This window comes from Lycium barbarum, chromosome 2 (genome assembly GCF_019175385.1).
Source record: "Lycium barbarum isolate Lr01 chromosome 2, ASM1917538v2, whole genome shotgun sequence".
Classification (NCBI taxonomy): Eukaryota; Viridiplantae; Streptophyta; class Magnoliopsida; order Solanales; family Solanaceae; genus Lycium; species Lycium barbarum.
Genome location: NC_083338.1, coordinates 86,455,202 through 86,527,290, shown reverse-complemented (window position 1 = coordinate 86,527,290; position 72,089 = coordinate 86,455,202). Strand labels below are relative to the sequence as shown.

The following is a 72,089-nucleotide window of genomic DNA, read 5'->3' as shown; positions in this document are numbered from 1 at the left end:
GCCAGGCATGACACCACTTTGGTGGGCGGCTTATGAATAAGGACAACACCATGTCTTTATGGCACGGGCATGACACCACTAGTGGGCGGCGTGAGACGATTACCCCAGACGCGGGAGGCCTGGACGTGGGCTAATGATGTTATTTATTCAGATAGTTTACGTATGTATGCATGATAGGTTTTAAATGGTGAAAATAAGCATGTATGGTTCCGCCACAAGAGGCACGCAGTTCGGTTATCCTTCTTATTATGCTTCTTGTAGTTTCCTATTATGTTACTATACATGCCTTACATACTCAGTACATTATTTTTACTGACGTCCATTTTCTTCTATGGACGATGTGTTCATACCCACAGGTAGACAGGGGGACAACCCAGATTCCTAGGAGCCGGATCAACGTGCACATGAGCACTTCTCTATTCTGAAGGTGCAGTTTTTGATATGTTCTTTTGTGCATATACTTGGGTATGGCGGGGTCCTGTCCCATCTTCATGACTTCAATGTTTCAGTTAGAGGCTCGTATATACATATGTGTGGGTAGTAGATGTCATGTTACCCCTCAGTGTATATTTTGTATATCATTCTTTTGTTGTCGTGAGGGCTTATGTATATATGCATGTTTTTGCGGAATGGTTTATGATCAGTTCACAGTAAGCATCATCTTGGAGATTATATGTGTACAGGTTGGGCAAGATAGTAGTATGATGAGTGGTGCTCGGTAGTCATCTCCGGGTACCCGTCATGGCCCTCTAGTCGGGTCGTGACACTTATGTCAAGGCTTTGTCGAGTAGGCTGCTGGTCTAGTTGGAACACTAGAGAATTATTGGAGACTGGACAACTGAGATGTTACACCTCGAAAATTTGGGTTGTCGTACTGTGAGTAGATTAGAGTAAGCATAAGGTGAGCATGGAGCTCTTATGACCATAGGAAGGATAATTGGTAGCTTTCAAGTGTATGTGATAAGAATTTGGAGTTATATGAATTGGTGAGACTAAGTTCGTCAATGGAAAGTGAAGTATAAGTTGTGTTTGGGAAAGGTTCTGTAATTATCGAGCTAACGATTATTTGGTAAGGTCTTGAGGAGGAGTTATAAGGTTCCTTGGATTGCTAATGAAGTGTTAAACAAATGTTAAGAAGGTCCCATAGTGATCGAAGACCAAACGAATCTACGAGAGCATTTTCGGAAAAAGGGTAATTTATATTACCAACTATACGGTCCGTATAACTTTATACGGTCTGTATAATGGTTCATATAATAGTCACAGAATGGACCAGTCTCTGATGGACTTATACGGTCACTTATACAGACCGTATAAGTGTCCGTATAAAACCGTGTCGGGTCCGATTTTTACAAGTATATATATTTAACCCAAGTTCTTATTTTTCATTTCTCTCACTTTCTCCACACCTCTTGAAGCGTCTAGAATATTCTATACACCACATTAACACAAATTCAAGGGAAATCAAGGATTAAACATCAAGAGCCAAGAGAATCAAGTGTAGAGAAGATTACTAGGGTTTATGGAAGTCAAGAATTCCTTTGAAATTGAAGTTGGGGTTTCCTCCAAGTGAAGTATTTTCATCTAAAGACCATTCCTACATAATCAAAGATTAGTTTTGTGTTCATTTCATGTTATTAAGAATATTGAATGGTTAAAAGACTTGAATTGAGGAAGAAACAAGAATATGAAGCTTAAGTATGGAAAGAGTGGTATTTTTGAATAGTAACTTGACTTGAATTATAGTTCTTGACATGTTATGAGTACAATCTTGTGGTGAATAATACAAATGATGTTAAAGGAGTATTATATGAGAATGAATATGGTATTGTGTCATGGTTATGGTTATCGGTGACATTGGAAGGGCATTGTAAGAAGTGAAAAATGTTTAACTTGAAGAAGTTTATTGATTATGATGTCTTGGGTGTTGTTAATGATATTTAGGAGTTGTTTATTATATAGAGAAAGTTGTAGAAACAAAGGAAATGCTGCCCAATTTCTGTTTCAAGGCATGATTCCTATACTATGATTTCGTATATATTCCCATGACTTTCTTATATTCCCAAGTTGAGAGCTAAATATTTCTAAGAGATTTTTATGAGGAAGAGATAAGATGTTCTCCATAATGATCATGATGATGATGATGCTATGTTTAGAGATTCTAAAGCTTATGATATGATGCTGCTATAACGTTAATGATCTTTACATGATCCCTTGATGTTGTTCATTGTTGCTAGCCTCACCTTATAATGCTAGTTCCTTCTAGGTGAGACAAGATGATTATGATTGTTCCATAAGATAATCGGAGGTTACCGACCTTACGTCGCTCCGATAGAGTCACAGCTTTTAATTGAACTCTTATGCATGCTTCATATTGAGTGTATAATAATTTATTACACCGTGTCTATATGGCACTAGCAGCACCAATAAGGCGGTCAGCTTATTACATCGTGTCTATATGGCACGAGCAGCACTGCTATGGCGGACGACTTATTACACCGTGTCTATATGGCACGGGCAGCACCGCTAAGGCGGCGGCTTATGGATGATGATGACAGCACCACTAGTGGGTGGCATGAGATGATTTCCCCGGACGCGGGCTAATGATGTTATTGACTCAGACAGTTATGTACGTACGTGTGATTTGTCTTAAAGGTAAAAGTAAGCATGCATGATTCTGCCTCAAGAGGCAAACAGTCACAGTTATCTTTTCTTCTCATGCTTTTTATACTTCCTTATTATGTTATTATATATGCCTTACATACTCATTACATTGTAGTACTGACGTCCTTTCTTTTATGGACGATGTGTTCATGCAAACAGGTAGACGGGGAGACGGCCCGGACACCTAGGAGCTTTACTAGCAGCTGTACAGGAGCACTCCACTACTCCGGAGTTGCCGCTATCGGTATATTCTTTTGTGTATATATTTGGGCATGGCAGGGTCCTGTCCCTTCCTTGTGTCTCAGTACTCTAGTAGAGGCTCGTAGATACTCATGTGGGGTAGTAGATGTCTTATGCTCACCTCAATGTCTATTTTGTATATTATTTGTAGCCTTGTATGCTTGTATATATATATATATATATATATATATATATATATATATAGAGAGAGAGAGAGAGAGAGAGAGGTTTTTGGGAGATTCAGAAATTGGTGTATGAAAAGTCCTATGTTGAAAATTATATATATGTCCAGGTTGGGCATGATAGATGGCATTCTGAGTGGTGCTCGGTGGCCAGCTCCGGGTACTCGTCATGGCCCCCTAGTCGGGTCGTGACAAAAGTGGTGTCAGAGCAGTTTCGTCCTAGGGTGTGTCTACAAGCCTGTCCAGTAGAGTCTTGTTTATGGGTGTGAAGCGCGCCACACTTACAAACAAGAGGCTCCGGGACATTTAGGAACGATGACCGTCTTTCTTCTTCATAGATCATGCGATAGATCTATATTTTAAGAATTTCCTTTTCCCTAACGGTGCGCTATGTTTTCAGCAAAGTTGATGAAAGGAAAAGCTACAGTACCCCAGAAGGGCAAGATAGTGGTTGAAGAGGGGATTGAACGGGAGCCGCCTATGGATATGGAGGAGGGCGAACCCCAGAGTAAGGCCCTACTTCAGTTTTTCCATACTTCGCCCACTTTGGAAGAGCAAAGGGAGTCTCAACCTTAGCTCCAGCACCCCCAGATCCTCCACGAGATGCCTCGGGCCAGGAGATGAGATAGGCCATCCTTTTGATTACCCAGTTAGTGGCCACGCAAGCTCAGCGGCAGGATGCGAGCCATGGTTACATGGGTTGGAGGAAGAGGGTCAGGTCTTCAGGGTTTGACCATGAGTCTAAAGGCGCTCTGAGGCAGCAATTCTCTAGACACTCAGCTCGTTCAACAACTAGTGTGCCACCACAGTTTCCTGGACCCAGGGCTGATAGATCTGCTTGCATGGGGCAAGTTCAGAGTTTTAGAGTTCCTAATTCCCAGAATAGGGGTGATTCAAGCCAGATGAGATTACCTGTACCACGGTGTACTCGGTGTGGCAAGTTACCTTCTGGACCGTGCCGCTTGGGTTTGAGTGTTTGTTATGCTTGCACTCGGCCAGGCCATTTCAGGCGCAACTGTCCATCGCTACGTGGATAAGGTTCGGCCTACGGAAGTGGCAGTTGGATCTTCATCATCGGTACACCCTCCGAGGCAAAGGCCGCAGATGTTAATAGGCTTTGATAGAGACCGAAGAGGAATGCCCAGTCCGAGTGGACCCCAGCATCAAATTTATGCACTAGCTGGGTGACAGGATCTTGAGTCTCCCCCTGATATGGTTCTAGGTATATTGTCAAAACTCTCTTATGATGTATGTGTATCGGTTGATTCGGGTTCTACACTGTCATATATCACTCCTGAGGTTGCGGATTGTATTGGGGTGAAACCTGAGCCAATAAAACATTTTGAGATGTCTATGTTTGTTAGTGATTCAGTGATAGCCAGAATTATGGTTTATGAGTAAGCAAACTTCCACGAAAAGAGAGTTGATTTCCATAATGTGTACAATGGAATTCTAGAAGGAGTGTGCGGGTACAACTTATGAGACAAGCTTTATTACTTATATTCTTTTGTAGCACTCAGCCTTGTGCTGCTGAGCTGTATTATATATGTGTTTCCATATGTGGCCTTTTAAGGCATGGGATGTGTTTTCTGGGCTGTGTGCAGGTTTGGGATTGTTATGTTTATAAAGGAAACTTTGTTGGAATTCTTCCAGGAATTTAAAAGAAATTGTGAGAACTGTAGGCACGATTGTTGCAATAAGAAAGAAAAGCGCCTTGCAATGAGTGATTAAGGATGGAGTTAGTAGTTAAATGCGGGATAGCCATAGTAAGTACGTATTAAGTTAAGGGAATGATGAATGGGTTAGGATGGAATAAGGAACATGAGAAGGGAAGGTGAAGTGCTTTTGATTGAAAGAAGTTTTATACACTAAGAAGAATTAAAGGGATAAGCACTCTAGAAGAAGTTGCAAGTTAGAAAAATTTAGCTAGCCCTCTTAGTTTTGGGGAACATTAAGTTACAAAATGAATTTGATGCATATGTATAAGCCGATGTATGAGACACCGAATCTGATTATTAAGTTAGGCTTTACCTGATGATTATAGTCGGAGAAAACTTTCATGCCACTTTAAGCTGGCCTTATTGAAACGGTCAAATTACACCTTTTAATGGAATAACGCAGACGTTGTCAAATATAGTAACCCAACAAGGTTGGGGTGGAATCCCACAGAGAACAATATGTAGGCATTTAAGCAGATTAGGAATTATCACTAACAACAGCTAGGCCGAATGCATCAATGGTGGTTTTTAGATTTGGTTTTGATAAAATATGAAAATATTAAATCAAATCTAGAAAGCAAGTAAATTGATCAATGGCCACAAGAATGGAATAAAGGAAACTACTTCTCAATTAATGATCCAATATATTTCACGAATTACAGATAATGGTAATATTATGTTAATTAGCCTCGGATAATGACTCCAAATTAACTTCTCCCGAAGATTAACTAGACTACCTAATTGAATATCCCTAAAGCAATTAGGAGCATTAAGAACACCTGACTACGGCTACAAGTCGTATCGCCTATTCCTAGGTCAATTTCCATTAGATGGGGGTTTAACGCCCTAAATTCATGTTAATTATTCTATCCCAACCCCGTTCTTCCTCTTTCGAGTTTCAAACAAAGTAAATGGGCAAGTCCTAGGGTTAGCTACTCCCTTGAGAAATGTTGAAGAACAAGAATAATTAAAATAACAATAACTTACTTGATTAAAAATAATTTCGATCAATAAATAAGCACAACAAGAGTTTCAATCTCAATTGTCACCAATAAATTCCCATAAACAAGGTTCAAATAAAAGAAAGAATTATACGTAGGAATCCTAGCCTCCAAACTTGTGTTTTATGCCAAAGATCTCTAGGAATTGTGGCTTATGAAATATTTATAGGTGTAGGAAAAAGCCCAAATAAAATAACTGAGTCCAAAACGAAATAGGAAGAAGTAAATTTCCTTGGCTGCGTCGTACACTAGACCGCCTCAAAATTGTTTGTTGTTTTCTTTCTTAAGCTTCCAGGTACGTACTTCTGCTTCTTTCTTATTGCATTTCAATTCTATTGTTGCTCCAATGTAACATTATATCATCATCATGCAATCATTGCATTCTCCACTTTGTCTGCCACTTCCTGTTTCTTTCTTTTTTTTTTCTTTTTCTCTTTGAGTTTTATTTAATTTTGCTCCAAATTTATTCTTTACACCGCTTTATTCCTCCAATTTTTATTCATCAAATTTTTCTGTTTTTCGCTTGTTTTCCCCACTTAGGATCTCGGGACCTCGTAATACCTGAAACACAATAAAACACGTAAAATCACATAGACTTGCTTAAAAACAAGTAAAATTTATAGCCGAAAATCATCGATTGTGGCGTATAATCACGCTACATCATTTATTGACCTTGGTGAGACCTCGAGGAAAGGTATTAAAAGGGATGTGTTCACAAAAGCTCCTTACCTGGAAATTGGTCAATAGTATGACCGCAGTTGTATTGTGTGTTGTAGTTCAGGTTATTTATCCAGGAACTTACCCGAACGGTTACATGACAGAAGTTTGCTATTATTGATATGAAGGAAAGCGAAACCAAAATAAGGTTGATCAACGAAACAAAAGAACTATAAATGGCGAATGGCTAATATGTGTGATGTGTGTATAGCAGGAAAAAAAGGAGACATATTGGAAACAGAGAAGGAAGGGAAAAAGTGAGGCAAATAGAAGAAAGGTCTACTAGAGCAGAAACCTGATAAACAGAGGGTGGAAGAGGATCAAACCTTGTGGATATCCTAACATTAAGTAGGATTGGTAATAGGTGTCATGGAGTGATTGAAATTTTGAATCTTACTGTAAGAACGGTGTGGCTGATTGAATGATGACAAGGATGTGGAACCATTTGTGGAGTAAGATATTTTTTGCATGAAGGGTGACTTTATACAACATCTCTCCAAAGAATTTAAAAAGGTTCAAGTGTTACCCTATTATTAGAATGTTGAGATGGTAGGGGACAATATTCCTATGGTAGACCTGATAAGAGAAGAGTATGAAAGGATTGGCGTTGAACCTTAAATTGCAGTTCAAAAAAAAGGGAGGGGGGGGGGGGGGGGGGTAGTCAATGGTACTCTGAAATATGCTTAGAACGATTGTCCTATAGATGCAATTATTTGAGGAAATGATGAGAAGTAAGACGGAAGAAGAAACAAGGTTTGATTGTGAACAATCAATGGACTGACTTCATATGTAACTTAGACAGCAACAGATGGAATTGCATCCCCGGTAAGTTACACGGTAAAGGTCCCAGGGAGTGATTATTGACGAAAGGTGAGCCAAGAGAGGGCGAGTTTGTGGACGATACGGTGTAGGGAGTATAGAGCGGTTATGAGCTACATCGATGAAATGATTAATACACAAGACGATCTATGGGTCTTGATAGAATTGAGGAAAAGAGCATAGGGCTAAAGGAAATTCCTTCATGGTTTGATAGTCGTGGCAACAAAATGGTAACCAAAAGAGACCATCAAAGAAGTAGTCTTCGATTTTCCGAGACAACGTGGCCGCCGGAGGCGTAAGAATGAGATAATACAAGATATGGACCGTAGAAGGGAAAAGGGTCGAAGAACCCAACATGGCAGTCGTACAACGATAAGGTAGATTACGAGGTAGAGTTAAAGGATGAGCATATAACGGAAGAGCAGTATTAATCCCAAGAAGATACATTACATGAGTATTGTGGCTTCGGCTCAAGCGTAAGGTGGACAAGGATAAAACGGTATTTGCATACAATAAGGGCTCATGCAAATGATTTTCTAGTGAGGAGATACAGGCGATGAGAGTAAGATTTGGATTTAGGGGAGAAGTGAATGATGGACTGAGACGGGAAGTCAAGTGAAATAGCCACCGCAAGCAAGTTACATTGATGCGAAGCTACAATGTTGCATAACAATTTAGGAAGCATCGTATAGGGAAATCCTTAAAGGCAGAGTGCTTGACTCAGAATTTGGTAATGCCTTGCTAACGGAAAGATGCGAAGCTAACAATAGGAGAGGATTGAAATGGAAATGAACTAATTGGAAGCATGTGAATATTTGACGGTAGCGACCTACAATGAAAAGGAACAAATACGTATGATCGTGTAGAAGAGGGAATGTATGGGTGATACGAGAATTTCAAGCTTAGAGTACTCAAACACGAAGAAATTGTTACACCTCGGAAAGTTTTTCGTGAATGTACAGTGAATAAACTAACGAAAGGCACGACGTATACGATGTTTTAGTAAGTAAGAAATAAAGTTTGATGATTTTAAATAAGATTTCAAAGACATTTGAGGTGAGAGACGAAAGTTGTTAAGGAAAGCAAGGTATATGTTGTGTGTCGGAAAGGATTTACGAGTAACAAGTTAATGATGATTTAATAGTGCCTTGGAGAAGAATTATAACATCCATTAGATTGTTAATGAGGTGTTAAACAAGTATCAAGAAGGTTCCATAAGGATTGGAGATCAAACGAAGTGACGAGAACAAGATCGGAGAAAAGATGGGTTCTACGGCCGATTATACAGTCCGTATAATGGACCGCAGAATCGTCACAGTGAAGTCCATCACAGATGGGATTATACGGTCACTTATACGGACCGTATAAAATTATACGGACCGTATAATGTGCCGTAAAATGAACACAGAAGTGAGAAGTTAACGGGGAGATTTCACGGTCACTTATACGGACCGTATAATGTGCCGTCAAATTGACACAGAAAGGGATGGTTGCTGAAGCAATTTCACGGTCACTTATACGGACCGTATAAATTTATACGGACCGTATAAGTGTCCGTATAATTTCGTCGGGACAGATTTTTAATTTATAAAAAAAGCACCCAAGTTCATTATTTTCACTTCATTTTCATTCTCCACAAATCAAGACTTCTCTAGAAACTTCCACACACTTCATATACAATAACCCAAGAGAAATTGATGATCAACTTCATCAAATCAACAAAACTAAGTGTGAGAAACACATCAAAGTTCATCCAAGTCAAGAAATCTCATGGGAAGTGGAACTAGGGTTTTGCTCAAGTGAAGTATTTCCACTTAAAGTTCATTCCCACACCATGTAAGGTAAGTTTTATGGTATTTACATGTTATTTAAGGTGTTGAAAAGTTGAAACACTTGGATTGTGGAAGGGTATAGGAAATGGGTCATGAAAGTGGGAATAGTGTTATTTTTTAGTAGTAGTTTGGAATGAATCATGAATATTGATATGTTGAGATTGTAATTACGTTATGAATGATGTCAAGAGAATGATAGAAACATTAGATGAGAATGAATGTAAAGTTGTGCTATGATCATGATTATGGATGACCTTGAGAAGAAATTGTGGGGATTAGATGATGATGAATTTGATAAAATTTGTTGATAATAATATTATGAATGTTGTTATTGACGTTTGGGAGTTGATATATGATATGGAGAAAGTAGTATAAATAAAGGAGATGTTGTTCAAATTTCTCTAGCTTAGTTAAAACGTGCTTATGTTATCGACTATCTAATATGAGTATGAACTTTCTTGAAGGTAGAAACGCGAGCAACGAAGAAGAACGATCAAACGATAGAATAGCTAAACGAAAGAGGTATGTAAGGCCAATCCTTTCCTTCTAAGGAATGAATCTTCCTAATTTTCCACAATCTTCCTAAATAACGGAAATTATGAGTCCATGACTAGAGAAGCCACCTACGCACATGATAAAGAAAGGAGATACGATACGAGCATGATAATGATGATGATGAATATAAGTATGAAGAATCCTAGAGTAATATAAGATGTCCATGAAGCTAATGATTCTTATTATGATCCATTGATGTTGTTCATTGTATACACTCACCTTATATGCTAATTCCTTCAAGGTGAGGCAGAATGCTTATGAATGCTCCATAACGGAATCGGGGGTTCACGATCTTATGTCACCCCGATAGAGTATAGTTGTCTCAAGTCCCCAGTCATGGATTATGATAATAGTATGATGAGAATATGATAAGTCTATGAGATGCACATGATGATATCACACCGCACCTACATGGCCGAGTAGACACCGCTAAAGCGGGCAGCGTATACACCATGTCTAGATGGCATGGGCCGACACCACTAGTGGGCGGCATGAGATAGTACCCCGGACGCGGGAGGCCGGGACGCGGGCAAATAATTATTACACCGTACCTATATGGACGAGCAGCTTATACATATATGCATACATGATATGATGATGATTATGAAGTAAGTTAGCATGCATTATTTCAGTTTTAAGTGATAGTCAGTTACAGATCACTCTTCATTCGATGTCTCCGTATTTCATTGATATATCATTATTGTTTATGCCTTACATACTCAGTACAATATTCGTACTGACGTCCGTTTTCTTTGGACGCTTTGTTCATGCCCACAGGTAGACAGGGAGACGGTGCAGATCCATAGGAGCTATTAGCAGATTTACAGGAGCACTCCATTATTCCGGAGGTGCTATTTGGTTCATTCTTTTGTATACATATACGTATTTTGGGCACAACGGGGTCCTGTCCCGTCCATATGTCTAGTACTCCAGTAGAGGCTCGTAGATACGCATGTGTGGTTAGTATGGTCTCACGATGTTACTATTGTATATATATATATAATTATTTTTATAGCCGAAGGGCTTATGTATATTCAGTAATTGTGTTTCCAAATGAAAAATGATTTTCCTATGATTATGAGAACATGAATATTAAAGAAGTGTATAATGAGTATGATGAGTAATAGAATGAGTGGTGCTCGGTGGTTAGCCCCGGGTACCCGTCATGGCCCCTAGTCGGGTCGTGACAGAAATTAAGGCCGCATCGCGAAGTAAATGCAGTAAGATAGATTTAGGTGAGAAACTGGAAGCGAGCAGTGTGGATAAAGAATGAAATAAGGAGTAAAGTGGTGTTAGACAATTTTGTGGTACTAATCGAGAATGACGGTGAATCTAGAGCTGAAATAGGTGTTGCAATTGTAAAGAATCGTATGAGCTATCTATGAAAAATTTTCAAAATGCTTGGTTCTCTACCAGTGCCTGAAGATCGATACATTTTGAGAAATTTGGGAAAGATAGGTAGAAATTTAGGAAAGATAGGTCATCCTAGTAAACCTCTATTTTGGAATAAATAGGCGGATAGAGATCGTTTTCTAACTTCCCAGGGTATGTTAAGAACACGTACGTTAGGCCTTTAACAAAGATGAAAAGACCTATTAAGCTGGCTTGGAATTCATATGTACCGGTGGTCACATAAAACTTGCAAGAATGAGAGGGTATTAAATCATTGGAGTGCGGAAATTTCATTTCGAAAAGATTTGGGGAAGATTATTAAAAGATTTTATGAGAATTTCTTGCTGCTCTCTCAAATGGTTTTGAAGTAGTGAAAGAAGAACTAAAAATATAAGCTCGATGAAGGTATTATGAAGGGACGAGGAAGTAGAGAGGTGCATTGGGAAGTGTAAGGAGATATGAAGTCCAACACTAGTACTTATCTCCACCCCTTAGCAGAAGTGCAAGATGAGACGCCATTGTCCCCAGGTATGTAATGTTTCTTTCAATGCTTTTGGGTCGTGTGTGGCCATGTCTTCTTGCGACTATTGTTGTAGCCCTGTGAGGCGATGTTATTTTGGGTTGTTGTGACGGGATGGAAGTGCTATGTTATAGGGAAAACTCTGGCAAAATTTCTGCAGAATTCCCGAGAACTTAACATTCGAGGATGAATATTTTTAAGGGGGGAAAAGTGTTACACCTCGGAAATTTGGGTTGTCGTACTGTGAGTAGATTAAAGTAAGAATAAGGTGATCATAGAGCTCTTATGACCATAAGAAGGATAATTCGTAGCTTTCAAGTGTATGCGATAAGAATTTGGAGTTATATGAATTGGTGAGACTAAGTTCGTCAAAGGAAAGTGAAGTATAAGTTGTGTTTGGGAAAGGTTCTACGATTATCGAGCTAATGATTATTTAGTAAGGTCTTGAGGCTGAGTTATAAGGTTCCTTGGATTGCTAATGAAGTGTTAAACAAATGTTAAGAAGGTCCCAAAGGGATTGGAGACCAAACGAATCGACGAGAGCATTTTGGGAAAAGGGTGAGTTATACGACCAAATATATGGTCCGTATAAGTTTATACGGTCCATATAGTGGTCCGTATAACAGTGACAGAATGGACCAGTCTCTGATGTTCGTATACGGTCACTTATAAGTACCGTATAAAATTATACGGACCGTATAAGTGTCCGTATAAAACCGTGTCGGGTCAGATTTTTGCAAGTATATATATTAGACCCAAGTTCTTATTTTTCATTTCTCTCACTTTCTCCACACCTCTTGAAGCCTCTAGAATATTCTATACACCACATTAACACAAATTCAAGGGAAATCAAGGATTAAACATCAAGAGCCAAGAGAATTGAGTGTAGAGAAGATTACTAGGGTTTATGGAAGTCAAGAATTCCTTTGGAATTGAAGTTGGGGTTTCCTCCAAGTGAAGTATTTTCATCTAAAGACCATTCCTACATAATCAAAGGTGAGTTTTGTGTTCATTTCATGTTATTAAGAATATTGAATGATTGAAAGACTTGAATTGAGGAAGAAAAAAGAATATGAAGCTCAAGTATGGAAATGGTGATATTTTTGAATAGTATCTTAACTTGAATTATAGTTCTTGACATGTTATGAGTAAAATCTTGTGGTGAATAATACAAATGATGTTAAAGGAGTATTATATGAGAAGGAATATGGTATTATGCCATGGTTATTGTTATGGGTGGCATTGGAAGGGCATTAGAAGATGTGAATAATGTTTAACTTGAAGAAGTTTATTGATTATGATGTCTTGGGTGTTGTTAACGATATTTGGGAGTTGTTGATTATATGGAGAAAGTTGTAGAAACAAAGGAAATGCTGCCCAATTTCTGTTATCACTTAGTCGTTCTAATTTAGACTTAAGTATGTATTCAATTACCTAATCCTAATACAAATCCTCTTAAAGGTAGAATCGTAAGCTTGGAAGGAGGGCGTTAATTGTAAAGAGGTGTAAAGGTATGTAAGGCTAGTCCTTTTATTTCAAGGCATGATTCCTATACTATGATTTCGTATATATTCCCGTGAATTTCTTATATTCCCAAGTCTAGAGCTAAATATTTCTAAGAACTTATTATGAGGAAGAGATAAGATGTGTTCCATAATGATCATGATGATGATGCTATGTCTAGAGATTCTAAAGCTTATGATATGATGCTGCTATAACGTTAATGATCTTTGCATGATCCCTTGATGTTCTTCACTGTTGCTAGCCTCACCTTATAATGCTAGTTCCTTCGAGATGAGACAAAATGATTATGATTGTTCCATAAGATGATCGGAGGTTACCAACCTTACGTCACTCCGATAGAGTCACAACTTTTAATTGAACTCTTATGCATGCTTCATGTTGAGTGTAAAATTATTTATTACACCGTGTCTATATGGCACGGGCAGCACCGCGAAGGCGGGCGGCTTATGGATGATGATGACAGCACCACTAGTGGGCGACGTGAGATGATTTCCCCGGATGCGGGCTAATGATGTTATTGACTCAGACAGTTATGTACGTACGTGTGATTTGTCCTAAAGGTAAAAGTAAGCATGCATGATTCCGCCTCAAGAGGCAAACAGTCACAGTTATATTTTCTTCTCATGCTTTCTATACTTCCTTATTATGTTATCATATATGTCTTACATACTCAATACATTGTCGTACTGATGCCCTTTCTTTTATGGACGCTGTGTTCATGCCCACAGGTAGACAGGGAGCTGGCCCGGACACCTAGGAGCTTTACCAACAGCTATACAGGAGCACTCTACTACTCCGGAGTTGCCGCTATCGGTATATTCTTTTGTATATATATTTGGGCATGGCGGGGTCCTGTCCCGTCTTGTGTCTCAGTACTCTAGTAGAGGCTTGTAGATACTCATGTGGGGTAGTAGATGTCTTATACTCACCTCAGTGTCTATTTTGTATATTATTTTGTAGCCATGTGGGCTTGTATGTGTGTGTGTGTGTGTGTATATATATATATATATAGATTCATAAATTGGTGTATGACAAGTCCTATGTTGAAAATGATATATGTCCAGATTGGGTATGATAGATGGCATTGTGAGTGGTGCTCGGTGGCCAGCTCCGGGTACCCGTCATAGCCCCCTAGTCGGATCGTGACATGAGATTACTTGGATCAATATGGGAGCTAGGAAGAAATCTTGTTACTAGGCTATTGTCAACTACACTTTTGGTACGTTGGTTTATATGGTTACGAGAGATAGGAATGCAATCAGGTTTCAGAAAGGGACTACTTCAATAGAACACTGTGCAAGGAAATTGCTTAGCATATACACATCAGAGGAAGGGATATCTCCAACTAGCAGGGGCCCCTTAAACTGTTCAATTAATATCCTTAGGCCTCTAGATATTTATGTAATTCGGGCTAGGTGTATTGTATTTCTTAGACAGTTGTAGTGTGTATAGGCTTTTGTTATTTACTTAGGGATGTAGAAGGTCAGCTTCTACTTGTTTTGTATGAACATTTTTGGATGAATGGAATGAATATTGTTTACCAAAAAAATAAAAAAGATAAGAAAACTGATGAGATTAGAATGTAGTAGATTAGAATAAAGAAAAAATAGTTGCTTATTAGATTAGAAATCAAAAGTGCAGTAGATTATAATAAGGAAAACAAATTAATCAATAGTTGCAAATTTCAATTGTTGATTCAATTAAAAAAACCTTTAAAAAATATTAGTTACACATGCCTCATAGGGCCATACAACACATTATATAATATTACACCGATCCTACACTTGTTAGATAGTTGGTCAAAGAACTGCAATTAAAACACTAAAAAAGATTAATTACAGCTCGTTGACCACATATCGAACTGCAATTAATATTTTAAAAAAACCAAATAAAAGTTATCTTGTATAACAATTTGTTCACCTTATTCTTTTTATTTAATGATGAGATAATCAATGAAATTGAACCACATTAGTCATTACCCCATTCGAGCGTTAATGTCCCTTGCCTTCAATTTTGACTGAGCGAGCCTATATTTAAGTTTTTCTTTTTGCCCATTTGGATTATATTTATTTTCCTTAGTTAAAATTGTACTCTATTTATTTAATTTTCTTTTCTCTGTAAGTATTTAACTGAGCGAGCCTGCAATATAACTGAACTCGAGAGATAATTACTACAATAATGAATTCTTCCCCTGTACAACGATTTGTTCACTGTATTTTTTTATTTAATGAAGGGAACTGTCCTTTTTGACTAAGTATTGTTAGAGTCAACTAACTAAAAAAGATTACTAAGTGCGCAATGCTATAGGTATGGATCGTCCCACAGTGACTGTACATCCCAGTCCAGAAGAGTATGATGTGTTAATACTCCAGGAGCAGCATCAACCCCAGGCTGTGTGGGATGGAAGGTTGGCTGGACAGGACTGTATTTAATTATACGCCATGCGAATTTTGAATACTGAAATCACGTGAGGCAGCACCCTTTGCATCACCACATCCTTAATTACTTTAAGAGATGTGGATTTATAGGAGCTTTAGAGGTAGGCGATATGAAATATGATGAAGGAATCATCACTGCACTCATTAAGAGATTGCGTCTAGAAATGCATACTTTTCATAAGTGCACTGGAGAATGTACCATCACATTGCAGGATGTTGAGGCCTTATATAGCATTCCCGTAGATGGCGATCCATTGGTGCAGGCTGGTGTTAGATAAATAAGCAAATCAAGGTGGCGGGATTTGATGTTCGAGCTTACCGGTTGGTTGCCCAAAGAAAGATCAATTAAAGGTAATTGATTGTTGCAAATAAAAGTATTATCTAAGCATGTGGAAATCTTGGATGATATTGATGAGGACACCGACGAGATTGTGGTGCAACAAAGGGTCAGGTTTTACCTTCTCTGGTTGTTTAGTGGCACGATATTCCTTGATAATACTGGTGTTTGGCTTAGTTTAGACTTTTTGCTTGACATAAGGAACCTTGATGCAATAGATAGGAAAACTTGGGGACCAGCGACATTATCAGACTTGTACAATTCTCTACGTCGTACTTCGATGTGGAATATCTGTGATGTTTGTGGATTTATTGCTTTGTTGCAGGTACGTGAATTTCAATATTATGTTATTCTATTTTCATTATCCGTCGTATTTCACTGGGTTTGGGCTTGGGAGAGACTTATCCCGATGCAACCGTCACTACGTCCTTTAAGATTAAATGAGCGAGATACGATATTTTCCCAGAAGTGAACTCGTCGTAGAGATCGCGAAAGCGAGGCACGAATTGTGCTAGTACTTTATAGGGATGTGTTGCACAACGTAACCGATGATCATGTATTTTCTTTTAAAATCTTTTAGAAGCTGTAATTTCATAAGAAATGTGCAATATATAATAACCATAGAAATTTGCAAGAAAATATTAACAATCGGTTTAAAAAAGAAATGTATATTTACGACCCTTATGTTTTAATTAAATTGATTTAAAACTCATAAATAATAGCGAAAAATGGAAATGATGAATTTGCCCAAGTATTTTTTTTATTGCATATATAATATACTTGCTGTATTGTCCATGCATGCAGTCTTATCATTTATCACCATATAAATATATTCATTAATATACATGTAAATAACATCATTAGATTTGTGAAAATGCATAATGGATGTTTGTTGCAATGTGAAAATGCATAATTTGTATTTTAAATTCGCTTACTATATAATATTTTTGCTATCATAATTTGTGTGAGAGCCTTATACAGAAGCCATCAATAATGGGTTGAAACTGAAACTGTAACTGCAAGCGGTAACTGATACTATACTATAAGCTGAAACTGAAACATGGACATGATCATGATGTGGCATGATAAAGCTACAACATGAGTAAATTATTTTAAGTGGGAGAGCCTTAGTATAACCGACAATATGAAATCACCACATGAGCACGTGGAGTCTAGTCTCTGGGCCGACCAGCAAAGTGATCCCATACCTTGTCGGGATATGAGACATTGTCATGACCCAATTTGGTTAAGTCGTGCGGGCACTTACCTTTCCCACTTCGGTAGGCGAACCCTCAACTCAACGGAAATAAAGACATAAGCAAATAAATAAATCATGCAGAAGAGAATAATTACGTAAGTCTCACAATAATAAATAATAGAAATAGCGCGGCAGTAAGAAAATACCCCCAGGGTCTGATCTAAGCCATACAAGAGCATCTAATGAAAAATATACAAGTATGGAATATAATAATACATAAATCTATCTATGTCTCATAATAGAAATAGTAAGACATAAATAGGAAGAATCTTCAAGGCAGCGAACATCTCGTGCTCACCCTAGAAACTCGATACTATGCTGAAGGCGAATCTCAGCCGCGAGAGACAGAGGCAGACCCACTCTGATACTCTACATTCATTAAGAAATGCAGCAAGTGCAGGCCAGTACAAAACAACAGTACTGGTAGGTATCATCGGCCGACTAAGTATAGTCAACACAATTCAGACAATAAAGCAGGATAGGCAGATAAATCAACAAGTATAAGTCAAACGCAATTAGAATCAAGTATCTGTCATCACCTAGGTTGAAGCATCTAAACTCAAGTATGTCAAGTCTCGATATATGAACAATCTGAATCAATCAAAACAAGTATAACATCGGATCATCACAATGTAAGCCACGATGCAATGCAATACAATGATGTACGAATGCAAATGCAATGCAATGCCATGTACACATGTACTCCGGACGGAAGTATCGATGTCTCGGTAGCACAACCAAAGATGACTCGCGAAGTCTAAGAGCCACTGGTCCCGGATTTTTGCCCAACAGACAGGCGAGACCTGGATCTTTGCCCACAGGGGTTCTCACTGGCACCACCTGGGGGACCCGCGGAGTCCATGTACTCACTCAATCCACGATTTCGAGACTAACATCGGATATCGGACTCTTATATCACTCTTATTTAAAAATCGAGCCAAGCTCATCACAATGTTTTACCAAGTGCCAACAGTGTCCCAACAGTATATCATGAAGAACGAGAATGAGTAAAATGCATGTGTCAACATCAAGAATCAGCTCAATATCACAAGTACCAACATGGGTTCACCAACAATATATCAATGTCACAAGTACCAAAATGGGTACGCCAACAATATCATCAACAACTACACAGGTCATACAAAAATCTATCCTCGTATCAACGTCAAAAGTAAGGTACCACCATATCACAATCAAGATGTAACAATAATTCCCAATATCTATTAAAAACACGTGGCATCAAGCCAACACAATAGATCAATCAGGTCACAACACAACGGGGTGGCTAACCCTAATCACGCAACAGGGCCCAACCTAAGATAATATCCAACCCAACTTGTACTCGAAGGTTTACATGCTTTCTCCGATAATATAATCTAAATATATGCTTCATTATACGAAGTATCACCAAAGGTAAGCCATAATCTACCAGGATGGCCGAACAGCAAATACCAACAATCACTCTTTTGCCTTGCCCTTCCGCTGAGCCTCAAGATCAAAGAAGTCTAGGCTTATTCGAAATCTAGATTAGAAATCATGAATATCGATACTCATATCGCAATCATTCAATTTAGGTCAAATCTAATACTAGAATTTGGGGAAACGGGGCCCACAAGGTCAATACGGGAAATTCAGGAGTAAAATATCAAATTAAGCACTAGATGATCAAAACCCATCAAACAATTGCTAAATTAACTCAAAGATTTTCCCAATTTCGAAATTCAAGTGACCCCCAATTTTGGGTATGAACCTTAACTCTTTGATTTAAGGATTCAACACTAATAATGAAAGATATATGCTTAATAACCTTAGATACATCATAATCTAGCATAAACTCACTCAATTTCATCATTAATAAGTCTAGATAAAATATTCATTAACTACACTTTTATCTTCCATTACTAAGGAACTACTAAGGAAAGAGGAATCTATGATGATTAGGAACAAGGAATTAGTAAAGAGGTTAGCAAGACTTACCACCAAGAGTTTTCTCCAAGATTCTTCTAAAACAGTCCTCAAGAGCTCAATTTTCATAATGGTATTAAATGAATAGACTAAGGGCTTATTTAATACACACTTAATGAAATAACAGGCCCGATGCCACTACTAAATGAATAGACTAAGGGCTTATTTAATACACATTTAATGAAATAACAGGCCCGATGCCGCCGGGGCCGCTATAGCGACACCGCCCGAGCATCCTCTAGGACCGTCGGGCGGTCTGGAAGAAATGGGCTTGGCAGCCCCAGCGGTGCCGCTAGGACGGCACTGGTACCGCTATGGCGGACACCAGATACCTTAAACCTAATAATTTTTCTAAGTCTCCACTGAAATCCCGAACCACTCCTGAGGCCATCTGCTCACAAACCACACACACAGACCCACACGAAAATACGTTACGAACGCACTCGTGGCCTCAGAAATTCCAACGGAGGTCTCGTTGACCAAGTCAATCCCCGATACCTTATTACCAACTTCCCAATCCAAGTCCCAAAATGCATCCGAGTGCGATGGGAACCGAACCAGATATACACACAAGTTCTAAACGACCATCCGGACCTCTCGCAATCGACGGATTTTTGAAAAAGGTTCGTTTACCCGAAAGTCAACTTTAGTCAACACTTTTTCGCTTAAAGCCCAGATTTCACGAAATGTCGCCCGAATCGAATCTAGACATCTCGAGAAACGTGTCAACGGTCCCCTTGGGTCAAAAGTAAGATAACGAAGCTCGGGAAAGGGTAAAAAAGGATCGAAAATGCGATAACGACCAAACAGGTCATTACATCAGATACCAATTAAATAATCGCTTGTCCTCGAGCGACATGGAAGAGAGGACGGAAAATGCTCTAATCGACAATAACTGAAGATATCGGCCACCCATATCGGACTTCTCCTTACCCGAAAGATTCTCACCGAATAAAACTGAGTCCCAACGAATGATACAGAAACCACCAGAACGGTACTTCTCCAACACAAAAACATGGAAAACCGAATGAACATTCGATAGATCTGGTGAAAAACTAACTCATAGAACAAGGGTCCGACAATGGGTAGTCTCAAATAGGCCCAAGCACCTCGGCTCGCTTACCAGTCACAACTTTCTAAACTTAGCTCAAGCTCTAATTCTCAAATCTCCATATTCGGATTTCCCTCACAAATGATCCTCGAATAAATGAATCGCTTACTCGAATCTTCCGATTTGAATAAACCGCAACTCTGAACGCAATCAAAAGGCCCCACAACTACTTCCCTAACAAATGCAATCCTCTAAAACATGGTCACAACCATAACCCATTTTGAACCGATAATTTACTCTTGTTAGAAAGAATCCTTCATTCATATGCGATCTCTACGCAAATCCACCAAAAACTGGTCTTACCGGCAGCCAACTTAGCTAGTTCCGAATCTACTTAAACCTTCAAATCACAATGTAGGAGTCATACCACTGATTATCTCGTCGAGCAAACAACTGATCACTATAAAGACCTCTCGCACAACAGTTCCTCCTCAAATCTGTACTAAGCTCATTGCAATCCATTATTCTATCGAAGTAACTGTTCTCAGAAAATATCATCAAATCCACTAGGAAACTCTAACAAGGCTCGGTAAACCTGTCGTACCCCGAATCTAAGGGGAAACTCATCGAATCTTTAAATATCTTCCTGGAAATAGAACCATAGACCATTACGCTTAACTCGAACCGTCCTGACTCTAAATGAATGCACAACTCTCGAATATTCCTAATAGTCATTAGAACCGACTCTGAATTGCGAAACCAATCACAGCCATACCACGCATAACAAATCCTGTCTATCGCTTTCGACTCCACAAGTTGAGTCCTATCCAAGTTATCAACTTAGTACTGAAGAACTATACCTTACGATTCCAAACTTCATGTTTCTCAACCTTTACCGATATGCAAATCCGATACAACCCTGAACTTTTCGACGTGAAACCTGAAGCCTCTTATAGTATCATTTCGATATACTCGCAAATTCTCCAAAAGTATCCAACCTTACACTGCCGCTCAAAATATCACGCAATTACCCCCAAGTCCTTAATAACCAAAAGCTCTTACCTAAACTGTCTTGTCAATATTACTTGCAATCATATTGTATTACCACGAGTAGGGTATCACCTCAAAAATACATTCCAGCATCACATAATATGTATTCCACAATCCTTTCTCTTAAAGCACACTGACTCATTCACTGTAGAATGTTATGAACTTTTCCAACGGTGTACCAGTATGCCACTTCTTACAATCTCAATGTGTTGGTTCACTGAATACGCTTATTACTAGCTGTCGATCGCCAATCTTACAAAATTTTCCTCATTCTCTATCAGTTACTTATACTGCCATCGTCTGGCCATTACTCGAACAAACTCAGTAGTCTATCACATAACCATAAGTCTCCTACGCTGACTGAATCACATCTGAAGGTAATAGTGGGCCACAACTCTATCCGTTATGGTTCCTTAACGCTTACCACTCTAAGCTGAAAGCTCTATAAATCTAGCGTAATACACAAACAGTGTCACTAATATCCTCATGGATCTCACTGAAACGTTCTTTCCCGAATTGCCTTACTCAATTTCCGAAATGTATATTAAACTTAACTCAGTTAACCCATTATCGTCTATTCTATCATTTCAAGTACCCATGTTTAATAATCCCTTACTCAAATCCTTAGTTACTAGTCCTCGAAGAATCACTTCTTACTATCAAATCTGAATACCTCTAACCACTTACATGACTATCCCTTTTTAACATCGCTAGTAGCAGGATCTAGAAAATTTTACACAACGAATACAAGGTTCCCAACCTTAGTCCACCACTGATCTCTATTGGTCTATGACATAACCGAACATACAAACTCACCTATAAACTCTCAAGCCCACTCTGCACTGTACAATCGCAACCAAGCTCTCACATCATAACTCTTGTTTCCTAGATTTTCTTGTTGCCCTTAACCTCGCAGATCCCGATCAACCTCATCGGTCACTCTTTTACTGTACGTCATGATATAGTGCCCTTGCAGTCCAACACAACTCACGTACTCATGTTACCACAGCTCAAGTCTTACGAACCTCAATCTCCTGAACCTGATAGCAAGATGCCTCATTGTAACCCTTCAGTTCCCCTATTCCATCTCAAATCACTCTATCACTATCAACCAATAATACTCAAATCCACTCGATCCTCTAAACCAATCATCCTTCTGAGCCGAACGAACCATAAACAATATCAATACTTTTCCTCAAATCGAAGTGTGGGAACCAGTAACTTCCCAAGTCATTAACTCATCGCATACGCCCAGAATTGAAGTCATTTCTATCAGTCGATCACTAGCTTCTCAGAAGCCTATAACCCAGTCAAATTTACCGATCAACGATGAGATCATAACATTTACTTACTAACAGAGTGGTCCTTTAACATTAACGAACTTATATCAAGAATGACCCTTAGCACCCGTTGCAACCTTATTCTGACAACCATGTCAGATACCAATTTTTCCTTTCCCAATATCACGAAAAGTACTCATATCCAAGATATTATAATTCTAATCGAAACTCCACACAATCGAAACCTCAGGCCATAACTAGAGACTGAACTTGATCACCTTCCCGAATCAGAATAACACATCTAGCACCAAGCCACCACACGTCATAGATCAACCATTCGCATAAGAATTTAAGAACGAGTGTCCACTGTCACGACCCGACTAGGGGCCGTGACGGGTACCCGGGGCTAACCACCGAGCACCACTCATTTACTTACTCGTCATAGTCATTATACACTTCTATACCATTCATATACTCATAATCATAAGACAACCATTTTTCCTTTGAAAACATATTTAATTTTATATACATAAGCCTTTGGGATATCAATATAATATATATATATACACCATAGTAGCATCGTGAGACCATACTACCCACACATACGTATCTACGAGCCTCTACTAGAGTACTAGACATATAGACGGGACAAGACCCCGTCGTGCCCAAAATACATATATACATATATATACACAAAAGTGTAAACCCAATTAGCACCTCCGGAATAATGGAGTGCTCCTGCCAATCTGCTGATAGCTCCTAAAGGTCTGCGCCGTCTCCCTGTCTACCTGTGGGCATGAACACAGCGTCCAAAGAAAACGGACGTCAGTACGAATATTGTACTGAGTATGTAAGGCATGAATGAAATAAACATGATAGAGAAACCGTAAGTCATAAGGTGAAGGCAAAACCTGCGCGACCTTTAAGGATGAATACATTTCATACATATATCATATATATACAATCGTCGTACATGAATCATCATAGCGTATACATCATTATGTCATATAGTTCATCACCGTAGTACCGTATCTGCTCATACACATAAAACATTATCTGTATTCGGCCACGTAGTGGCTCGACATTATCCGTATTCGGCCACGTAGTGGCTCGACAATATCCGTATTCGGCCACGTAGTGGCTCGACAATATCACATACATGTCTTTCGTATTCGGCCACGTAGTGGATCGACATTATCACATACATCATAACAAGACTCGGTATATTTCATCATCATCATTACCATCACATACATCATATGGGCTTATCGTAACCTTTTATAAGGCATACATTTGAATTGAAAGACAATCTATGGAAAACCATATCATATTCGTAGCGTGAATTTCGTATAAGTATCGTATGATAGACTTTATAATCTTTAGGCTTAAGCTCATCATTACCATTATCGTTTCTATAGCATATCTTTTACCTTTATCTCATATGAAATCCTCTATGAACATAGACTCGTAATTTTTTGGAACATTGGTCATAGGACATGCATTGGAGCTTATAGACAATCTATAACAATATCGGGGTGACATAAGGTCGAGAAACCCCCGATTACATTATGAAGCAATCATAGGTATTCTGCCTCACCTTGAAGGAATTAGTATATAAGGTGAGTGTATACAACAAGCAACACCAATAGATCATAGTTAATGTCGTTAGCTTTGTAGAAAAATTATACCATGGACTCTAGAATCTTTAGACTTAACCTTATCACCTTCATTATCGTGCTCATAACATGCCTCTTATCTTTATCTCACGTGGCTACTTATGATCATAAACTCTCAGTTTTCCGGAAGGTAGGAAAGTCATGGAGAGGTAAGGAACATAATATCATGGAAGTTACATAAGTATCATTAGCTTCGTAAGAATGTCATATCCTGAGCTTTAGGACTTCCAGACTTATATTCATCGGTATCGTCATGCTCGTAACATATCTTTTTCCTTTATATTATATAAATCTCTTTATAGTCGTAGACTCATAGACTTCGATACGTAGGAAAATCATGAAGAATGAGGGAACCTCACACCATAGGATTCATGCCTTAGAAAGAAGGGACTAGTCTTACATACCTTTTCCTTTAGCTATTCCACCGCTTGATCGTTCCCCTTCAATGCTCGCGTCCTTACCTTCAAGGGAGTTCGTATTAACATTAGTTAAACGATTATAAGAACGTATTACCATTTCTAGGAAAAATTGGGCAGCATTTCCTTTGTTTATACAACTTTCTTCATATCATATTTCAACTCCCAACGTCAATAATAACATTCATAATATCATCATTATTATTCAGTTCCTACAATTTACTCTCATGGTCATCCATAGTCATAATCATACTACAACGTTACATTCATTCTCATCTAAGGTTTCTCTCATACTCCTAACATCATTCGTAACGTGATTACAACCTCAACATATCAAGATTCATGATTCATATTAATCTACTATGCACAATTGCCACTATTCTCATCTTTTGTAATCCATTTTCCATTTTTTTTCATAATCCAAGTGTTTCAACTTCTCAATAGCTTAAACATCACGAAAATATCATAAAACTTACCTTAGATATTGTGGGAACAAGCCTTGAGTAGCAATACTCTTCTTGCACCAAAAACCCTAACTCACTTCCTTTGAAATTTCTTGGCTTAGATGACTTGAATGGGTTTCATACTCTTGATTCTTGTTGGTTTGATGAAGTTGATCATCAATTTCCTTTGAATTCTTGTGGATGAAATGTATGGAACCTTCTAGAGGTCTTGAGAGAGATGAAGGAATGTGGGAAATGAATTTAATGAAGTGGGAACACATTTATATAATCAGAACGTATTCAGCTCGTCGGGACTTCCACGGACACTTTCACGGTCCGTGGAACATTGTACGTCTCGTGGAACTTGTCGTGGATCACTACCAGAAGACCATCATCTCTGCTGGGTATTCCATAGACTAGTATACGGTCCGTGGAAAGTTTCACGGTCCGTGAAACATGGTCGTGGAACTCACAGCTTTTTCCGAAGTTGTTCTCGTCATTTCGTTTGATCTCTAATCCTTATACAACCTTCTTAACACTTGTTTAATACTTCATTAATGATCTAAACATCCCTATAACTCGTCCTCAAGACCTTACCAAACAATTCTTAACGCAATAATTTACGAAACCTTTCCTAAACCTCACTTATACTCCACTTATCCTTATCAATCCTTATTCCATTAATTCATATAACTTCAAGATCTTAACGTACGCATTCTAAGACCACCAAATATTCGTCTTATAATCTTAAGAACTTCCTGTTATCCTTAAGCTCGCAGTGGTTCATTCACCACACGACAACATGAAATTTCCAAGGTGTAACATCCACTCTCCGTGGGTGATTGAGATAAGAAAGTTCAGATACCAATTTGAATAAAGACACAGGAGAGAATGAAAGAATTCAAAGTTTCCAAAATGTCTTATAGCCTCTCGCAGATAAGTACGGAGCTCATCATACCGATCTACAAGACTCTACTAGACACGCTTTTGTATCATAAATCGGGTAACCTAGGGCTCTGATACCAACTTGTCACGACCCGATTTGGTTAAGTCGTGCGGGCACTTACCTTTTCCACCTCGGTAAGTAAACCCTCAATTCAACGGAAATAAAGACATAAGTAAATAAATAAATCACGCGGAAGAAAATAATTACGTAAGTCTCACAATAATAAATAATAGAAATAGCGCGGAAGTAAGAAAAATACCCCCAGGGTCTGGTCTAAGCCATACAAAAGCATTTAATGAAAAATATACAAGTCTGGAATATAATAATACATAAATCTGTCTATGTCTCAGAATAGAAATAGTAAGACATAAATAGGAAGAATCTTCAAGGCAGCGAACGTCTCGTGCTCACCCTAGAAACTCAAACCTATGTTGAAGGCGACTATCAGCCACAAGAGATGGAAGCAGACCCAACCTGATACTTTGCATTCATAAAGGAATGCAGCAAGTGCAAATCAGTACAAAACAACAGTATTGGTAGGTATCATCGACCGACTAAGTATAATTAACACAATTCAGACAATAAAGCAGGATAGGCAGATAAATCAAGAAGTATAAGTCAAACGCAATTAGAATCAAGTATCCATCATCACCTAGGTTGAAGCATCTAAACTCACGTATGTCAAGTCTCGATATATGAACAATCTGAATCAATCAAAACAAGTATAACATCGGATTATCACAATGTAAGCCACGATGCAATGCAATACAATGATGTACGAATGCCAATGCAATGCAATGCCAAGTACACATGTACTCTGGACGGAAGTATCGACGTCTCGGTAGCACAACCCAAGTTGACTCGCGAAGTCTAAGTGCCACTGGTCCCGGATCTTTGCCCAACAGACAGACGAGACCAGAATCTTTGCCCACGAGGGTTCTCACCGCACCACTCTGGGGGACCCGCGGAGTCCATGCACTCACTCAATCCACAATTCCAGGACAAATGTCGGATATCGAACTCTCACATCACTCTTATTTAAAAATCAAACCAAGCTCATCACAATGTTTCACCAAGTACCAACAGTATATCATGAAGAATGAGAATGCGTGAAATGCATGTGTCAATATCAAGAATCAGCTCAATATCACAAGTACCAACATGGGTTCGCCAAAAATATATCAATGTCACAAGTACCAACATGGGTACGCCAACAATATCATCAACAACTACACAGGTCATATGAAAATCTATCCTCGTATCAACGTCAAAAGTAAGGTACCACCATATCACAATCAAGATGTAACAAAAGTTCCTAATATCTATTAAAAACACGTGGCATCAAGCCAACACAATAGATCAATCAAGTCACAACACAACGGGGTGGCTAGCCCCAGTCACGCAACAGGGCCCAACCTAAGACAATATCCAACCAAACTTTATACCCGAAGGTTTACATGCTTTCTCCGACAATATAATCTAAATATATGCTTCGCTATACGAAGTCTCACTAAGGGTAAGCCATAACCTACCTGGATGGTCGAACAACAAACACCAACAATCACTCTTTTGCCTGGCCCTTTCGCTGAGCCTCAAGATCAAAGAAGTCTAGGCATATTTGAAATCTAGATTAGAAATCATGATGATCGATACTAATATCGCTATCATTCAATTTAGGTCGAAATTCAAGTAAACCCCTCAATTTTGGGTATAAACCCTAACTCTTTGATTCAAGGATTCAACACTAACAATGGAAGATATATGCTTAATAACCTTAGATACATCATAATCTAGCATAAACTCACTCAATTTCATCATTAATAAGCCTAGATAGAATATTCATTAACTCCACTTTTATCTTCCATTACTAAGGAAAGAGGATCTATGATGATTAGGAATAAGGAATAAGTAAAGAGGTTAGCAAGACTTACCACCAAGAGTTTTCTCCAAGATTCTTCTAAAACAGTCCCTAAGAGCTCAATTTTCGTAATGGTATTAAATGAATAGACTAAGGGCTTATTTAATACACACTTAATGAAATAACAGGCCTGATACCGCCATGGCGGCATCGGGGCCGCTACAGCGACACCGCCCCAGCGTCCTCTAGGACCGTCGGGGTAGTCTGGGAAGAAATGGGCTTGGCCGCCCCAGTAGTCATCCCACCGCAACAGCGGTGCCGCTGTGACGGCACTGGTGCCGCTATGGTGGACACCAAGTACCAGAAACCCAATAATCTTTCTAAGTCTCAACCGAAATCCCGAACCACTCCTGAGGCCATCTGCTCACAAACCATATACACAGACCTACATAAAAATACGCTACGAACGTACTCATGGCCTCGAAATTTCCAACGGAGGTCTCGTTGACCGAGTCAACTGCCGATACCTCATTACCAACTTCCCAACCCAAGTCCCAAAATGCATCCGAGTGCATTGGGAATCGAACCAGATACACACACAAGTTCTAAAAGACCATGCGGACCTCTCGAAATCGACAGATTTTCGAAAAAGGTCTGTTTACCTAAAAGTCAACTTTAGTCAACACTTTTTCGCTTAAAGCCTAGATTTCACGAAAAGTCGCCCGAATCAAATCTAGATACCTCGAGAAACGTGTCAACAGTCCCCTCGGATCAAAAGTGAGATAAACAAGCTCGAAAAGGGTCAAAAAGGGATGGAAATGAAATAACGACCAAACGGCTCATTACAGACGTGAACATGACATGAATGGACCCAATCAATAAACAAGCAAAGAATCATACTAACTGGACGGAGCGATATTTATCCGATGTTGGCACACGTGGTTTCAGGTGTTTTAACCTTCTCGGTAAATCTATGCTACTCCTAAAATGTGAACATGAACATGGTTGGCTTAAAAGCCCATGAATTTTGTAAACATGATTTTCATATAGTTTAACATGAGTGTATATATATATATATATATTAATTGTATCTTCATGACACGTGGAAAACATGTAAAATCATTGAAGTGGATTAACATGGAGTCATGACTTGAAATTAAGAACTCATGAACTTCAAATCATGAGTTTACATGAATTACAGACAGATTCAAGGAAGTCAAAATGATATTTATGAATATAAATACATAGACAAGTTTGAGCATGACATATATTGTATATAATTTCATAAAAACATGTATCTAGGGTTTATCATGGATTGGGAATAAATATCCTAGAATTTGAGGCGAACGTACATTCATGAATCAAGGTAGCGTAGGGAAGTGTTGGAAAAATGTCATGTGTGAAGTTTTGATGATTGACAAAGTGAATGTACAAGGCACAGAAACTAGGTCTAGAACAAGTCCATAGACGTGTTTCATTGCAACAAAGCAGCAGAGGCAAATGCAGACACATTAACACAAACCGCAGATTGCACAGTATATGTGTGTAACTGCAAAGACAAGTAAGCAATGAAATGATCATCCGTATCACATGTGTCTGGCTCAACCACTTTGCCTTCTTTCCACATACCACTTCCGATCAACGTAAAATGGATCATCCAACTACAACCTAATTCATGCCGCTTGCAAATAACCTTCCAAAATGTACCTTTAGCTTGGTCCCTTTTAAATTCTTTTTTGTGGGCTATATTGTAGAATCTCATTGGACCTTTCATTTACTTCTTGGTGTGAAATAACATACCCAGTTGCATGTACAAGGAAAAATATCAACTTCTAATGACATCAATTAAAATCACAAAACTCATAAAATAATATATTAGTAAAAAAATCATTCGCACCAAACTAACCTGATTTGATAACTTTAAGTTCAAAGTGCAGCCCGAACAGACCCGTTATCTCTCATGTTTGCAAAATCTTCCGGTCCTTCTTCTTCTGTATTATCCAAATATAGGATCACATTTGAATGATAATTAACACTAAGACCATCGGGGGCCGCAACGTCTTCATCAGAATTGTCATCATCAGCAGACGATTGATCATCATCCATCCCTTCGTGATCTAATGGACTATCGTTATCCGAATCATTTATTATATCATTAGTTAAATCGTTGTTGCTCACAATTTGTGTGAGCTAAGTGAATATGGGGTTATTTTCAAAATCTTTATGCCTATAAATAAGGAAAATTCATAGAATTTACAAGTCAAACACAATTATAAGATCTATGAATAAAGTGAAAAAAAAATATGATCATAGTTACCTATCACTGTCCAATTCACTTGGACCTGGATGTGAAGGGTGTCAGACATTACAATCCAAATTCTGCAACTGCGTAGTAGCATTACTCGGTCCCCCCGTAGTACCTCCGAAATAGAACTCATTGTTGTCACACCCCTTTTTTTCAGAGAAATAAAAACAAACTAGTTTTAAATTTATTAAAAAGAGTTTTTCCAATTAAAGTGACGTTTTGAAAAGGGATTATTTTTATTTATTCAGAGTCGCCACTTGGAATTGAGTTTTGGTATTCCAAGTCACCTTATTGAATCCCTAATCAAAAGGAAGTTGACTCTTTAATTATTGGTCTACGAAATCAAAAGTGCGGGTAAGGAATTTTGTTGACCAGGGAGAAGGTATTAGGCATTTCCCGAGTCCCGTGGTTCTAGCACGGTCGCTTTCATTGACTAATATTCGGCTTAAATTAATCTTGGATAAAATTATTCTTGACTTAACTCTTAACTACGTTTGCCCAATTTATTCTCTTAGAGTTGTGACTTATATGTTTGGCCTAGAAAACCGCACACAAAGCCCTTTTTTGAAATGTTTGTTTGAGATAGCCAAGTAACGTAACCATACACATGGCCAACACATTTTATTAGAGACTTCAACGAGCATAACCACACACATAATAATAATTCTCAAACACACCTCCATTTGCCTAGCATTAAACATATCCTCATATTTACTTATTTTATTCATGAGTATATACGTGCTCTTAGCGACACATCAAGCGTTAAGGAATAAAATAGAATATATCATATTAAGCTCAAATATTACAAAAATCAAATCACATGTCTAATTTATTGTTTAAATCCACCCAACCTACTTTTCCTTCTTAACTTTAGTGTTTTTTTTTTCTTTTTAAAAATGTTGCAATTAAATGCCATCCCATTTAGTCTATATTCGAAATTCATAAACATCACTCTCAACATTTTTTTACTTGAAGTAATGTGAATATCAAATTCATTTGCAAACTTCTGAAGGCTTCTCATTTCCTTATACTAATATCTAAATTAGATCTGAGAGCTAACTTATTAAATAAGATAACAATAGTACAAACAACTATTAAAGCTTCAGAGATTAAACAATAAAAAAGATATGCTCAAGTCAAGATAAAATGCACAACGATAAAGACGAAAATCAATTAAGAATGGATTAAAAATGGACCTTCTATGTCAATATTGCAGTGCACAATGAAAGCAGAACTCAAAAACTGGAATCCTCAAACGAGCTATTGACTAGAACCTCGAACCGATAAACTCGAACGATACCTCACTCTGGCAGTGATTTTCGGTGGCATTTTGGTGGTGTTTCACGGCCAAGTTCTTTCCATTTTGTTTCCTTAGTGTTTTTATTTTGCTTCTCCGTTTCTTTTTCTCCATCTGTGTTCTTCTTTGAGTTTTTACTCTATGTTTTTTCCTTTTTTTGTTCTCTGTGTTTTTTGTATATGTGTTTGTGGATGTATATATTTTGTTTGGTGTTTTTGTGCGTGTTTTATATAGGTGAGGTTTGTGGGTCTTGTGCAAGTGTGTGCTAGTGAAAATAGGGACGTGAAGGAGTAGGAGAATTGGAGGATAAGTTTTGTTGAGAATTTTAAGGGAGTAGGGCTTAAGAGATTGGTTTTGGTTGAGGATTTGAAGGGCAAAGAGGACGTGAGGGATGGGGAAATAGGATTAGTGTAGGTCTTTTAGATTTTGGGGAGAGACGTGATTTCATGGGATTTGGATTAGTTATTTTAGGAAAAAGTTTCGTTCCCTATTTCTATTTGTTTCGTTCTTTCTGTTCTTTTCTTTTCTTTTTTTAAATATGGTAATAAAGCTATTAGCTAATTATTCTAGACTAATAAAAATATTTAACATTTAAATAGCTAGTCCAATCACTAGCTTATTTATTAAAACGTAATTTACAGGAAAACATATTTGTTATAAATTTTCTTTTCTTTTTGAAAAAAAAAATGAAAACAAAACTTATCCTAAAAATGTGACTCTATTGTTTGTAGCTTTCAATTTAAAAGTAAGACTTACTAAAAATGTAATAAAAATCTAAAAATATTTATCTAGACCTAAAAGAAATATTTAAACGCTGAAAATGATGTAAAAACTTATGTTCGGTCAAAAATTAGGTGTTCACAATTGTCACTAGGTATTTCAACCTGGGTAGAGCTTTCAACAGTAGCATACATGTCAAGCGCTTATGTGATTTTTAAAAATCACAGGACTACAAAGAAAGAACGATAAAGATTCATCATCTGTATTCGGAATCTCACGATAAATTGGTAAACCATAGACTGTAAATGACCTTGGACATATGATAACCACCAAAAGTTCAGGATCATTTACGAACATTTTACTCCTTAAGACGCGTTGCAGACGGTCGTATTTTAGGGAAATTGAAAAATCTTTACCCTATTTCAGGACATCGGCCATATCTAACCGAACCTGCTTCATACACAACTTCACCACCCCAAAACAAATACACTTTTACATGAGTTTCCGTCATCTTTTATGAAATGGATAAGAGAAAAAATGAAAGTTGAAGGATATAAAATAGATGAGAGAAAAATCATATATGAAAGATATGAAATGGATAAAAGAAAATTGAAAGATGAAGGATATAATATGGGTAAAGATAGTCATTCTTTATTGACGGAAAAAAAAGTAAAATAGTTCGCAAATTGAATCACGAACTACAATTTTTATTTTTTTATTTTGATGTGACCAATCAATGCTCGTCTTAAATTTGAATCTGCAACTTTATTTTCTTTTAAGTGATGAGTCATTATACAAACGAAATGTAAATGAAAAAAAAAAAAACACAGTACATTTCGCTGGTTGCCTAGCGAAATGCGAAAAATAAAATAAAAATTTAAATATAGTTCGCTACAGGTGTGGCGAAATGTATTTTAATTTAATATTATTTTTTTTAAATGACGGAGATGTTAACTTTTTAACATTTTGTTGGTTGTGCAACGAAAAACCCATTTGGGTATAGAAAAATATTGACATGTCATTTTGGCGCGAGATACTCTTCTTTCATGTTTTGTCTCGCTTATCCTTTCTACCACCTCAAACCTTCTCCAATGCACATTTTAACCTCGTTAACGCACTCGAAGGGATTTAATATCCTCTTGTAGGTTCCACATGTATCAGGATAATCTAAGAAAAAAGGCTACAATTACCCCTTAATAAATTCAATTCGATACAAAAATACCCTCCATCCATCTACTGAGCCGGAAAGATCCCCTTAGTTCAAATTGTGATTTCCTTTGGTGTTCATAAGTTGAAATTTGGCTATTGATATTTGTCTGGGGTTTAGAATTTTTTGTTTCTCGCGGTTCTCTCTTCATCAAGTCCAACAAATCGAGAAAAAAGAATAACAATTATTTTTGTGTATTCACATGCAAAATCTGTGACAGAACCTGTAGTTAGCCAAGGGATCTTTGTATAGGCAAACTGAGATCTACAAAACTGTTCTAATGATGATATTAACATTTGTGATGTTCATTCCATTAGGATGGAACTGTGGCTGAAGTTTAGTCTACACTCTATACATTGATTCAGTTATCTATGCTGGCATTTTGAATAATAATAAAATTAAATGTATTGATTGCCTGAAGAATTTCATTTGGTTTTGATTCCATTTCATCGGGTGAAAGCTTTGAAGTGTTCATATGTGGCATCAATCCAAGGCAACAAGACTGCTTGCACTTTTCTATACTTTTTTTTTCCTTTCTTATTTTGCTGCTTAAATTTTTTGAACTTGATTAATTGATCAAGTTTGTTTTTCTGTTTTTCTTGATTTATTTCTCCCTTTGTAAGACTATTCTTTTTTGATATAAGGAATAAACCACTACTGATAGCGATTAAAGTCCTCGCCTCAATACTGACTTGGGTGTGCTTTTGTGAGTAAGCATTACTTGGACAATCAACTGCTAGTTTGCTGATATTGCCAACCGAAAGACCATATTATATTATAACTATATAGAAAGATGAGTTTAGATGTAGGATCGTCGACACAGTACTATTTAGAAGAGGCTAGAGCACACAGGTGTTGGTCGACATGTGAGCTAGCCAATCAAAGGGCATTTTCGGTATTGCTTCATTTTCATGCCTCAAGTATATTGTACTTAACTGCCTTATGATGTGTACTTTTTCATTCTTGGACATCAAAAGCAGCCCATATTTTACTTTTGACATTTGTGTCCTCCGAAAAAGCGGCACTTCAACTTCCTATGCTGTGGGGCCCATCTTCTTTTTCTATTTTCATGCTTTTTGATTTTTGATTTTCTTTAACACCAGTGGGCCCCACCTATTAATTTTGGATCACAATGCATCTGTCTTTTCAATTTGCCTGACAACTTTTCCATAACTTGTTCTTTTAGGGCCTGTTTGGAAAGCCACCTGGTAATTGGAATTGGTGTAATTATTAGGGTAGTAATTACACAGCCTAGTAATTACACAGTAGTGTAATTACAACGACCTGTTTGTTTGTCATAACGTAATTACAGTGTAATTACAAGCGTGTTGTTTGGTTGCACAAGTGTAATTACACAGTTAGTTTAATTTAAAAATAAAATTTAATTATAAAAAATTTAAAATTAATATTTAAAAAATATTGCCTTTATAAATAATATTAAATTAGTTATTTAATAACACATTTTTTCTTGAAAATATATTAATTAATAATCATATATTTGTAACTAATATTGTAACAAAAATAATTGATATATATTTTTCAAATTAATATTTAATTATAAAACTTAAAAGAAGACTTTTTTTGTGAGAACGTCATGGATTGGATGTTTGACAAAAAAATAATATTAATAAATATAATGCCATAACATCATTCAGATGTTTGACACAAAAAATCCATCAAATGTAAGTGAAAAATAAACAACATGCAATGTGAAAGCAAATAACTTAAAATTGAAAATATAACCTAAATTCAAAATCCAAAAGAAAAAGTTCAACATAATACTCTTATGTCAAATTCCAACATTACATAAGTAAGTTCCAATGTAGCTTAAGTAAATAATTCAAAAGAAAGGAAAAATATAAGTCTATAACCCCATTCACAATGAAATTATATTTTAATAACGTCACCTGTTATATGTCAAGTTTGTTAATAACTCATTCTTTCCAATATTAAGAGGTGTAGTTTTAAATATTAGAATAATAACACGGTTATGCTAAATGAATAAAATAAAATAAAAAATACTAGCAATTACATGGAATCACAAGAAGTAAAGGTTGGGAATGAAAAGAAAGAAAATGAAAAATAAATAATATAAAAAGAAAAATACATTTTAAAAAATAAAAATAATAAAAAAGTAAAAATAAAAAAGAAATTAAAATAATAGAAATAAAAAAATATTTAAAATCAAAAAAATTAAAATAATAGAAATAAAATAAATTAAAAATAAAAATGAATTAAAGTAAAAAAATAAACAAACTAAAAAGTAACCCTGTAATTACAGGGTGTAATTACACCCAATTCTCAGCCCCCCCCCCCCCCCCCCCCTTGAGAATTGGAGAGTGTAATTACACCCTGTCAATTACACCCAATTCCCACCTAACTGTGTAATTACCTGGTCAAACAAACAGGCCAAACTGTGTAATTACACCCAATTCCAATTACCTGGGTGGCTTTCCAAACAGGCCCAGTGATTCAATTTTTCATATATTTCAATTGTCAATTACTCCACTACTAAGGTTTTATTTACACAACATATTAAAGATGGAATAAGGAACTCAAAGATTATAATATTGTTGTTGTTCTTAATAATAATTTTACTAATGTTAAAAATATTTATTCAATATTAATTTTACGCTTAATGAAATAATTTACTACCACACAAATATATAATGTCTCAAAGCATTTCAAATAATCTGAAAAAATATACTATAACACAAATTATAGAACTCATGCTTCCAAAACTTCTAGCTTTTCACACGTGACTTTCAAAAAACGTCGTTAAATATGTTGAAAATTTCTTAAAATTGCATAGAGATAAAATTGAATAGTTTTGAAATATTGATTAATTGTAACAAAGAAACATCCTAGAATATATTGAAAGATTCTTATAATTACATCGATTAAATTATAAATATATGTTGAGCCCGTGCTAGCACGGGTTCCAGCATCTAGTATCTTTTAAAATAGCCAAATCAGTATCCTTTTTAACAAATAAATAAATAAATAGCAATGTTATTTATTTTCAAAACGTAGCAATATTTTTTGTTCAAAACGTAACATATTCATTATATGCAGGCGCTCTTTCAAAACTAGCATATACACTATATGCACACGCATGTACTATCAATATATATACAATGACAAATTATATATACACTAATAGTATACACACGGTAGCATGCGCATACAAGAATTGTGCCCATGATTTAGGGATACGTGTATTCTACTATAAAATGTAAAATATATAGTGTTTCGTAATTAATTAAAAATACCGCTTATAAGTGTAATTATGGAGCATAATAAGTTACACATCAGGTAACTTTTCCTTACATGTGAAATCATTAAAATTTCAAGAAATATCAGATTATGAACCCATAACTTCAAATGCAATGAGTCTAGTGGTAAGAACTTTAAAAAGATACAAACATTACAAGCTTAAGCCTCTGAAATCCAGTTTCACTTCCTTTGCTTGTGGAGTACAAGGTGAAAATATCATACTACATTAGAAACTATTGAAATCTGACGATGCTTAATCACTAATAGTTCAAAGGGAAAAGGGTCAAAAATACCCCCTCTACTTTGAAAAAAGGGCTAAAAATATCCTCCGAACTTATTTTGGGTCAAAAATATCCCTCCCATCCTTAAAGTTTTCAAATATACCCTTGTCTTGACGGAAATTATCCCCCAAAATAACCCGAAATCATTTTTGAAACCCGCTCCATCATTTACACCTGACCCAACTAAATAATAACTCATAAAATCTCCTTATTCCCCCAATACGTAGGTTTGAAGTTTAAGGGAATTGGAGGAATAAGGGGATCTTATGGGTTATTATTTAGTTAGATCGGGTGTAAATGATGGAGCGGATTTCAAAAATAATTTCGAGTAATTTTGGAGGATAATTTCCGTCAAGACATGGGTATATTTGAAAACTTCAAGGATGGGAGGGGTATTTTTGACCCAAGATAAGTTCGGAGGATATTTTTAGCCCTTTTTCCAAAGTAGAGGGGTATTTTTGACCCTTTTCCCTAGTTTAAATGCCCTTAAGTGGGTATAAAGGTCATAAAAGAATAACAAGAGAAAAATCCCGCTGAACAAAACAAAGAAATAAAAAAAAAAATTGAAGTTAGTTGTATCATATGAAGCCTCCCAGTTACTGGTTCAACCGTTTTCGTACTTTCCGAATATTGATGCTCTTTGGGCTTTATTGTCCGAATGATCATGCTTGTTTAACGGATAGTCTCTCTGGAAAAAGAGGAAATATTTGTTAGTAGATATGTAGCTAGTGAACTGTACTCAAACTAACTTATAAGCTAATGATGGAAGGAGGAAGCTTTTTTTTTTTTTTTTCCACAGCGAGATGTATCATGCAAAAATCAAGGCTATCATCTACAAGGGGATATGGAGATCCTAAAACTAATTACTTTTGTCAGGTTATGCAGTGGAAACAAGAAAAATATGTTAATTGTAGAAAGTAAAAGGAAAAGAAAACAAAAAGAGCACTTCCGGTAAAGATATCATGCAGAAGAGACTGGATATGAGGTGGTCCCAAACATGTTACTTCGACAGGTCATGTTCAGCACAACCAATAAATTTGGTAGAATATGTTCACTATGGTCTATGGCAAAGAGGATTTAAATTTTGGGAGGACAAATGGGGCCGGAGGAATCTTTAGCTCTCAGTTTCCTGATTTATACAGCATTGTACTAGACAAAAATGGTGCAGTAGCTGACCATTGGGATGGCAGCTCATGGACATTTCAGTTTAGAAGACATTTTAACAACTGGGAGATACAAAGGGTGGGGATGTGTTATGTAGAAAACATCAGCCAAGTTCTTTGTAGTTGGGGAAATCAGAAAATGAGGAAGCAGCGAAAGAAGATAGGGATGACTTTACCGTTATGCATAATGTGGAGTATTTGGCTCGAAAGGAACCAAAGATGCTTTGAAGGAAAGGAGGAACTCATTTATTTTGTAACAACAGATGCATTCAAAAATTAAAAAGTTGGTGTAAGTGTTGTTTTTGAGAATAATTCCACAACAAAAAGATGCCAACTCAGGAAGCTGCAAGACAAATGAGGCTTACTGATTATCTCATAGGTGACGATCATTGTGGTTCCATAGAAAGACATATTGAGGAACCTAGGTCCAAAGCCTCTATAGAAGCCTTTCCACCCATCTTCTCTGAGAAGTGCTTTCGTGGTCTTCAGTACAGAAGGTCTCCCAACCCCATAATCATCGATAACCTTCAGATGCACCAGCAAAGCTAATCATGACAATAGACTTCCCAAATTTGAATTCACATATCAAAGAGAATAAGGTTTTACCTGAAGTCGTGTTTTAATAGTATCTATGGGAGTTGTAATAACTGATGAACAGGCACCAGCGAACAAATCCAGCTGTAGCCTGGACCGCCACCATCTCCATGTGAGACGGTTTCTTGTAATCCAGCTGTAGCCTGGACCGCCACCATCTCCATGTGAGACGGTTTCTTGTCCACGTTGTCACCATAACCCAGATTCCTGAGCTCACAATTTCACAAAAGAGGATATTAGTAACTGACAGCAACTATATTTTTCGTCCAGTAAGAAGAACATTTTACCTCCAAATCATGTGCTGAGCAGCACCATAGGCACCCAACCAAAGTGCCTGCGCAGGAGACTGAGTCACGGCTGTTAATCCAAATCCTCTATACATACCACGGACTCCTTCAGCTTTTAGTACTTTCCTTATAACATCGAATGGACCAGTACAAGGCTTACTCCCTGGAATTCCCTGAACCATAAGTCTCTGGCAAACCTGAAACAGAAAAGAGTCATATTGTATAAGCTTGCACCTGTAACTTCACGCATAAAAGACAAGCTACTGGAAATACCATATTAAACTAATATGGGACAGAGGGAACATCATTTCTAGAAATTGTTAAATGTACATGTTTTCCTGAGCAAACATCAAGGCCACTAGAACAGTGTAAACTGTAAAGCACTTCCTCACCAAAATCATCAATCCGTTATATTTAATGAATCTTTTCCGTAAGATATAGACTGTACAGTGTACAAAAGTTATATTTTGTTACAGATTTTATTAATTCTTAATTATTCCTGACTTATTCTCAAGAGCATTTAACATGTAGTAACACTTGAGGAAGAAAACTTATAATACAGAGAAAAAATATTCTTTAGGTGCCTCTAAAAATACTCCAATAAATAGTCAAAGTCAGTTTTACGCACCACATCCAGAGGCACAAAGTATACGCATGAGACTAAGTTGGAGACCATGCCAGCAAATCCATTTGCTACACCGACACGAGTTGCTTCAGGCATATTAAGACCTTGTGTGTATTTTAGCATCATATCCTTTGATAGTTCAAGTGAAGTCAAAGCCAGAACTCTACCTGGCAATGAACCCACGGCAGATGTGCCAAAGCCTCTATAGATGCCTGGGGTGCCATCACTTTTAAGTATATGCCTAAATACAGAGAGTCCGTTCATTTGAGAAAGTCCAGATCCAGCCACTTGCATTCTTGTCTTCACTACTGCAGTTGGATGTATTAACGCCGACTGAACTGTGAAAAGAATAGCTCCTATTATATGAAACCTGGCCTTATCCAACCTGCAATAAGACAGTAAGATTTCCGGAACTTAAAAACTTAAGTTGTTTCTCAATATAAGGAAAGAGCTTTATGATTAAAGCTAAAACTAGGACAGGAGAAGTTAAAGTGATTGAAACGTTCTGCCAAGGATCTAACACACAACATACACTAGGATTAGTTCAAGAAAGGGGAGACTGAAAAGGTGAGGCGTTTATATTTTTACTTTCTCTTCCGGAAAAGTACATACGCTAGGTTGGAAGTCGCAAAGATTTATTTCGACTTTTTATCCACTATTAGAAATTTAAAAACGAATAAGAAATAGGGGTGGCAAACATCCTGGAATTATTTCCTACCTCAAAAAGAGAAAGGAAATCTCAAATCTCCTACTTTACTTCCATGCCATACATAATGATAGTTCTTATATCCAAGGAGTTCTATTTCAGCTCGATTCGGATTTGTACACACTGGACAAGTGCTCCCATCACCATTTTTGGTTTTCCTTTTGTTTTGACTTTCTTTCAATATATTCTAGACCGGTATTCTTTAGACTTGAAGATACCGTTAAGTATCCCTTGCATTGACAAAAACAAGCTAAGGTAATGGTCACTTTAAGCCCTGTTCTCATAGAAGACTAACTTCGATCCAAATTGAGAAAGAGATTAAATTGGCTTCCCTGGCTGTATTACTCCGTATTAATTAGTACTAATAAAGATGCACCATAACTGAAGCTAGCTATATCTCTGAACAAAATCATGTACAAACATTTTTCCTAAGTGCATCTCTTCACATGCCCACTAAGTAGATCATTCGATCAATCAATCACCTTATGCCTCAATTCCAAACTTGTTGGGTCGACTATATATATGACTCCTCTATCCATTCCGTTCAATGTCTAGAGGATTTGTAATATTATGACAATTTTTATGCTGGCTGCCAACCTAAGGGAACCAGGCACCTTAAGATTTATACCCCCATCATTAGATAAACCAATACTATAAATTACTGGAGTTACGTTTATCCCCACACCCCAAAAAGAAAAGTTAAACGAAGTAATTTGACCTTACAAAAGACGAACTTAATATATTCATTAGTCATTACTAAAGGCTAAAGCAATGGAGCTCATTTGCAGAAACATTATAACTTTTCAAAGCTTTAGCAAGAATATAATGACAGAAATATATAAATCAAGAAACACATAGAAGGGCAAAAGCCAAACTAAAGAAAGAAATGAAGAAAGAGTAAACCTGTCCCAATTGATATCAGTGTCAGCAAGAGCTGCCAGCTGAGGCGCAGTGGCAGTCTCATTTTCCATATTATGCTATGGCCAAAACTTGAAACTTTTCGGGAAGTAGTAAGCAAATTCTTCCGGAAAAGTTATGGTATGGAATGGAAGTGAAGGGAAGAAGAAAAAGTTGAGAAGGTTCCAGTCTTTTGTATGATCGTTCATTTGCTCATGGGGACAATAGAGTTTTTTTTTTTTTTTTTTTTTTTGTGTAATAAAAATGGGAAGCAAGGGAGACCGACATAGGTTGCAAGCAACAGGCAATTACAAAGGCGTCATTCGCACAAATGTCTCTATTTTGGCTGATGTTTAATTTTTGACCATCACCACGTTTTACATGACGTAAGTTTACATTTTGTGCGATACAAGTCTACATTTTCGTATAAAAAAAATATACGGAAAAGGGTCAAATATACCCCTGTATTATTGAAAAAGGGTCAAATATACTTCTTGTTATACTTTGGATTCAAATATACCCTGCCGTTATACTATTGGATCAAATATACCCCTCCTCCGTTAAAGTCGTTCAAGGTGGGACATCATATCTTACGTGACAGTGATATTTGATGAGGTGGATGCCACATGGCATTGCCACCTCATCACCCCTAACCCATTTTACTCCTTCCCACTCCCACCACTAAAATTTCACCATTACCACCGTATTATCCATCAATAGTGACTAAATCTGAGAGAGAGCAATAATGGACTTAAAATGAACATCAAATTTTGGGTTAATTTGTTCTTTGTCGTGAAGTGTTGGCAGTGGAGAAGCAGAGAGCAGACATATGGATACAGAGTACTGTGTATACAGAGAGCGAAGAGGAAAGGAGCATTAGTAGCTGATGAGTCTACTAAAACCCTTTTTTTTCTCTCTTCTTGGAAGAAAAAAGAAAGGCTCTTTAGCTCGGTGGCATGGACATTTGATCTGTGTTGTCGTCTCGTGTTTTACCCATGCTTTTATGATGGTTTAGTTCAAATGCAAAATTAATTACGGGAAAATTAATACTCTTTTTGTTAAATTTTTAAATTGATGTATAATTTTTAGAGTACACTAAACATTTGATCAAAACTTCAAGGGAAAGTTTGGTTACTGGAATTAGGGGATTATCCAGTATAAAATGTAGGATCAAAATTCTTTACTAGTAATTAATTGTACGCATTAGCTAAGATCAAACCAAATTATTTATACCATTTGTTAGTCATTATGTTAATCCCAAAATTTGAGGTTCATTTTAAGTTCATTAGTGCTCTCTCTCAGATTTAGTCACCATTGATGGATAATATGGTGGCAACGATGATGAAATTTTAGTGGTGGAAGTGGGAAGGAGTAAAATAGGTTAGGGGTGATAAGGTGGCAATGCCACGTGGCCAGGGGCGAATTTGTGTATAAATTTTGGGTCACGTGAACACATGGTCACTCGACTAATCTCGATATATTATGTGTATAATTCTGAAAATATATCTAATATTAATTTAGTGAATACATGGTCATAATAGGCTAAGTGGAGCATTGGTCAAAGGTTTTCTTTGTATTCTTAAGATCACGGGTTCAATCCCCAACTCGGGCATATTTTTAAATTTTTGCTATTATTTTCTAAAGCTACCTTTTTACCTTCCTTTTTATATTATTACTCAAGTAAAAAAGTGTTTTTACTTCATATTGCATCATATACTTTTCTTTCCTTTATTTCTAACTAGTGTACTTGTCCGCGCTTCGCGCGGTTATAAAAAGAACTAAAATGCAGTTGAATACTAATGCTATTAATTACTTTTATAAAAGGGAACCATTTTTTTATCAAGCACACATATTTCATAAATTTCATAAAAGAGAATTCATGAAAAATGTTTTACCTTAAATATGAATTTATATAAGAAATCAGTATATGTGAACTTGAAAAGGTAAAATATTTTTTTAAAAAAATAACGAAAAAGGAAAAGATGGCAATATTAAATCCCTACTTTGGGAGGTAGATAGGTTGTTTCCGGGAGACCCTCGTCACAAGGATAAGCAATTTGAAACAGTATAAAAAGCCATGGTAATATACTATAAAAATGTGACAAAGATGTTTGAGAAAAAGGAAGCCATAACTACCATAAATTAATAAGATAATGAAAGTACAAGGGACAACAGAAAGTAGCAGCAATCGAAGGACAATAAACTTGCAAAAAGTAATACTACGACTACTAATATGAATTAATAAGGAGGATGACGCTCAACTACCTACTAATATACCCTATCTTTTGTGAACAATTTATTATTCCAAGTCGTGCATATAAGATGCATCCTCTCTAATGTGAGTTGCTTAGTTTTTTACATCAATATTTTTTCTGTTCCCCCATTTACTTTCTCATTTTCTTCACCGATCTAAAGGATTGTTATATCAAGATCACTAAAAAGGAAATAAAATAAATATTAAAGTTAGGAAACAAAAGACAATAAGAAAAAAAAATGCATTTAAAAGTAAAAATTAAAAGAGAACAAAAGAGAGAAATAGCTACATAAGAAAGGATAATAAGGAAAGGAGGTAATTAAAAATACATTAAAGGGTATTTTCACATTCCAAATGAATTACTATATTCAATATTTCATTAAATTCCAAGAAATGGAGTAAGAGTACTAAGAGGATAAAAGTACTAAGAGGATTAAGAATGCGATTGTTGGACCTGTTTGTAAACATAACAAAAGTAATATTTGCATATAATTACACAAAATAATGAACATTAATCATAGAAAATGAAAATAAAACAAAAAATCAAAGTTATTGAGACAAATTCTTAAAATTACATAAGTGATAGTGATTGCCTTCTTTTGAGACTACACGCTTCTGTTTAGTATGCCGTTTGTATGATTCTTATTAAGCTCGAACCCCTCTTTTTTGTTCTTCTTATGCTTGCGCACCAATCCAAGGGCCAAGAGACCTTTTCTTTACTCAATGCTGAAGTTAGTTCTAAAGGATCAAAAAGGTCGTGGCTCGGGGAGTCATTGAAATCAAGGTAGCATTTACTACAATATATGTAGTATATTCGCAAGTGAAACAACACCATAAATTTAGATAAATTAAGAAAGTGGAAAATATGTGAATTAATCACACACACTCAAATTGAAAAGGAAAAAAAAATTAAGAAAAGAAGACAACAGTTTGAAATGAAGTCTTGAATCACAATAATAAGAAAATGTCATGCGCACCACACTACTGCCATGAAAAAGGTTCTCACCACCACTAACTCTGTTCAAAATATAATATTAAAATTAGGAATTTAAAAAGTAATTTTCTGACATAAAGTTATAAATTCCCAATAATATGTTGTACACCAACACAAAAATTTTAACAATCATTAGAATGAAATAAAACTTGTCAACATAAATATAAGAATGAGGATAAATTATGCCATAGCCCTTAATATAGTTCACTTTCAATCTATTTCTTTCAATGGCCATTAATATCCAGAATATTTGACAAAAATTAAAAGAAAAGAAGGCTAACGAAATATTTAAAACGAAAAAGATTTAAATACTTAAAACTAAAAAAGATTTCATAAGAGTAAAAATCTGCAGTGAGATAGTACACCTTTTAAATTATGATAGGTCAACTACAAGGAGTGTTTACATGTGCTATTAGCTATCCATTCATGATCGCCTGAATATTTTGAATATAAAGAAAAAAAAATCTTCAAATTGACTCTGGAAGGATTATTGTATAGCATGCCACAAAATCTCGCAAAGTAAAATATAATACTCCGTGAAGCGAGGTGCGAAAGATTCATCTTAGAGCATATCTCAACCAATGTGTGAAGAAAACTTGTGGCCATCCAGTTGAACCTTTGCATTTTTCATCTATTATAACTCTTTGTTACCTTCACATCTTCTGATTGCCTCCTCACACCTATAAAATAATTGAAGACAAATCAAACAATCTATAAACAACTACATATATTTTATCATACACAAATCACAAGAGAGAGAGAGCAAAAAAAAAAAGTGAAAATTAGCCTTTTAGGGATAAGCTGTAACTGAAGTATGTGCCATATGATATATGAATGAAAAATTTGAGTATAACCAACGAAAGTGGAAGGATATTAAAAGGCATAAGTAGATGCAGAACCAACGAAAATGGAAGACTGGAAGGAGATCAAAAAGCATAAACATTAATGTGTATATTAATTGTTAAGCTTAATTGGAGATTAAATAATTGTTGACCCATGAATGGATTGAATGAGAAAAACAGATGAAGAAGATGAAAAGGTGTAATCATAATTATGTATTAATTATTCAGTTTAATTAGAGATGAAAATGATTTTTTTTAAAAAAATAGAATAATTGACAAAAATAGGAAAAATGTCAAAAAAAGGAGAAAAAGGATAAATAGAAATGGTGGTCATAGAGAGCTGCCACATCACCTTGTTTATTCCTAGATTTATATTATATATAGATTATACCAAGTCCCAAAAGTTACAAAAATAAAAAAAATAAAAATAATTTTAAAAAAAACTCCATGGCGTAACAATGAACTCATGAGTCATGACAATCAAGAAACTTAGAAACCCATAGTTGATAGCTAAGCTGTAAGCCACTAATGAACCCACCAAAATCCATCAAGTCAAATTAAAGTCACAAGTTTCAAAAAGGCAAAATCTATTCTCCATTCTCATATTTATTCTTTATTATAATATTATTCTCTAATCCCAAAACAAAATATCTCATAACAACAAGGTGTCCAGTAAGTCTTGAATTCGAATTTGGAACATCCTTTTGGTCTTTTTATTGATTTTTGAATTTGGGTTTCTGAATTTTATTGGTTTTTTTGAGTTTTTGAATTTTGGGGTTTATGGGTTTTGACTTTTGAAAGCTTATTTTCTTGGTTCTTTTGAATTTTGGGGTTTATGGGTTTTAAGGAATTTGACAAATTTTCATTTTTAGGTTGGAGTCATCATTTTGTTTTGAAGGAGAAGTACCATTTGCACTGCGGTCGTATATTTTTAGACCTCTTCGATCGTATTTGCACCAAAATTTCGAGCTCAATAGATCGAAATGAACACTTCTCTATAATTTTGAATGCGAAAGGGGCGTGATTCCTCTAATTTATTATAAATGTGGAAGAGTGTGATTCCCTTATATTTGTATGCGAAAGGGGTGTGATTCCTCTATTTTATTATAAATTTAGAAGGGTGTGATTCTCTTTTTTTTTTTAATGCGAAAGAGGTGTGATTCCTCCATTTTATTACAAATTGGGAAGGATGTGATTCCCTTATTTTTGAATGCGAAAGGGGTGTGATTCCTTTATGTTATTACAAATTTGGAAGGGTGTGATACCCTTATATTTTAATGTGAAAGGGGTCTGATTCCCCTATTTTATTATGAATTTGCAAGAGATAAATTTGTGACTAAGTTGAATAGTTATTTAAATTTGTAGGAATCAAAATGGATAAATACGTGACTAAGTTGTACATTGGACAACCAAGTTCTAGTAGCCGCCCATCCGTGAGTTCGCATATAGCTCCGGAAATTCAAAGAGAGACATAAAAATTTGCTTCTTAAAACAACTTACTTCTTAAAAAAATGTAATTAATTATCTTTTGCTCGGGAAGTCAATGTCCCCATAAAAATTTATATCTAATCTTAAAGCAATGGTGAACCCATCCTCATGAAATCCTAGATTCGCCTTTGCACGTGGCACATCCGCCTCATCAAATATCACTGCCACGTAAGATATGATGTCCACCTTAGACAACTTTAACGGAGGAGGGATATATTTGATTCAATAGTATAACGGCAGGAGTATATTTGAACCCAAAGTATAACGAGGGGTATGTTTGACCCTTTTTCAATAGTACAGGGGTATATTTGGCCTTTTTCCAAAAAATATATGCCCAAAGAAGCATAACTTCAATTTCTGAACGCTATAATAAATTTTGAACAAATTCTAAAAATATTGCATAACATTTTTGCATAAATTAATTCATACAAAACTCATATTGAGCGACATCAAAAATTTAATTTCCAAAGATAAATGCTACAGAACTTTATGCCGAACGAATATTTTATTAATAAGCATTGTGGACAAAAATTAAAAATCACAAGTAAGAGGGCCAAAAATTAAATTTCAGTGCATTTGAAGAGCAATCCGTGCATTACAAAGAGCCGACATCAAGGTGCCAGCTTCTAGCGGTCTGTCGAACGTGTGTTCTCGTTCTTAAACTTAAAAGTGAAAAAGGGTCAAAAAGATACCCATGGGAAATATCTTAATTTTATTCTCTATATTTTGGAGTGCTGGTTTTGTATTTTCCTTTAATCTTAATAAGGGTTGTTTTTAATCGTAATTAAATATAAAATAATAAATTTAATTTTTTTTCTAAAGTAGTTTAACACTTAAAATTCGTCTAATTTAGACTAGGACTTTATAAAGCCAAAGTAAATACCATATGATTTGTAAATAATAAAGGTATGAATGGACCTGAAGAATAAAAACTGATAAAATTAAAATATTTATTTTAAACAAGTAATTTCTTTGGCTTACCTTGATGTTTGATAAATACCAGAAATATTTTAAACTAGAACAAACTAAAAGTTATAAGTATTCTACTATGTTATTATTTACATTTTCTTGTGTCTGTAAAATACATTTTACTGCGGTAGAAATACTAACCTCATTGTTGTTTATTTTCTCTCTTCTTTGCCACTATATTTCCACTTATGTTCTCTACTATTATTTACGTGAATATATACATTTTAACCACATTATTAATTATTATATATTTATTAAAATAGTTTTATCTAATTCATTTGTAACTTAATTGAATTGAGACATAAGTTAGTTTAAAAATCTTACAACAATTAACTCCTTTTTGTGCTAATTATTTATTAATAAAGTCAGTTTTAATATTTAAAAGTGCTTTTTATCAGTTGGTGCATAAAATTAAGAATTATAAAAATTAATTGATTTTTAGTTAATAAAAGTCAATTTTGACATTAAAAAAAGTTTTCATCACTTAATTCTTACAATTTATTTTTATCCATCTAAAACGGGTTCTAAATCGACCCATTTCTGTCATTTGCTCAGCGGTTCTTGCTTTACTGCTTAATTATCTTACACATTTAAGAGCCTGTTTGGATGGGCTTAAAAAAGGTAGCCCAACTTTTTTTTTTTTGACTTATAAGCTATTTTCAGCTTATAAGCTGCTTTAGATAAGCTAAATCAAACAAGCTTAATTAATTTTTGGGTTTATTTTAAGCACAAAATGACTTTAAGTTGGTCAACCAAACACTCAAAAAAGCTGAAAACAGCTTATAAGCAACTTATAAGCCAATCCAAATGGGCTCTAAGTTTTATGTACAGATTGCGCAAATTATCTTTATGGACTTATAAGTTTATAGTGATAATAGAATTTTACAACATCTATCTACTTATAATTGATTTCAAAATAACTTTAGAATATAGAAAGTTTTATCATATCAACGTATAAAACTTAGACTCATTATTCACGAGCTAATTGGAAATCAAACTCTTTCTGCCCAAGCTAAATAGATATTAAACTCAGTGTTCACAAGATAACGAAAAATCCTATTCTGACTATTTCTTTTCTTTACTACAATTTGGCTAATTGGCATATGAGATGCACCAAAATTCATAAACATTTATTGTTTTGTTACTCGATTAGCCAAATTAATAAATTAGCAGCTTTACCTGGCCACTATTTTTTCTCTCTCCCATGTGACTTTGTCTTTTCAATCAACCCACAGGTTGCTCTTTGTTCTTTGTGCCCAAGCTAAATAGATATTAAACTCAGTGTTCACTGGGAGCGAGAATGGGCTTGCATGGTGCCTACAATAATTATGCCGCATGACCAGGGCCAAGCACAACTTTCAGCCATGCAACTTGTAAAGGGGCTCAAGAAAGGTGAGTCAACACTCATGGCTATCATTGCAAGTTTGGAAGAAGACAAAGGTCCCCAGGAGACACTGTAGTCTTGCATAGAGAAATTGCTCGAAGAGAACAAAGATGTTATGCCGGACAAGCTGCCTAAGAACTTTCCTCCTAAACGTGACGTGGATCACAAGATTGAGTTGGAGTATAAGTATTACACCTCGGAAATTTCGGATTTGTTGCCTTGTGAGTAAGCTAACGTGAGCTTAAGGTGATTATGAAACCCTTACGAGATTAAGGAAGGTATTAGATAACTTAAGGTGCATACTATAAGATTTTGAAGTTATATGAATATATGAGCCTAAGTTTGTTGAAGGGAGTGAAATGTAAGTCGCGTTCAGAAAGGTTTTCGCTATACTTGAGCTAATATCTATTTGGTAACGTCTTGAGGGGCTGCTATAGGGCCTATTATATGGTTAATGAAGTGTTATATAAGTGCCAAAAAGGTTCCACAAGGATTGGAAGTCAAACAAATCAACGAGAGAAAGTTTCGGATAACTGCGAGTTATACGACCACTTTTACGGTCCGTATAAGGGGGGTTTGTATAACATGACCTTTACAGAAAGGGATATTTTCATGGTGGTGTTATACGGTCCATTTATACGGACCATATAAATGGCCCGTATAAGTCCATCGGGTAGCTTTTTAATTTTTGTATAAATAGACGATCCTTGTTCTTTTATTTCATTTCCCACTTTTCCACAAGTCTTGAGAGCTCCAAAACCCTTCTCCAAGTATATTCCACTCCAACCCAAGAAAAAAACAAAGATAAGGAGGCAAGAATCAAGATACCCATGTGTTAGAAGTCTTGCTAGGGTTAGTAGACTACAAGAAATTCTTGGGCATTGAAGCTAGGGTTTTCATATAAGTTGATAGCTGCTCCGAAGCTCATTCTTATGAGATAAAAGGTTAGTTTTCATGCTTATTTCATGTTATCATGAATGCTTGGTTGTTGAACAACTTGGGTAGAAAAAGAAAGTAGAAAATGAGGTCTAAATGTAGCTTTTATGATGTTTTTGAGTAGTAAGCTAACTTGAGTCATGATTCCTAGTGTGATATGGGTATAATCTTGTTATGGAAGGTAATAATAACGATGAGGAAGCATTGTATGAAAATGTGCTAAAGTTGGTGTGAAGTTGTTAGTATAAGTTGAACATGAGAATGAATTTTGAAGACTTAATGGAATGTGATTACTTGATTATGATATCGTGGATGTGTTGTGGTTGTTTAGGAGTTGTTTTGTAATATGGTGGAAGTTGACGAAATAGGGGAAATGCTGCCCAATTTCCGTTAGATAAAAAATTGTTCTAGTTGAATTTAAGAGTATCATTAAGGCTTAACTATGGTATGAATCCTTCTAAATGTAGATTCTCCAAGCTTCGACGGGGAACGTTAGGTAGTTAAGAAGACGACGAGGTATGTAAGGCTAACCCTTCTTTCATTAAGGAATGATTCCTTTGCTATATACCACCTCATGGGTTCTAAAATGTCTTCTAAATGACTCCATCCCTAGAATTACTAAAGCTCATGATTCTTGATGTTTTCACGATGCCATTGCCCCCTTTATATGATAGTTGATCCTCCAAGGAAAGAAGTAACGAAAACGATGATGATAATAATGTTGGTGATACTTATGGACTAGTATGTATATGTGTATAAGTATGAATGACTATTATGTGACACCGAGCTTATATGGCTGGGTACGATATTTATCGCGTACACACCACTGCAGTTAGGTACGGATAACACTGAGCCTTGGTAGGGCCAGGTATGTATAACACCAAACCCTATCATGGTCGGGTACGTAAAACACCGAACTTCTATGTTCGGATATGAGACTTCTAAATGTATGAATGTATGAAATAGAAGTTTCCCATTAGAAAAAGGGTAAGTAAATATGACGAACGTCGCTAGAGGTATACCTAGCTCTTTCATTTCATGACTCGTCAATTTTATGCTATTTTTTATGTTTTCATTATGTTATTGATCATGCTTTACATACTCAGTACATTATTCGTACTGACGTCCTTTTGTTTGTGGACGCTGCGTCATTGTTACACCTCGGAAAAGTCCCCGTACATGTACAAGGAATAGAACGACAAGGGTATGAGTGTGGGGTGTTTTACTAAGCAAGGGGTGATGATTCGTGAATTTTTGGAAATGGAAAAGTAGTAGAATTTCATGCAGCCCAGTGGTCGTATAGTGATTTACGGCCCGTAAAGTGATTTACGGACCGTAAACCACCATCGTCCTCCATCCTTTCAAATTCCAACTTTCTGTTAAAGTGTGGGAATGCTTAAATACGACTTGGAATACGGCCCGTAAACTGGTTTACGGACCGTAAACCTCGATCGTAAACTGCAATATTCTTCAGCCAACTTCTCTGTTTTGGACATGCTTAAATATGACCAGGGAGGACGGCTCGTAAACCAGTTTACGGCTCGTAAACTGTGGTTTACGACCACTGTTCACCCCGACTGGAATTCATTAAAGATCAACTTTGAGTTATTAAAAGGGACCAAGCCTCATTTTATTTCATTTTTCATCCATACAACCTTCAAGAACACTCTAGAAGCTCTCCAAATATTCATCCACAAAATTCAAGAGATCAAAGGGAAACCAAGATCATCAACATCTAATTCATGAAAGCAAGTGCATGAGACTCTATTGGAAGTCATCTTCTTCAAGAAATCTCAAAAGGGTTGAAATAGGGTTTTGGTATAAAAAGAGTATTGTTGCTCAAGGCTTGTTCCACCATCATCCAAGGTATGTTTCATGACTATACCATATGGTTCAAGGTATTGGAAGGCTTAGATACTTGAAATGTATAAGAACATAGAAAAGGGGCCTTGCATGGGTGAATAGTGGCACAATTGAATAGTAGTTGAATGGAGTCATGAATGTTGATAAGCTACGGTTGTGAATATGTTATAAATAACGTCTAGACCATGAAATAAGTATTATATACGAGAAAACGTGATAACGAGCTATAACCATGGATGTGGAGAAATTGGAGGAAAATGGTAGATTTTTTCTCAAAGTGTATGAGTGATGATTGTTGAAAGTAATATTGTGAGTGTCGTTACGAATGTATGAGAGTTGAAATGAAACATGGGAAAAGTATTAGAAGTGAAGGAAGTGCTATCCAATTTTCCTTAGAAATAGTAGTCCGTTCTTATAATTACTTAGCTAACGACGACATGAATTCTCTTGAAGGTATATACGAGTGCATTAAGGGAGAGCGAGCAAGCAATAAGAATTGTAAACGTCGAAGGTATGTAAGGCTATTCCCTTTCTTTCAAAGGCATGATCCCTAGCTTACGATTTCATAAATGCTCCCATCTTTTCCTTGCTATCAAAGGTTAAATAGTCTAAGATTCCGAAGCACGATTTCCTTCTTGATATTCCATAAATGTTTTCCAAATTAAGTACTCCCATTTTCTAAAACCAAAGGTTGTGATTATGTGAGCGTTTATGATAACGACCGTAGATATTGTTTTCAATAACAATGATGATGTCAAAAATGAGAATATTATTACGCTGACCATGATGAGAGCAAATCTTATGTTTAAAAGTTTCAAGTTTACGATTTCAATGACTATATGAGGATGTCGAGCTATTTACTGATTTCTCAATTTATTCATGGATGGTGACTTTATTCTAAATCTTCCAAAGTATATGAATGGATGCCTTATGAAGTTCATGATTTTATTCTATGCTTTCTTTTAATGCTATTCTCCATTGATAGTCTCGCCTTATAATAATTGTTCCCTCAAGGTGAGACAAAGCGACGATGATTACTCCATAACATAATCGGAGGCTTTCGACCTTACGTCACTCCGACGTACTTACAGCTTTTCCTTGGGCTCTCATGCATGCTAAGTATATGGTATAAGTATATGATATGTATATGTATTCAGGGGATATGGGGAAGGTGAGGCGCTATAGACGCATAGCCACCTGGTCAGCTGACATATCATGATTTCATCCCGGACGCGGGATGCCCGGACGCGGGATATATGGGTTATGGATCGGGTCGTACGTTCCTCGGCACTAACTTAATATATTTATGGATCGGGCCGTACGTTCCTCGGCACTAACATATGATGACATATGGATCGGGCTGCGCATTCCGCAACAATTTACTATATGGTGCTTTATGAGTATGCATGCATGGATCCGCCTTATGAGGCAAGCAGTTATCGATTATCTCCTTGTACTTACTTTATTTTCTTATTCTTACTTTATTTCTTGATGTATTCTTTACATACTTAGTACAATGCTCGTACTGACATCCTTTTCTTTGTATGCTGTGTTCATGCCCACAGGTAGACGGGAAAGCGGTCCAGACTGATAAGAGTCACTAGCCGAGCTGAAGAGCACTCCATCTTCCGGAGGTGCTAATTGGTTGTTCCTTTTGTGTATATATTTGTGTGTCACTCAATAGAGGCTCGTAGATGCTCGATGTGGGTTGTGTGGTTCCACAACGTGGGTAGTACGCATGTGTATAAGTATATTGAAATATTTTTTTGTATTAACGCGTTATATTTTTGTAATGAAAAGCAAATCCTCTTTTTAAAGTTAACCGGAAATAGATGAATGATTGTTAAATGGGTTAGGTAAATGATAGCACGAGCGGTGCTCGGTGGTTAGCCCCGGGTACCTGTCGCGGCCCTAGCCGGGTCGTGAAAGTCATGCCCGCAGGTGGACAGGGAGATAGACTTGACCCATAGACTGCTTGTTCAGAGACTGCATAGAAGATCTCCATTTGATTTAGAACTGGAGCTTTTGGGCACTATACTTTTGTGTATATATGGGCATGGCGGGGTCCTGTCCCGTCTATATGATGTTACATACTCTCTTAGAGGCTTGTAGACAGTTGTGTGTGGTTAGATGTCTTGTAGCCTTATCGGCACATATTTTGTATATTATTTTGTTAGCCTCGTTGGCTTGTGTTTATGGATATGGGCATTGTTGTTGATGATGATATACATGTGTCGTTGCCCGATGTGGTTAGTATTATCAATGTATAGAAAACACGAGTAGGCCATGTGGCTCACCTAGATGTAAATATGAATGTACGATGAGAGGTGCCCGAGTGGGTTAGCACCGGGTGCCCGTCATGGCCCTCCTGTTGGGTCATGACAAAAGTGGTATCAGATCAGTTCTGTCCTAGGGTGTGTCTACGAGTCGTGTCCAGTAGAGTCTTGTTTATGGGTGTGTTGCGCGCCACACTTATAAACAGGAGGCTGCGGGTATTTTTAGGAATGAATGACCTTGTTTCTTCTTTGATCGTGCGATAGAGCCATGATATAAGGATTTCTCTTTCCTTAACCGTGTATTATGTATTTCAGAAATGCCTATAAAGAGGAAAGCTACGGTAGCCCAAAAGGGCAAGACAGTGGCAGAAAAACGGGCCGAGAGAGTACCACCAACGGTTATAGAAGAGGGTGAGTCCCAGAATGCGGCTCAATCTCAATCCTCTCGCTTATTGCCTATTTCTGAGGAGCATGAGGGAGCCTCAGCCCCAGCTCCGCCACCAGATGCTTCGGGCCAAGATGTGAAAAAGGCCATTCATTTACTAACTCAGTTGGTTGCTGCTCAGACCCAGCGGCAAGGTACAGGTCAAGGTGATAGGGTTGTCAGTGCTAGAGCTCGTGACTTTATTTGCTTAAACCCACCGGAATTCTTCGGGTCAAAGCCGGATGAGAACCCTCAGAGCTTTATTGATGGAATGTTGAGGACACTTCGGTTAATGCATGCTTCAGACATTGAATCGGTAGAGTTAGCATCCTATAGATAGCGGGATGTCGCGGTTCATTGGTATTCGGTTTGGATGGCTTCAAGGGAAGTTAATGCACCTCTCCCGGTATGGCAAGAATTTGTAGATGCCTTCCTCCGACATTACTTGCCTCCAAAAGTTCGGCGGACTAGGGCCGATAAGTTCTTGAATCTTAGGCAAGGAAGCATGAGTGCTTTAGAGTATAGTCTCCGCTTCAATTCTCCGGCTAGGTATGCTCCGGCCATGGTAGCGGATATGGGTGATCGAGTGCACCGATTTGTGAGTGGCTTGGGGCCATATTTGATGGATAAATGCTCGACTGCGTCCCTTCAGGACAACATGGATATTTCACGCATTCAAGCCCATGCCCAGAATTTAGAGGAAAGACAACAACAGCAAATAAGTGAGCGTGAGCATGACAGAGGGTATAGCAAGAGAGCTAGATCTTCGGGTCCGATTAGTGAGTTCAGAGGAGGGAAAAGAGAGGAGTTTTCTAGGCATTCAGGACATTCTATGACTAGTGCACCTCTACGGTTTACGGGCCAGGGATTTGATAGATCTACTCACTCCGGGCCGAGTCAGAGTTTTAAGGCTTCAGGTTCTCATTTCAGAGGCGATTCGAGTCAGGCAAGGCCACCTGTGCCACGATGTTCCCAGTGCGGGAAGTTACATTGGGGCCAGTGTCGACTAGGTTCAGAGGTTTGCTATACATGCGGTTGGCCAGTCCATATCATGGTTGATTGCCCCTCAATTGGTGGTAGGGGTAGGGTCCAGCCTTCAGGATCGACAGTCGGGTCTTCATCATCTATACGCCCAATGAGGCAAGGTTCACAAGCGCCAGTCGGCCATAGTAGGGGTAGAGGGAGAGCTCCCAGTTCTAGTGGTCCTCAGCACCGTATTTATGCTTTGGCTGGATGGCAGGATCTTGAGTTTTCTCCTGATGTCGTCACAGGTATATTGTCGGTACTTTCTCATGATGTATATGTATTGATAGATCCCGGATCCACACTGTCATATGTTACGCCATATATTGCGGGTCGATTTGGGGTCAAACTGGAGTCAATCAAACCTTTCGAGGTATCGACACCCGTTGGTGAACCGGTAATAGCTAGTCGAGTATATAGAAACCGTGTAGTTGTGATTTGTGACCATCGTACTGTGGCCGATTTATATGAGTTGAAAATAGTGGACTTCGATGTTATCATGGGCATGGATTGGTTGGCTTCTTGCTACGCCAATGTTGATTGTAGAACGAAATGGTTCACTTCCAATTTCTGGGAGAACCAGTTTTGGAATGGAAAGGAAGTACAGCGTCCCCGAGAGGTAGGTTTATTTCCTATCTCAAGGCGAGGAAAATGATTTCCAAAGGTTGTATTTACCACCTAGTTTGGGTTCAAGATGTAGAAGCTGAATTGCCAACTCTTCAGTCTGTCCCAGTAGTGAATGAATTTCCAGATGTACTCCCGGATGAGCTTCCAGGCCTTCCTCCTGAATGGGGGATTGATTTTTCTATTGATGTGTTACTGGATACCAAGTCCATATCCATTCCTCTTTATAGAATGGCTCCCGTAAAGTTAAAAGAATTGAAGGAGCAATTGAATGACTTGCTTGAAAAAGGTTTTATTAGGCCTAGTTCGTCCCTGTGGGGAGCACTCGTGTTATTTGTGAGGAAGAAAGATGGCTCCTTACGAATGTGCATTGACTATCGACAACTGAATAAGGTGACAATCAATAATAAATATCCGCTTCCAAGAATTGATGACTTATTTGAACAATTACAAGGTGCCAAATGGTTTTCAAAAATAGATTTGAGATCTGAGTACCATCAGGTGAGAGTTAGGGAGAAGGATATTCCTAAGACGGCTTTCAGAATAAGATATGGCCATTTTGAGTTCTGGGTAATGTCATTTGGGCTAACTAATGCGCCGACAGTATTTATGGATTTGATGAACAATGTGTTCAGGCTTTTCTTGAATTTATTAGTGATCATATTCATGGATGATATCCTGGTATATTTTCGATCCGAAGCAGAACATACGGATCATTTGCGTACCGTCCTTAAGGTTCTCTAGACGCGAGATTATTCGGCAAATTTTCTAAGTGTGAATTCTGGTTGAATTCGGTGACCTTTTTGGGGCATGTTATTTCAGCCGATGATATTCGGGTGGATACCCAAAAGATTGAGGCCTTGAAGACTTGGCCAAGGCCTACAACACCTACAGAGGTTCGTAGTTTTCTGGGCTTAGCGGGTTACTACTGGAGGTTTGTAGAAAGCTTTTCTTTTATCTCTGTACTACTCACGAAGTTGACCCAGAAATTAGCAAAATTTCAATGGATGGATGCTTGTGAACGTAGTTTCCAAGAGCTAAAGAATAGGTTAACTTCTGCCCCAGTCCTGACACTTCCAGAAGGACCAGAAGGCTATGTTGTCTATTGTGATGCTTCGGGCATTAGATTAGGATGTGTATTGATGCAGCATGGTAAGGTGATTGCCTACGCCTCAAGGCAGTTGCGCAAACATAAGAAGAATTATCCAACTCATGATCTTTAACTGGCTGGAGTGATTCATGCATTGAAGATGTGAAGACATTATTTGTATGGCGTCCATGTTGATATTTATACGGATCATAAGAGCCTCTAGTATATTTTCAAGTAGAAGGAATTGAATTTACGATAACGGCGATGGTTGGAGTTGTTGAAAGATTACGATGTTAACATCCTGTATCATCCCGGGAAGGCGAACGTGGTGGCCGATGCCCTTAGCTGTAGATCCATCGGAAGTTTATGCGCTGTTCAGCTAGATAAAAGAGAGTTAGCTCGTGAGCTCCAGCAATTAGCTAGCCTAGGAGTTCGGGTAGTGGACTCAGGCAATATGGGAGCTACCATTCAGAATTCAGCGGTCTCATCACTAGTGGTTGAAGTGAAAGAGTGCCAGTATGAGGATCCCATGCTAGTTCATTACAGAAATACACTCCCTCAGAAGAAGAAGCCATCCTTTGAGATTTCAGGAGATGGAGTTCTTCGATGTCAAGGCAGGTTGTGTGTTCCCGATGTCGCAGGGTTACGTCAACAGATCTTGAAAGAAGCCCATTGTTCCCGTTATTCCGTTCACCCCAGAGCAACGAAAACGTATCATGATCTTAAATCTATGTATTGGTGGAATAGGATGAAGAAAGATATAGCGGAATTTGTAGCCCAATGTCTTAATTATCAGCAAGTGAAAATTGAACACCAAAAGCCCGGTGGATTGTTGCAAGCTATAGAGATTCCGACATGGAAATGGAAAGTAATTAACATAGATTTCATTGTAGGCTTATCTCGTTCTCGATGTAAGTATGATTCTATATGAGTGATTATAGATAGACTCACGAAATCAACTCATTTCTTACCGGTCAGAACTACATATGTAGCCGAAGATTATGCAAAGATTTATGTTAAAGAGATAGTGCGCCTTCACGGTGTTCCAGTATCTATTATCTCCGATAGAGGGACTCAATTTACTGTCAATTTCTGGAAAACTTTCCAAGAAGGTTTGGGGACTCAGGTGAGTCTTAGCACAATATTTCACCCGCAGACTGATGGATAAGCTGAGCGTACCATTCAGACCCTTGAGGATATGCTACGGGCATGTATATTGGATTTTGAAGGTAGTTGAGATGATCATTTACCGCTTATTGAGTTTGCTTACAACAACAGTTATTATTCTAGCATCCAGATGGCCCCGTATGAGACTTTATATGGGCGAAAGTGTAGATCTCCAATTGGGTGGTTCGAAGTAGGAGAGACCAAATTGATAGGACCAGACTTGGTCTAGCAAGATATAGAGAAAGTCAAGCTTATACAGGATCGATTATTAACAGCTCAGAGTCGTCAGAAATCCTATGCAGATAATCGTCGAAGGGACTTAGAGTTCCAAGTGAAAGATTAGGTATTCTTGAAGGTGTTGCCAATGAAGGGCGTCACGATATTTGGCAAGAAGGGCAAGATTAGTCCCCGGTACATTGGACCTTATTAGATTATACGCAAGGTAGGCCAAGTTGCTTACGAATTAGATCTACCTCTTGCTTTGGAGTCAGTTCACCAAGTTTTCCATGTATCGATGCTTCGTAAGTGCATTGGAGATCCTTCTAGAGTTGTACCGGTAGATGATGTTCAAGTAACCGACCAATTATCCTACGAAGAAGTTCCCATTGCCATTCTAGATAGGCAAGTACGGAGACTCAGAACAAAAAATGTAGCTTCAGTTAAAGTTTTATGGAGGAGTAATAATAGAAAGGAAATGACTTGGGAAGCAGAAGATGACATGAAGTTCTGGTACGCGCATTTGTTTCCACCTCAAGAGAAGATTCAGGCAGAGACGCCATTGTCCTCAGGTATGTAGTGTTTTCCTGGTCGTGTGTGGCCATGGTTATTGATGTTGATGTTGTAGCCCTGTGAGGTGGGTGTATTTTGGGTTGTTGTGACAGAATGGCAGTGCAGTGTTATAGGGGAAACTCTGGCGAAATTTTTATAGAATCCCCAAGAACCTAACATTCAAGGACGAATGTTCCTAAGGGGTGAAGAATGTTACACCTCGGAAATTTCGGATTTGTTGTCTTGTGAGTAGGCTAACGTGAGCTTAAGGTGATTATGAAACCCTTATGAGATTAAGAAAAATATTAGATAGCTTAAGGTGCATACTATAAGATTTTGAAGTTATATGAATATATGAGCCTAAGTTTGTTGAAGGGAGTGAAATGTAAGTAGCGTTCGGAAAGGTTTTCGCTATACTTGAGCTAATATTTATTTGGTAACATCTTAAGGGGCTGCTATAGGGCCTATTGTATGGTTAATGAAGTGTTATATAAGTACCAAGAAGGTTCCACAAGGATCAGAAGTCAAACGAATCAACGAGAGAAAGTTTCGGATAACTATGAGTTATACGACCACTTATGCGGTCCGTATAACTTTATACGGTCAGTATAAGGGGGTCTGTATAATATGACCTTTACAGAAAGGGATATTTTCATGGTCCTTTTAAGTCCATTGGGCAGCTTTTTAATTTTTGTATAAATAGACGACCCTTGTTCTTTTATTTCATTTCCCACTTTTCCACAAGTCTTGAGAGCTCCAAAACCCTTCTCCAAGTATATTCCACTCCAACCCAAGAATAAAACAAAGATCAAGAGGCAATAATCAAGATACTCATGTGTTAAAATTCTTGCTAGTGTTAGTAGACTGCAAGAAATTCTTAGGCATTGAAGCTAGGGTTTTCATATAAGTTGATAGCTGCTCCAAAGCTCATTCTTATGAGATAGAAGGTTAATTTTCATGCTTATTTCATGTTATCATGAATGCTTGGTTGTTGAACAACTTGGATAGAAGAAGAAAATAGAAAATAAGGTCTAAATGTAGCTTTTATAATGTTTTTGAGTAGTAAACTAACTTGAGTCATGATTCCTAGTGTGATATGGGTATAATCTTGTTATGGGAGGTAATAATAACGATGAGGAAGCATTGTATGAAAATGTGCTAAAGTTGGTGTGAAGTTGTTAGTATAAGTTGAACATGAGAATGAATTTTGAAGACTTAATGGAATGTTATTACTTGATTATGATATCGTGGATGTGTTGTGGTTGTTTGGGAGTTATTTTGTAATATGGTGGAAGTTGACGAAATAGGGGAAATGCTGCCCAATTTTCGGTAGATCATGAATTGTTCTAGTTGAATTTAAGAGTATCATTAAGGCTTAACTATGGTATGAATCCTTCTAAATGTAGAGTCTCCAAGCTTCGACGGGGAACGTTAGGTAGTTAAGAAGACGACGAGGTATGTAAGGCTAACCCTTCTTTCATTAAGGCATGATTCCTTTGCTATATACCACCTCATGGGTTCTAAAATGTCTTCTAAATGACTCCATCCCTAGAATTACTAAAGCTCATGATTCTTGATGTTTTCATGATGTCATTGCCCCCTTTATATGATAGTTGATCCTTTAAGGAAAGAAGTAACGAAAACGATGATGATAATGATGTTGGTGATACCTATGGACTAGTATGTATATGTGTATAAGTATGAATGGCTATTATGTGACACTGAGCTTATGTGGCTGGGTACGATATTTATCGCGTACACACCACTGCAGTTGGGTACGGATAACACTGAGCCTTGGTAGGGCCAGGTATGTATAACACCAAACCTTATCATGGTTGGGTATGTAAAACACCGAACCTCTATGATCTGGTATGATACTTCTAAATGTATGAATGTATGAAATAGAAGTTTCCCATTAGAAAAAGGTTAAGTAAGTATGACAAACGTCACTAGAGGTTAACCTAGCTCTTTCATTTCATGACTCGTCTATTTTATGCTATTTCTTATGCTTTCATTATGTTATTGATCATGCTTTACATACTCAGTACATTATTCGTACTGATGTCCTTTTATTTGTGGACGTTGCGTCATGCCCGCAAGTGGACAAGGAGATAGACTTGACCCATAGACTGCATAGAGGAGCTCCATTTGATTCGGAGCTACAGCTTTTGGGCACTATTCTTTTGTGTGTATATGGGCATGGCGGGGTCTTGTCCCATCTATATGATGTTACATACTCTTTTAGAGGCTCGTAGACAGTTGTGTGTGGTTATATGTCATGTAGGCTTGTCGGCTCATATTTTGTATATTATTTTGTTAGCCTCGTCGTCTTGTATTTATGGATATGGGCATTGTTGTTAATGATGATATACATGTGTCGTTGCCCGATGTGGTTAGTATTATCGATGTATAGAAAGCACATGTAGGCCATGTGGCTCACCTAGATATAAATATGAATGTACGATGAGAGGTGCCCGAGTGGGTTAGAACCGGGTGCCCGTCATGGCCCTCCAGTTGGGTCGTGACAAAAGTGGTATCAGAGCAGTTCTGTCCTAGGGTATATCTACGAGCCGTGTCCAGTAGAGTCTTGTTTATGGGTGTGTTGCGCGCCACACTTATAAACAGGAGGCTGCGTGCATTTTTAGGAATGAATGACCTTCTTTCTTCTTTGATCGTGAGATAGAGCCATGATATAAGGATTTCTCTTTCCTTAACCGTGTATTATGTATTTCAGAAATGCTTGTAAAGAGGAAAGTTACGGCAGCCCAAAAGGGCAAGACAGTGGCAGAAAAACGGGCCGAGAGAGTACCGCCAACGGTTATAGAGGAGGGTGAGTCCCAGAATGCGGCTCAATCTCAGTCCTCTCGCTCATTTTCTATTTTTGAGGAGCATGAGGGATCCTCAGCCCCAACTCTGCCACCAGATGCTTCGGGCCAAGATGTGAAAGAGGTCATTCATTTACTAACTCAGTTGGTTGCCGCTCAGACCCAGCGGCAAGGTACAGGTCAAGGTGATAGGGCTGTTAGTGCAAGAGCCCGTGACTTTATTTGCTTAAACCCACCAGAATTCTTCGGGTCAAAGCCAGATGAGGACCCTTAGAGCTTTATTGATGGAATGTTGAGGACACTTCGGTTAATGCATGCTCCAGACATTGAATTGGTAGAGTTAGCATTCTATAGATTGCGGGATGTCGTGGTTCATTGGTATACGGTTTGGATGGCTTCAAGGGGAGTTAATGCACCTCCCCCGGTATGACAAGAATTTGTGGATACCTTCCTCCGACATTACTTGCCTCCAGAAGTTCAGCGGGCTAGGGCCGATAAGTTCTTGAATCTTAGGCAAGGAAGCATGAGTGCTTTAGAGCATAGTCTCTATTTTAATACTTTGGCTAGGTATGCTCCGACCATGGTAGCGGATATGGGTGATCGAGTGCATCAATTTGTGAGTGGCTTGGGGATACATTTGATGGATAAATGCTTGACTGCGTCCCTTCAGGACAACATAGATATTTCACGCATTCAAGCCCATGCCCAGAATTTAGAGGAAAGCCAACAACAACAAATAAGTGAGCGTTAGCATGACAGAGGTTATAGCAAAAAGGCTAGATCTTCGGGTCCGATTAGTAAGTTCAGAGGAGGGCAAAGACAGCAGTTTTCTAGGCATTCAGGTCATTCTATAACTAGTGCACTTCCACGGTTTACGGGCCAGGGATTTGATAGATCTACTCACTCCGGGCCGAGTCAGAGTTTTAAGGCTTCAGGTTCTCATTTCAGAGGCGATTCGGGTCAGGCAAGGCCACCCGTGCCACGATGTTCCCAGTGCGGGAAGTTACATTGGGGCCAGTGTCGACTAGGTTCAGAGGTTTGCTATACATGCGGTTGGCCAGGCCATATCATGCTTGATTGCCCCTCGATTGGTGGTAAGGGTAGGGTCCAGCCTTCAGGATCGGCAGCCGGGTCTTTATCATCTATACGCCCGATGAGGCAAGGTTCATGACTTAATGGAATGTGATTACTTGATTATGATATCGTGGATGTGTTGTGGTTGTTTAGGAGTTGTTTTGTAATATGGTGGAAGTTGATGAAATAGGGGAAATGCTGCCCAATTTTCGTTAGATCATGAATTGTTCTTGTTGAATTTAAGAGTATCATTAAGGCTTAACTATGGTATGAATCCTTCTAAATGTAGATTGTCCAAGCTTCGACGGGGAACGTTAGGTAGTTAAGAAGACGACGAGGTATGTAAGGCTAACCCTTCTTTCATTAAGGCATAATTCATTTGCTAGAACTTAAGAAGTCTTTTCACTAAATCACCCTTAATTAAATATTTTCAATTTTATATGTTTTCATGATAGTATATGAAAACTAACTCATCTAAATATGAGGATAAGTTCAACCGTATACAAAGAGTATATAAATAAGAAAATGACAATTCTAATTTTTTATTTTCCTTTGTTTAAAACTGCTATACCTTTACGTGAAATTTGCACTTTAGTAACTTTTCAAACCGAAGTAGAGCCAACAACAACAACAACATGCCCCGTATAATCCCATAAGTGGGGTTTGGGGAGGGTAAGATGTAAGCAGACCATACCTCTGCCTTTATGGGATAGAGAGACTGTTTCCAATAGAGCCTCGACTCAAAATAAATGTAATCGATGCAAAAACGTAGGAAAGAAAAAAAAGGACAATAAAATAGCAAAATGAAAAAAATAAATGCAGTAACATATATCAATACACATTAGCAAAAACGAAACTACGCGACCACCCTAAATCAGATGATAATGACTCTATTACCTACTAACCATCTATCCTAATCCTCGACCTCCACACTCTCCTACCCAAGGTCATGTCCTCAGTTAATTGGAGCTCTGTCATGTCCTATCTAATCACTTCCCCCCAATTCTTCTTCGGCTTACTTCTACCTCTACGAACTCTTGCTATAGCCAACCTCTCACACCTCCTCACTGGTGCATCCTCGCACCTCCTCTTCACATATCTGAACCATCTCAACCTCGTTTCCCTCATCTTGTCCGCCACATAAGCAACCCCCACCTTATGCCGTATAACTTCATTCTCGATCATATCCCTTCTGGGATGCCCACACATCCCTCTAAGCATCCTCATCTCCGCCACATTCATTTTCTAAACGTAAGCATTCCTGACTGGCTAATACTCTGCCCTATACAAAAGTGCTAGTCTAACCACCACTCTGTAGAACTTACCTTTAAGCCTTGGTGACACTTTCTTATCGCGCAGTACCCCAGAGGCGAGCCTCCATTTCGCCTATCCCACCTCAATACGGTGTGCGATGTCAACATTAATCTCTCCATATCCTTGGATTATGGACCCAAGATACTTGAAGTTGTCTCTCTTAGGAACGAAACCCAAGTAGAGCCAAACTAATTAATTTATATACTCTATAACTTGGATTAAGAAAGTTGTATAAAATGATACCTCAGAAAATACTGGTAAAAAAACATGATAACTTCATCAAATTATTAAGATTTAAAAAAAATTGATTAGACCAAAATTGAGCAAAAATATGACATGTTTGTTGAATAATAAATAGTAGCCTATTTTGAGTTATTTTTTAAAATAGTTTAGGTTATAAAGATAAATTTGGTCTTTAACTATGGGTGCAAATATATAGGAATATATCATTACATATATAATTTTATATATATAATCCTATATCTTGCTCTATTTCCAATTTGGCAAGTATACAATGAAAAGGCTAGAATCTTTCTTTAGAGCATTGCTGCAACTTTTAAAAATAAAATTTTAAAAATAGCTTTTGTGAAAATGTAGATTTTGTGTAGCTTGACCAAAAAGAGAAAATATATGCTCTAGAGTAGAGTAGTATGTGGGACCCTTAACTTTTGGAAAAAAAATTCTTTGATAGCAAGTGTTGCTCCACCTTTTTTGCTTTATGTGGTATAGTTGCCATAAAACTTTTCAAAGTTTACCAATATACATAGAGGTAACTATGTAAATAAAGGTCAAAATAGGAGCAAAAATAAAAATTTTGAGATTGTGAGGACTACAAAACTCATGGATTCTCTCTTATATATAGTTATAAGGATTTAGAGCAGGTATACCCTTCGTTACAAAAGTGGTGTATATATACTCCTGCCGTTAAAAAATGGTGCAAATATATCTCTGTCATTACAAAATGGTGCAAATATGCCCTTTTCGCTGACGAGAATTTTTTTAAAACTTATTTTGGTTATTTTTAATTAAAAAAATATCACATGACTTTAAAAAAAAGTCAACCTATTGTTTTTGAGTAGATATAGCTTTCTAAATCCATATGATAATTTTCTTTTCTTGTTTGTAGGGTCTGGTTTGTTTAAAAAAATATCTCCGTGACTTTACAAAAATAAGTCTACCTATTTTTTGAAACGAATCAGACCCGACCCACCAGAAAAATAATTACTATGTGACTTTTGAAAAGTATGTCTACTAAAAAAAATGGGTAGAATTTTTTTAAAGTCGCGTGACATTTTTTTTAATTAAACAATAACCTAAATGATTTAAAAAAAAATCCCGTCAGCGAAAAGGATATATTTGCACCATTTTATAACAGTAAGGGTATATTTGCACCATTTCGGAATGGCAGAAGTATATACAGACCACTTTTGTAATGAGGGTATATGTACTCTAAATCGCAAAGTTGAAAAGTATATTTGCACCTTTGCTTTAGTTATAATAAGCTTGAGGAGAGAGTGACTAGATTACCCTTGAAGACTGTACTCATCCAAGTCTCCTGTCCAGTTTCTGCAAATACGGGGTAAATGCAAGGACATAAACGTAAACAAGGACACTATAGGGTGCTATATAAACATCTCCTGGGAAACAAATTCTTTTTCTTATGAACTCTAGACGAAAAGAATGAGGCTAACAGAGAGGTATTGGGGAGTCTTTAATGGTGGTTGCCCTCTCTCTTTTCGCCTATGATTTCCTTTTCCATTTCGCTCAAAATAAACCACCATTTAAGGGTCTGTTTGGTTAAGCTGTTGTTTGAAACTTTCGATGATAATAGGAAGTTTCTACAGTATCTATACAGTCTCTCTCTCTCTTTCTATATATATATGTAATGCAGGTTGAAGGGTTTAAGAACTGATCCTTTTGCTGCTTCTTCTTTTTCGTCATCATCTTCATCTCTGGTTTGCCGTGGTTGATATGGTTATTATTACTATTATTATTATGAGAGGCTATGATGATTAAGGTGCTGTCTGGAGTTCATGGGGCAATTGGAGCGGGCCCGTATCTCGGCGGGGCGACCCGGTAGGTTCTGCAGCCATGGCGGATGCATTCTCTCTTTTGCCCCTCATTTTACACATCTGAGCCTCAAAATACCCTAAAACCAAAAGGGCAATACCAGAAACTTGTCCATTGATTGAATGACCCTCTACAAAAATATACAGAGGGTCATATATCTCTATTCTTTTTAGGCTTAATACCCAGATGGACCCTTAAACTTGGCATGTTTTGTAAGATAGGCATATAAACTTATAAGGTGACCAGATAGACACTTAAACTTACTCAAAGTGTATTTTTCAAGTTTTTCAGTTGTTTTGAAAACAAAAACTATATTTTTCAAACACTCACAATTTTCATGGCCAAACAAGCCCTAAATATATCACAAAATATTTTTTTTAAAATGCAAAAATAAGACAAACGCATATACATGAGACTATAAATGTGCACTTAAACCAATAAATACTCGCTAATCGCAATTTTGCAACTTTCAAGTAACTCGGTTTTTTTTTTACACTTGAATAATTAAAAAATAATAACTTTAACCAATAAAAATCCTTAAAAAAAGAAATTTCAAATTAAGAAATTTCTTTTTTTTAAGGATTTTCTTCTCGGCTTTACAGTTTTCTTAATTTGAAATTTCTTTTACACTTGAAATACTGAACTTAGAAATTTCTTAATTTGAAATTTCTTTTTTTAAGGATTTTTATTGGTTAAAGTTATTGTTTTTTAATTATTCAAGTGTAAAAAAAAATCCGAGTTAATTGAAAGCTGCAAAATTGCGATTAGCGAGTATTTATTGGTTTAAGTGCACATTTATAGTCTCATGTATATGCGTTTGCCTTATTTTTGCATTTTAAAAAAAATATTTTGTGATATATTTAGGGCTTGTTTGGCTATGAAAATTGTGAGTGTTTGAAAAATATAGTTTTTGTTTTCAAAACAACTGAAAAACTTGAAAAATACACTTTGAGTAAGTTTAAGTGTCTATCTGGTCACCTTATAAGTTTATATGCCTATCTTACAAAACATGTCAAGTTTAAGGGTCCATCTAGGTATTAAGCCTTCTTTTTATTAAAGACCCCTTTTAACAATTTCCTCTACTAGTATTTTATGTTGACATTTTTCAAAATTAATGAAGTTCCACTTGCTGACTCTTCTGTTTAGAGATTTCTGTACATGTACTTATTGAAGTCATGATAGTTACAACAAATATACAGTCACTTAGATGATTGTACGATAAACAGTTTTTAATTTCTGTAAATGAAGGTGAATAGATTTGTTTGAAGGAAGTTCTTCTTTTGAGTTGAATTTACAGATTAATAATGGGACTAAAAAGGTGAAAGAATGGTCATTTGACATTTTTAGTTTATATATGAGCAAAATATAAAAGGAGAAAGAAGAACAAGGTGGATATTTGTTAAAAAGAAATGACTTAGTGAGTGCATTTTCTGTCATACTGATTAAGCAAGAATTTTTTTTTGGTGTTAGTATATATCAAGTTGAAAAATCTGTCATATTTTTCCTTTTCGGTTTTAGCATAAAAATACATATATAGAAAAAAAATGATCAATTTTATTACGGCAGAGGCTCAAATATGCCCCTAATGTTTTCGAAATTGTACACATTTGTCCGTCGTTAAAAAGTTGGTGCAAAGATGCCCCTAACGTTTTTTTTTTTGCCATATGTGCCTTTGAGTTAACGAAAAATATTGGAGGGCATATTTGTTCAGTTTCGCAAACGTTAGGGGCATATTTGAGCCATTGAAATTCCTGAATATTATGACACAAAATATCATTGCATTCCAAAACATAAAAAAACATTTGTAATTACAATCCATCCACCATTGCATCACATCAAAATTATACAACTAAAAGAGCAGATGCAATTACAACCATCTTTTAAAGACTGTTTTCACAAACAAGAGTGTCATTTTCCCTTTTCAAAAGATTTTTCTTACTAATGATAATATCATTTTTATTTTTCAATTTGTTGATGATCTGGATAGTTCTTTCTGAATATTTTTCGTCTTCTCAGTCCCAATATCTACATGATAATGGATGCAACAATTGCTGCAATAAAACGTAAACATAAAAAAGGAGATAACTTACGTTAGACTTATGACACATGAAAAAATGTCTCTCGCAGTGCTCAAAATGTTGATAATAATAATAGAAAGAGTATCACATTTTAAGCATTTATACGGTTTCTTACATAACATTCAATGCGGTTTGGCCCTTTCACGAATTTCACGCATAATCAAAATTTAGTAGAATTATTTGAAGTCCATAAGTGAGATGGAGTGCAGTAACACCACGTCCACAAACCCTTCCACAACTCCACACCCACAAACCCTTCCACAACTATTTGAAGAACTCGAAGCTTCCGACATTTCATGAACAAGTGAAAGAATAAGAGAGAAAAGTGAGGGGTTGTATGATAAGTGTGGAGTTTCAAAATGCAGTTGCAATAAATCATTGGCTAGCATAAAGTGCCCTACAAATAAACTGAGAACTATTTGTGCCATAATATTTAGAAATTTCAATGACTCAAATATGCCCCTAACGTTTGCGAAATTGAACAAATATGCCCTCCAATATTACGTTAACTCAAGGGCACATATGGCCCAAAAAAAAAAACGTTAGGGGCATCTTTGCACCAACCTTTTAACGACGAGCAAATGTGTACAATTTCGCAAACGTTAGAGGCATATTTGAGCCTTTGCCGATTTTATTATTATAACAGGATTATTCACAATGTGCTGTGTTGCAGTCTTTCCTTCTGCTTTCTTAGTCATTATTATTTCCCTTTCACGAATCAGAATCGCATCATTGCTGATGCTTATCTGTAGGCTGTGATGATATAGCTTATTGAGTTAATCGGGTTTTGGTGAACTGGACCCGTATCTTGGCAGGGCAAACCAAAATGTGTTGTATGCAGAGTAACGAAATTTAGGATTCATTTAGCTTACCCAACTAGACTATGATGGGGTTGTTGTTGTGTTCACTGGCGGAGCCAGGATTTTCACCTAAGAGGTTCAAAAATACGAAGAAGTAAATACACGAAGAAGCCAAGGGGTTTCAACATCTACTATATGTACATAAAAAAATAATTTTAATCTTGTATATATACTGTAATTTTTTGCCGAGAGGATTCATCCGACTCCCCTGGAGCCTACCTAGCTCTGCGCCTGGTTGTGTCGTATGCTATTCTGGTTTGCGACCATTGCGGTGTCCCTTTCCTTTACCCAATTTGTGATAGATCTCAGCCTACTTACCGTACTCAACCAAGAATAGTCTGTCAAGAGTATAACATAAGTAAGACACTCAAGAATATGAATGAGGCAGCATAGTGATGGGTAGTTTGTAACGATGGTTGCCTCCTCCCATCTGAATGCCAATGATTTCTCCATGATCTGCTATTATCAGGATGCTGTCATGGTTATTGGCAATCTGCTATGGTTGTATTTTCTGACTCTGCTTTCTTGGTCATATCCTTTCCCTTTCAAAAATTACAATCATAAGACGTGTAATACCGATGATTCTGTGTAGGCTGTGATGATGAAGATTCTTGAATTTATTGGTTTTGGGTCAATTGGACCTGTATGTTTGGTGGGGCATGTGGAGCCGAATCATAAATCAGGATTGTATTATAAGCATAGATTTATGGGTAATTAGATTGAAACTGGTCCAGATGGAGTAATATCGATATTTTTGTTTACCTCAAATTTAGGTAATCAATTGAATTTGTAAATGAGGTATAGAATATGTGGGTGAACTTTAATCTATTTGGTTGATAGGAAATGTATACGGGTTCACTGCAATTGATACGTGTCTATATGTGTGATTGCCGTGAGCAAATGGATCGATGTTGACGATTTATATTAAATATATATGTATTAAGTAATATATAAATATTGGATGAGTAAATAAGCTTAAAGAACACACAAATCCGGACCAATATCAGAGAGAGAGAGAGAGAGAGAGAGAGAGAGAGAGAGAGAGAGAGAGAGATTTTATATATTTTGCTATTACAATGTTCTTGATCTGGAAAAGCAACCCTTGAAAGTAGGGAAATGTCTCCTATTTATAGTTTTGCCTTATAGGCCTTCTATACAACATAAAGCCCTTTTGAATAAAAAAAACCCTAAAAGGATGAGGTTGGGTCGTACGGTCTGACACCCGTACGATTGGCAGTACAATGTGGCAGAACGGTCTTGACGCGTGGCAATGGTGTAACGGAACACCCGGACTAACGGCCATGATCACTCGGACTAACGGCCACGACCAACCGGATGAACGGCCATGATCACCCGGACTAACGACCACGATCAACTCGGCTATGGAGAAACCGGACTGAACGATTTCCTTCGCTTTCTTCTGATCAACCACTTCTAGTGCGATACCTCCGGTCCGGAAGAAAGTCTTCACGCTCGTGCTTGTTTCTTTCTTCCCTCGATTCCCGGTCTCACTGGTCTAACATAAATCCGATTTTTACCGTATACAAATAGTCCCCACACTTTCCGGACCGTAGTTTTACCGGAGTAACAGGAAGTGGATGAGTCACGAAACCGGTGGTTTCATAAGCTCGTTCTTAGCTTTTCATTTTGGCGGGAACGGTTGCGTCATGTCCCTCTGCCATCAGCCACGTGTCTCATCCCGAGCGGCCAACTTTGGCAACCGCAGTAACGCACATCATTTCAAATCACGTCTTATTAATTGTGGGACATGTGGCACCCCCGGTTGGCTAGGATCTATAACCGTCTCGGTTCCCATGCCTATATAAGGCCTTTAACCCCTTCATTACGCCATTTTGCTTCACCTCTTCTCCACTTCTAATCATCTTCCATTTCATATTTCTTGCTGATTCAACCGTTTTCTCCCCTTGATTCATTGCTTATATTGTGCGAAAGAAAACCAACTCTGCCAACTTCTTCATTTGCTGTTTTCCTATCGAAAGTGCTGCTTTGTTTCTTCTCAGTTTGCCATTTTGAATTTTTTCAAGTGCTCCTTCTCCTATTTTTTTTTTTGACTTCTCCCTTTTCGAATTCGCCAATCTCCTTTTCCATAACTTTTAAATGTCTGCCAACACAGAAACCACCTCCCATGATGTTCCCTCGGTTTCTTCTCAAGGAATCGAGCCAAATTCACAACCCAAGGGAAAAATCACCTTTGAGCCCACTGCTTTGGACATTGTACCATCCAAACCCAACTATAACAAAGATTTTGAAGTTGAGAAGCCTTCTCTGGTTGCTGATAGAGGGTTTTTGATGTAAGACGGTACCCGTCGTCCATTACCGAGGACAAACTTGATCAAGTCCGGGCTGATTGCGGATGGGATAACCGTCCGGTACAAGTGTTTGCCCCCGGACCTGATGAATCGATCACCGATCACGGGAGGGCTTCCTATACGTTTACACCTATCCTTTTACACTCAAGCTCGACCCCCCAATCGACCCAGTTATTTTGGATATGTGCCGGACATA

The 72,089-nt window shown here is 37.2% G+C and overlaps 1 protein-coding gene and 1 long non-coding RNA gene across 3 annotated transcripts; both read right to left on the bottom strand.

The window, feature by feature from the left end:
- Nucleotides 1-26,233: 26,233 nt before the first annotated feature.
- Nucleotides 26,234-31,963, bottom strand: LOC132626605 (uncharacterized). 2 transcript variants are annotated; one of them, XR_009577511.1, is made up of 4 exons: nt 31,384-31,963; nt 30,200-30,333; nt 29,789-30,007; nt 26,234-26,504 (listed from the first exon to the last, which is right to left on the bottom strand). It is a non-coding gene; the product is annotated as an uncharacterized LOC132626605 (long non-coding RNA). The 2 variants fall into 2 exon arrangements; XR_009577512.1 differs by lacking the exon at nt 30,200-30,333 and having other exon boundaries at nt 31,384-31,959.
- Nucleotides 31,964-36,763: 4,800 nt separating this feature from the next.
- LOC132626604 (uncharacterized) lies at nt 36,764-41,630 on the bottom strand. The gene is made up of 7 exons (XM_060341523.1): nt 41,247-41,630; nt 39,641-40,022; nt 39,013-39,209; nt 38,845-38,932; nt 38,738-38,809; nt 38,497-38,656; nt 36,764-37,656 (listed from the first exon to the last, which is right to left on the bottom strand). The coding sequence occupies exons 1-7, from the start codon at nt 41,312-41,314 to the stop codon at nt 37,631-37,633; spliced, it is 993 nt and encodes a 330-aa protein (XP_060197506.1). The 5' UTR covers nt 41,315-41,630; the 3' UTR covers nt 36,764-37,630.
- Between the last annotated feature and the right edge of the window lie 30,459 nt (nt 41,631-72,089).

What these genes read in the sequence shown, in the direction of transcription:
- LOC132626604 (XM_060341523.1), bottom strand. Translation starts at nt 41,314, where the DNA reads ATGGAAAATGAGACTGCCACTGCGCCTCAGCTGGCAGCTCTTGCTGAC. An exon ending in ACTTTGTGCCTCTGGATGTG is followed by an intron (nt 39,210 to 39,640) that starts GTGCGTAAAACT and finishes TTTCTGTTTCAG; the next exon opens with GTTTGCCAGAGACTTATGGT. An exon ending in CGTCACCTATGAGATAATCA is followed by an intron (nt 37,657 to 38,496) that starts GTAAGCCTCATT and finishes CTCTTTTTCCAG; the next exon opens with AGAGACTATCCGTTAAACAA.